At 52.2% G+C, this 72,089-nt stretch overlaps 2 protein-coding genes across 3 annotated transcripts in view; one reads left to right on the top strand and one right to left on the bottom strand.

Moving 5' to 3' along the window:
- The window catches only part of LOC137423296 (LETM1 domain-containing protein LETM2, mitochondrial), a 136,580-nt gene extending 126,734 nt beyond the window's left edge, over nt 1-9,846 (top strand). The window contains exon 13 of one of the 2 annotated variants that reach the window (XM_068110283.2): nt 8,246-9,846. Coding sequence is in view for 1 of the 2 variants with exons in the window: in XM_068110288.2 (XP_067966389.1) it covers nt 8,246-8,716 (471 nt within the window). In the remaining variant the exon portion in view is untranslated. The remainder of the gene's footprint in view (nt 1-8,245) is intronic. The other variant, XM_068110288.2, reaches the window with a different exon arrangement.
- A 13,176-nt stretch (nt 9,847-23,022) lies between these two features.
- Nucleotides 23,023-45,660, bottom strand: NICOL1 (NELL2 interacting cell ontogeny regulator 1). The gene is made up of 3 exons (XM_068110292.2): nt 45,346-45,660; nt 26,788-26,876; nt 23,023-24,678 (listed from the first exon to the last, which is right to left on the bottom strand). Exons 1-3 carry the CDS (start codon nt 45,464-45,466, stop codon nt 24,589-24,591), a joined length of 300 nt encoding a protein of 99 aa, XP_067966393.1. The 5' UTR covers nt 45,467-45,660; the 3' UTR covers nt 23,023-24,588.
- Nucleotides 45,661-72,089: the final 26,429 nt, after the last annotated feature.

Raw genomic sequence — 72,089 nt, 5'->3', positions numbered from 1 at the left:
AAGAACTGCCGTCAAGGCCCCAAGCTGCTGTAGCTGAAGCTGCTGTTGTTGCTGCTGTGGCTGCTGCTGTTGTTGCTGCTGTGGCTGCTGCTGCTCTGTGGACGTCGCGTGCTTTTTCCAGGACTCATCTGAGGTGGGGGCGACTGCTGCGGGTTATATATGCCATGCCCCTGAACCTTCGCGAACCTCCTTGATGTTTCTCTCCACACCCTCTCCAAGTCCAACCCCTTGTTCGTGGTTGGTTGAGTGGGGCTGACTCACTCCTCCCCTCTATGACGAGGTGGGGACACGCCTTTCTTCCCCGACCCGAGCACATGTTCAATGGTGGTTTTGGGGCAAAATCAACAACCCACAGCTGTAGCAAACCTGGCAAACTGCCCAGTGCAGTTGGAAATGGAGGCTTGGAGGGGATGTAGCTGGCAATTGAGGCTTGGCAATGGAAGTTTTGGGAGTGGGAATGGGGAATGAAGGGAATCTATCTTATTTCACTTGGTGCAATGGAGTGTCATCTTAATGGAAGACAAGGCCTTACACTAATACACATAATAAAGATATAACTATTGAACAAGGGGGGAAATCTATGATTGGCTAACGTGTGGTGTTTATGAACTAGTTACGGGACGCACTTTGACCTTTATACATAACTGGAGCAAGGAGGGCGATATTTTACAACAATTTACTATACAATAAAAAAAACACAATAATAAAAACACAATCCTCATGTTGTGGAAAACCATTCAGGTCCGCACAACTTTTAGTCCAACGGTTTGGTTTAATTGCATTTAGATCATCACATCATTCCTGTAAGTAGAAATACACAATAAGCATACGATGCGACATCTCATAAAGCCATTCATATCAGTCAATGCAAGCAAGCTAGATATTCTATAAAGGCGTACCATTAACGAGGCTACCGATGTAACATGTCACAAGGGAGAAGTCTCGGAGCACTGACACAGCAACGGGTCTTATAGTCACGCCCCTAGTGGGGACAACAATGACAGCGAGCAGCGAGCATCCCCACCCGGGTTCAGTACGGATACGATTTCACTACATTCACCCCCCGTCAGAATTATACGGCCGCGTGGCTAAAAGCGAGTGAGCGTCAGCATGGGCGCGGAGTATTAGTCGGCCCAACCGTAGCGGGCCGGGCGGCGAATTTCTCTGCCAGCACGCGTTCGAAATTCCCCGGGTACGGCGTCTCGTAACCCTGTATCCCCGGTGTCAGAGGCGTCAACAGGGTCGGGTGATGAAGGGGGTAACGCCAAGTCGTCGGACCCGGGCAGTCTCGACGGGGGGAGGGTCGGTGGACTGTCGGCGATGGGAGCGTCGGGAGAGGTCATAGTCTCATAGACGGGTTCGACTGGTTCGTCCGATTCCCTACTAAGGTCGTCGACCCCGCAAGGGGCAAGATGACGAACGGAGACAGTAGTCTCACGACCATCAGACGTCATCACACGAGCATGCTCAGGATTAGCCTGGAGAATCTGCACTTTGTCCACAAGGGGGTCGTACTTGCTCGCGCGAACTGCCCGTTTAAGGTAGGCCGGCCCGGGCCCAGCGAGCCAACTGGGCAAAGACCGTATACACCCCGAGCTCCTGGGGTGGTGGAAAAGACGCTCGTGGGGAGTTTGGTTAGTTGCCGTACTCAGGAGTGCCCGGATTGAGTTCAACGCCGCAGGTAGCGACCAAGCCCATTTATCGAGGCCCCGGCCGTGGGTCCGGAGATGGAGCATGACGGCCCTCCAGATAATCCCGTTGAAGCGTTCGATCTGCCCATTAGCCTGGGGTCTATACGGCGTGGTGTAACTAGACGCAACGTTGTTTTGGAGCAGATAGCCGCGCACCTCCTGAGACAAGAAGACTGCACCCCGGTCGGTATGGACATAGGCCGGGTAACCGAACATTGAGAACAAGTAATGTAAGCAACGCATCACCGTGGCAGCAGTCATGTCCGCGCACATATAAGCAAAGGGGAATCGCGAGTACCCATCAACGATAGCGAGCAGATAGCGAGAGCCGCCCGACACCGGCAAAGGGCCCTTGAAATCCATCGCCAAGCGTTCCCACGGGCGTGTAGCCTTCACCAGAGTCCCCATAGGGGGGTTATAGAAACGCGGTATGATTTCCGCGCAGATAGCGCAGTCGCGACAGATACGGCGGATATCGTCAATCGAGTAAGGGAGATTCCCACTCCGCACGAAATGAGCGAAACGCGTTACGCCGGGATGGCCCGCAGTAGCATGCAGCACCCGTAGGCCCTCCAACGAGGTGATACCAGCACATGTAGTGGGGCGCGATAAGGCATCGGCGGCCTGGTTATCCTTCCCTGGGCGATATTTGATGGAGTAACAGAAGTCGGCGAGTTCGATACGCCAGCGAGTGATTTTCTCGTTCTTAATGCGCTGGGCGTGTAAGGTGTCGTACATGAACGCAACGCTTTGCTGGTCCGTGATGATTTGGAAGCTCCGCCCGAGTAGGTACGGGCGCCATCGCCGAATAGACTCGACGATCGCATACGCTTCCTTTTCAACGGACGAGTGCCGCCGCTCAGCGGAGGTAAGAGTCCGTGAAAAGAAAGCCACGGGACGTCCCCCTTGGGAGAGGGTCGCCGCGATGGCCTGATCCGAGGCGTCACTTTCGAGGACGAACGAGCCGCTCTCGTCAATGGTTGCTACGGCGGCTCGGGCGATGTCGGTCTTAAGTCCTTCAAAGGCCGTCAATGCGGCCGAACTCAGGGGAAAGGTGTCGCAGGCCACAAGGGGGCGAAGTTTCGCGGAGAAATTTTGCACCCATTTGGAGTAATGGGCGAACAGCCCAAGGGCGCGTTTCAGGGAAGCCCGATCGCAGGGAGGGGCCATGTCGAGCAAAGGTCGCAGACGTTCCTTATCCGGAGAGACAGAGCCATGGGTCACGGTGTACCCCAGAAGATCTATGGTGCGTAGGGAGTATCGGCACTTATCCTCGTTCATAGTTAAGTGATACCGTTGCGCGACCTCAAGGAAGCGCTTCAGATTAGCGTCATGGTGCCCTTGGTCATATCCACAAACCGTAAGGTTATCGAGGTAGACGAAAACATCGGTTAAGTGCTCCCGCGCAACGAGGTCATCCATGGCCCTCTGGAAACAAGCGACCCCGTTCGTCACCCCAAAGGGCAATCGTGTAAATTGGTACAACCGCTGCCCCGACTCGAAAGCGGTATAGATACGATCCGCCCTAGAGATAGGGATCTGGTGGTACGCACTACGGAGATCGAGAGTACTATAGACCGAATACTGGGACACCTGTTGCACTAGCGCGTCCATCCCCGGAAGGGGGTAGGCATCCAGCTGTGTAAAGCGGTTAATCGTTTGGGAATAGTCGATTACCATGCGTTTGCGATGGGCCTCACTGCGCACCACTAAGACCTGGGCACGCCACGGCGACCTACTAGGTTCTATGATGCCGTCTTTCAAGAGCTGAGTCGTTTCGTCCGCAATGAATTGCATGTCCGCGCGGGAGTAGCGTCTCGATTTTACCGCGACAGGGGTACAGTCGGAGGTTAGATTGGGGAACAGCGAAAGCGGACGGACGTCCATTTGCGCTAGGGCGCACACCGTTAGCGCGTTGTCCGCCCCCACAACAAGAGTGTCAGGCCCACCGAACTCCATTACCAGACGTCCATGCAGCTTAAGAAAATCGTGTCCTAGCAGAATATCAGCACATAATGCGGGTAAAACCATAAGGTGTACATCAGGGAAAACCCGTCCCTTTAGCACTAGTTTCAATCGGCATTCCCCTTTTGTGCTAAGCCGGAGTCCCTGGGATGCCATGAAGATCCGTCGTGTAGACCGCCCGATCCGCCATCCATGCCTGAGCACAAGTCGCTGGTCGATAAAACTATCCGTAGATCCGGTGTCCACCAAGGCCTGAACACAATGGCCCTCAACCATAAGGGGAATAAGGGCTTGAGCCAGGCCAGACGAGGCAGCTGGGAGCGGGACTGAGCCCCCCGAATGGGTCGGACCAGCCTCGCGGGTGGATCCTACACCAGCAGCAGTTTTGCGATCGTGGCCGGAGTCTGCGTTGACCATGGGGAATCCATTATCGTCATCAGAGGGCTTTCCCCAGCATTCCGGTGTTTCGCGATTCAAAATCCGATGAGAAAAGGCCTCAGTAGTATTTGACATCGCCTTTTGACACTCCTGGCAGATAAAGGCTTCCGTTGTAGCCGAAATCGCCTTTTTCGTTTGGTCGCTTTGACAAAAGGCTTCCGTAGTATTCGAAATCGCCTTTTTCGTTTGGTCGCTTTGACAAAAGGCTTCCGTAGTAGTATTCGAAATCGCCTTTTTCGTTTGGTCGCTTTGACAAAAGGCTTCCGTAGTATTCGAAAGCTGTTTCTTCCCTTGCGTGGCTCGAGGTTTGGCCAAGGACGCGGCCTTTGTCCCCGATGGAGAATGAGACGGTGGTGGCTTTCCGGTGGCGCCAGTCAAGGTTGTCTGAGCGCCCAGCGGGCCGCAGCGAGGGGCCCTCCCCTTCGAAGACGGGTAAGGCGCTGGGCTCGTGGGTTCTGCTACAAGCCCGTTCAAGGTTGCCGCGCCTGCGCGACCGCGGCTGCGCGAGTCGAAGGGCCGCGAGCCGCGTGCCGATTTCTTGCACACTTTCGCGTAATGTCCCTTTAGCGAGCACAAATGGCAAATAGCGTCACGTGCCGGACACACGACTCGGGCATGACGAGGCCCTCCACAAAAAAAACATGCGGCCCCGCGCAAGGCCTTGGGTCTGCTGGTCGTAACGGCAGCTGTCAGGGTAGGGTCATCCTCCGGAGCATCCCGGAGTTCAGCAGGCGGATCCACGTCCTCGTCAGTGGTCCTCTCCGGCCGGGCGTGTAGTGAGGTGCCCGCCAAAAGGCGCGTGCGATCATAGGCGTTCGATTGCATCCGCGCTTCAGTATACACCGTCGCTTGCTCAACCGCCGTAGCGAAGGTCAGGTCGGTCTTCTCCAAGAGTTTGAGACGTAGTTCCTGAGAGGAGACCCCTGCTATGAAGGCATCTAAAAGTCGATCATCTTTAGCCTGCTCGGGAGTCCGTGGCTGGGCGCTGTCCAGCATGAGCTGCCGGAGCTCCTGGGCGTAATGATCCATAGGCTCGTTGGGTTGCTGCCGTCGCGTCTGCAGCAAATAACGCGCATACACAGGGCTTTTTTCTTTTATATAAAGCCGCTTGAGCTCCGCGACGGTAAGATCATACGTCGTGCATTGAGCGACCGCGTGGTAGACCCGGTAGTCGATTTTTGAGTGTAATATTGCCAGCTTCGCGGCAGGCGTCGGAGCGGTATCAGGCTCATTAAAGAGATGCTCCAGTTGCTTGAGCCAGTGCTTGAGTTGCAAGCCTCCGTCCGTGGCTTGTGGGTCGGCGCTGAAAATGGACACCGTCAACGTCTTGTTGCCAGCCATGTCAGCAGATCATAAATGCAATTAAGTGTTGTGGAAAACCATTCAGGTCCGCACAACTTTTAGTCCAACGGTTTGGTTTAATTGCATTTAGATCATCACATCATTCCTGTAAGTAGAAATACACAATAAGCATACGATGCGACATCTCATAAAGCCATTCATATCAGTCAATGCAAGCAAGCTAGATATTCTATAAAGGCGTACCATTAACGAGGCTACCGATGTAACATGTCACAAGGGAGAAGTCTCGGAGCACTGACACAGCAACGGGTCTTATAGTCACGCCCCTAGTGGGGACAACAATGACAGCGAGCAGCGAGCATCCCCACCCGGGTTCAGTACGGATACGATTTCACTACACCTCATATCCACAACAATATACTACAGGAATATACCACTCATTGAAAAATCCCCAACGGCACCACTACTTTCACAACTCATGCATAACTCCATCACTACCCCACCTCCAATTGCACCTGCACACTTCCTTATAATGTGTGTCTACATGTCGTGGCAAAGCATCAGCAGGAAGGTGGCTGGCAAAGTATAAGCAGCTTTGTATTCGAGTATAGCTAAAATGGACGCATATGTTTCTCCAGATGGTGTTTCAAGACCAAATGGCATATATCTCAACCAGGCCTATCTCAAGGGGACATCACAAACCACATGGGGGTATACTGGTTAAGGATTAGGGATTGCATTTGACTAATCTTATGAAATATGTGGTCATAGAAGAAAATAAACCCAGAATCTTATCAGGTTGAGGGAAGATTTTATTTCAAAACTTTACGATCGGGGATGGATATTTTGATTTATTTTTACCATATCATCGAAGGTGGATGGAGGTTATGTTTTCACCCCTGTCTGTTTGTCTGTGAACAAGATATCTCAAAAAGTTGTCGACGGATTCGGACGAAATTTGGCGGAGAGGTTGGGTGTATTGCAAGGACGAAAAGATTCGATTTTGGAGAAGATCCAGATTCGGATCCGGCTAGTAGAATTTTAAAAGTGATTCTTCACCTTTGGGAGATATGGCCAAAAACGATATATAGCAGGATATCTCAAAACGTTATGGATGGATTTGGACGAAACTTGGAGAGGTAGTGCATGCGACAAGGAAGAAACTATTCGATTTTGGTGAAGATCTGAATATGGATTCGGATACGAGAATTATTTAATTTAAAAGTGATTTTTCACCATTGAGTGATAGGGCTAAAACCGATACATGGCACGATATCTCAAAAAGTTACGGACGGATTTGGACGAAACTTGGTGGACAGGTTGGGTGTCTGACAAGGATGAATCGATTCGATTTTGGTGTGAATATCTGAATATGGATTCGGATACGAGAATTATTTCATTTTTAAGTGATTCTTCACCATTGAGAGATCGGGCGAACATATTTTTAAAAGTTATGGACGAGTTATGACGAATAAACTTGGTGGACGAGTTGGTTCGGTGACGAGAACAAGTCGATTAGATTTTGGTTCAGGTCCGAATCCAGATCCGGACTATCAGTCGGATAGTGCCACCTTTTGAGGCCATTTTTCTCCGCAGAGCAGGGGTTGGCCTTTTTCGGGCACCATGGTCCCCTTTTTGAAGCAATATTTTATGGCCGGATGCCCTTCCTGCCGCCAACCCTGTTGGTCACCTTTTTTGCGACACACAGGGAATTACCAGTTATCTGGTACTCAATTTGCCGACCTTAGAAGGATGACAGGATGAGTCAACCCCCCTGGCGTTAATTCAGCGATCGACTGGGATTCGAACCCAGGATCCTCGGATCCCAAGCCGGCATCCTAACCGCTAAGCCAACACCAGGCAGTCGGATACAAAACTTAAACTGTTCAGCCTGGCGGAGGTATGCGCTCTACCGAGTGCCGTTCTAGTTTCTATCAGTTTGGTTTGGTGCAAAGAAATCTGGAATTGGCTCACTATTTTTGGACCAAATGACGACCAAATTTTTCAATGGAGACTGCACCCAGAATTTTTCATTTAATTTCTTAACTTAGCAATTAATCGTTGCTTTGAATAAACCCTTCAACACGTTTTATGTTTCTGTTGATCGTTATTCCAATTGGCTTACCTACTTAAACATTGTTTCATATTTTTGCTGCCATTGAACCAGACAGGATGGTCTAGGGATAGCACACTTCCTTTTGCGCTATCTCATATGGGTTTGATTCTCGACCCGACTATAAAACCTTGGATTTGTGCTTTGCCATCCAACGTGTTTCATCCGATGACTGTACCATCCATCGAAGAGGGACCTTCCTGCCAGCGTTAGTTGGTGGATGTTAAAGATCCCATTGTTTTTGACGAAGAGTAGATGACATATTGCCGCCACCAAATTTACAAACTCCTGACACCGACGTACTGCGACCATTATGATATGACTACGGATTACGGACCTGAGAAAACGATTTTGCATTTTTACCGGATTTACCGGATTGTTGATTTTCCATATGCTGCGGGGAATTTTTTTTTTTTTTTTTCGGTATACTGAATCGAGGCTGGTGAAAGAGCTAACATTTATTTCACAAACAAATCAACCAGACAAACAAAATATATAAAAAGAGGGAGCGGAAGACAAGATGGGGAGAGAAGGGGAAGCACACATTTGTGAATGTTGTCAAAATTTGCTTATTTTTCACCATTGTGAAAGCTTGACATTAACTTTCCCCATCTGTCAGACTTGCTGTTCTCATTATTCCGAGGATAAAATACCATTTATTTTTGTAGAAAGTGCATGCAATTTTTTAATTTTTGTTTAACCAGGCAGGCCTCATGGCTGCATGTTTCTTTCTTAGCGTGCGTTGTTGAGGCGTGACACAGCACCCTCGCAGCCTTTGCTTGAGCTTCCCATGGGCTACAAGGAGAAGGAAATGACTGAGGAGATGATGCTGAAGCGGGCTGAACGAGCACATAAAAGGCGCTTGCAAGCTGCGAAGAAAGCCGAGGAGAGCAAGAAGCAGACTATCGAGCGCCTCACGAAAACAAATCGAGCAAAGGTTAAAGCGGCGCGGGAGCGTCAGGCCCGCCGGCATCAGGCTCCGATGGTTCATTATTGCAACACACCAAACCTGGTGACACTCACCTTTCCTCCAGGATTCCCCGTCCCTCTGACGGAAAGTGCAAAGAATGTGGCCGTCGCTCCACCTGTTGTCTATTGTGGTTTGGATGGCTGCTCAAACATCAAGGTCTACAGCTGTTCAAAAACAGGAGTTCCTCTTTGCAGCCTCGCTTGTTATAAGAAGAACCTGCAGCTCAAAGGATATTAATCACTTCCAGGTGAACTAATGCAACAGGAAAGGCCATCGTGATGGCGTCGGTTGGTATGCACTTTGTGGAGTCCATGGTGAGCCTGAATGTTTGGATTTGACTTCCTTTTTATTCACAATTTCCCCGTTTGGATCTTTTCTTTCCGCTTTGTGTTGTGATTCCCTCAAAGTAACGACTCAGATGTTACAATGGTGTTTTTATTTTATTTTATTCCATCTGGTTGTACAACAACATCCTAGAATGCTTTGTGCAAATCCTCGGCCTGCTCATTAAAGTGTGAGTAACATATACAATTAAACAAAAGTGTTAATATCACATCATTCTTCCTCAAATTCCCTTTAAATGGGGTGAGGCCGATTAGTACTACACTTGTTCGTAAGACGCCTCTATCACGGGCTATTTATCTCAACTCACCACCTTTCTCAGATTCCATCTTACCCATGACCAAAAGTGTGACTCATGTGCTTAAAGATTTCTTTTTTCCCCCATGTTTCAAGTAAAAAAATGGCCACTTTAAATGCTCCACTGGTAGACAAAAAAGGAAAACAAATTGACGTAAGGAATGAATTGAGAAAGCAGGCGATTGAGAATTGACAAGACTGTGGACTGAGCTGCAATTTTTTCTGACGGGCGCAAACGACACGGAAAATCCAAGGCCTCATTCCCTCTCTTCCACTCGGATGCCTTAAATGCATAATTAGACACTTAATTTCTTCGTGGTGCCAGGAAACTTAAACTCCACACTCACTGAATGATGCCTTGCTGCGAGATGTGTCCAATCCCACTGGGAATCGTACAGCAACAGTTACTGATTTTTAGAGATCGATATCGCTGGATAAAGCATGTTATTTTTTTTCATACGAGGAAGAGTATTGTGCCTCATTGCTATTCTAATGATTAAACACACAAGGAATTTTGATGTCGGAGGCCACTTGGCCCATCATATCTGTGTTCTGTCAATACAACCACCTTTAGAGGCCATTTTTCTCTGCAGAGCAGGGGTTGGCCTTTTTTGGGCACCATGGTCCCCTTTTTTTGAAGCAATGTTTTATGGCCAGATGCCCTTCCTGCTGCCAACCCTGTTAGTCGCCTGTGTTCTATCAATGCACTGATTAAATCTGTCAGTTTATCTGCTTTTATTTCATTGGTGACGGGGAACAATGGAGCTGGAGCAGGAACATCGCCGGTGAACCGTGGATAACTCCGTGGCGTGACGGGTTGCTAGCTAAGCAGCCACAGACGCCGTCTGAGGCTTAATTTAGAGGTTGGGTCCAGCATTCAAAACCCACTTTACCTTCCTGGCAAATTAATCACCCCAGATAAGGACCGTACTTCCGAACACTCCACTGATATTAATCAAAACAGCGGAGTGATACCTTAAGTGGAACGTTGGCTGTGGCTGACCATAACAAAACAGCAGGCCTGAACTCACTGTCTCTATCCACACACCATGTTCTAACCAATGGAAGAAGACAATCAGGCAGTTTGGGAAATTATTTATAGAATTTAACAAGGAGCACATATTGCCAAGCAGTGTCACAGAAGAACAGCTCTTACCCCGAGCACAGAAGCCCAGTCTTAGTCAGTCACTTAGCCACAGGTTCTACAATACAAGCGCCTCAGTCATTCCGGGGAAACGAGGTAAGGAAGAGGTACAGAGAGAAGGAGAGAAAAGTGCTCGTGGATTTCCCAGACGCGCCAACCAACTTCTGCACTTCAGTCCGGGTTTTTTAAGCATTGTTTTGGCTTGGGTGGAAACCCCATTATCCGGTCGCTCCTCCATTGTTTTGCTCCGTAATCCGCCTTGCGCCATTGAATGCTTGGGCCTTGGTCGGTGGGGAGGCGTGGTGTCAAGCTTTGCGAGACATCTTCCCTCCTTCGATGCCTCCCCTCCGACCTGTTGTGGCTGGTGGGAACGACGACTCAACAGTGTGATGTGGTCGGTTTCCAGATGTGGAGTGGCTTCGTGACTGCTCGCGCGGTGGCTATTCGGTCCTTCTGCTCGGCTGTACCTGACAGGTTTTGACTTTTATTTCTCCATGGATCACTGGCTTGGAATGTAAGGTTTGGCTGTTGGTTTTGTAATGTAGTTTTTTCATGTTGAGTGTTGTAAAGCATGTCTGGGCGTGCTGCAGAGGTGTGCAGAGATAAATATATAGGAGGCACAGAGAGAGAGACACAAACACAACACATTTTCCCCTTTGCACTAATGAGAATGAATGAATATGAATGATCGTTTTAAGGCCATTTTCCCCGCTAGAGCGGGGGCTAGCCTTGCGGGCCCCATGACAATCATGGTTCCCTCTTTGAGGCAATGTTTTTATGGCCGGATGCCCTTCCTGACGCCAACCCTTAGTCGCCTCTTACGATGCGCAGGGATACGGTGTACCTATTCTAAGCCGGGGTACACACCGGGATCATTCATCCCAGCAAGCTGGTACTCAATTTGTCGACCTCGGAAGGATGACAGGCTGAGTCAACCCCCCTGGCGTTAATTCAGCGATCAACCGAATTTAGCGACACAATATACTACGGAAAAACTATGCTAGGGATGTTGGTGTGTGCCTCCACGGGGTCTCCGAAAACCGTCACGATAGCATGATATTGTAACATGACCAGGTCTTGGGTGGACCACTTGATTGCAACCAGAATCGCCGAGTGATATTTTTGTTCGAATTCAAAACCATAGTTGTGAACGATCACGTGATCGTAGTTTGGGCCCAGAAGCGTTGGATGAGTGACCCTCTAAGCTAAATATATGCATTATCCCTTTCATTAAATTTTGTCCACTTGTGCGTGTTGTTACGTGGTCCTCCCGGTAACTACCTGGTCTTGGTGACCCCCGGGCCGTGGGAGGACCCCGCCAGAAAGATCTCTGATTTGTACGCGTTCGTAATGCAATCAATAGGAAAGACACAAACAATTCAGGTCAATAAGCAACCCCACACCAAGGATCCGGATTAATTAATAATATAATCTCAATCCATCAACACAATCAACAATCAATCCGCAATATTACTAAGATGGCCATCTCATATATTTCCCCCCTTTCCCCACTCACGACCCCTCAATGGTCACTGTCCCTCACAATGTCTCTGGGCCCCTCCAGACCAAGGTGAAGGTCGACTTCTCCGCACACGGGCGGTTGAACGAACCCCTGGCTGACGTGCTCCAAACGTGCACGTCGCGTACCGGGAACAGCTGCTGCAGCGCACACCTCCTTGCAAAGCAAAGCGGGCAAAGCAAAGCGCGCGAGGCCCAAGGTGCGACCCGTACGCGTCCTTGTAGACGTTGAGGTGAACTGTGCCGGACGCTTGGTTCCGTGCACGAACCCACGGCAACTTGACGCGTAACCGGTAATTACCCCGCGCAGGTAACTCCTCTCGCCAGACGGGCTTTCAAACGCAGCATTCCCCACGCTGCTCAATATCGACACCGCTCGCATCGGAGCTGGGCGAGGAGGAACAAGATCGCCGCTTCTCCAGGACCTCGTGTCTTGTTTTTCTTCTTCCGGTTCACTATCCCGTTTCCGGTCTCCTGTTATCCGGAGCCTCTCCAATCATTTAACCACAACAACCTTTAATAGAATAAACATTAATAAGCAATGACATGAATAGTAATTCACCTAAATCCGGGATCCATAACAGCGTTCACCAAAAAAAAACGTACATAGACTTGCTATTATTGACAATAATTATGGATACAAAGTAGGGTGGGGAGGGGGAAATGCTCGATTTATTTCTTTGTATTTCGTTGATGTATTTTAGGTTCCGAACACTCCACTACTATTCCATGCCAACACAGGGGGGAAACTCAACAATCCTCTCCAAGAAGTTCTGTCACTCAAGCTTTTCGGTCTCACTATCTGCCATGATCTTTCCTGGGAAAACCACATTTCCAAGCTGGTCTCCAAAACCAGTCACCGACTGGGCATCCTCCGTCGTGCGAAGTCCTTCCTTGGCACACCTGAACTCCTCACCACATACAAGGCTTTCATCCACAGCTCAATGGAATACTGCTCTCCCCTCTGGGCCGGTGCTCCTGCCTCACACCGAGCTCGGCTTCACGCTGTTGAAACCAAAGCTTTCAGAATCATTGGAATCTCCCGCGATGAAGCTAACTCTGAGGGCCACTCACTCACCGCAGGCAGGTTGGTGGTCTTTCTGTCTTCTAGTGACTCCTATCTGGCCTTGCTCCCCCAGCTCTGTCTGTGCTCTGTCCCCCAAATTTTCCTACAGGCCACACAAGATCTGCCAAAAACCCTCTTATGGTGAAACTGCAAAAATCAAGACTCTCTGCTCACCTTCACTCTTTCATTCATCTTTTCTCCTGCCTCTGGAACAAACTCCCTCACTCTCTCCAATCCCACTCCTCCCTCTAGGTCTTTAAAACAGCTGTTCACCACCATCTAAAACCTTGATCTTTTCTACCCCCGTTAATTCACCCGAGATCCACTTTTTTGAAATACTGACTTCTTTCCTGGAAGTCCTGGCAGTGTCCATGTGTTTTATACCTCTCCCACCCTCCCCCCCCCCCCCCTTCCCATGCCTCCTCCCCCCCCCTTCCCATGCCTCCTCCCCCCCCCCCCAAGCCCTCTCCCTCCCACAGATCTCCCGATGTCCCTGCTCTCAAATGTCGTACTTGTGTGCTGCCCTCTCTCTCCCCATCTTGTCTCCCGCTCCCTTTATCATATGTTTTATGTTTCAGTTTGTCTTTTTGTGATCAATGTTAGCTCTTACACGAGCCTGGATCTTGTATACAAAAACAAAAAAAACTTTTGTTTTTGGGGGTTGAAAACTGTCTGGGGGTTAAGGAATTAGCAAACTGGCAGCGCATTCAATTTTTGATGAGACCCTTTTGCTCAAGACTCTGTGGGGTAAGGTCTTCTATGAACTCCCTAGTTTTATATCGAATTTGCAACTCATTTATGGCCACTTGCCAAATCATGGAATTTATATAGGTATCAATGAAGCCACACCATTGTTCGAGGTCTGTTCTAGTTACCCCACCATAGGAGAGGGTATTGCATTTGGGTCCGTTTGTTTGTCTATGTCTGTCCACACAGAACATGTGTATGTGTATTAATTACATTAGACCCTTTATAACCCCAACACCCTTTAGGTCCCCTAAGTCCCATTTAGACCTTTCAGACCTTTCCGCCTTTCAACGTCCAGACCTTCAGACTTTTTGACCTTTACAACTTCAGACATTTGACAGACTTCAAGTTAATGATAAGGGGCAGGGGTGGATCAGATGCAGCGAAACAAAATGTGGTGTTTGGGGGTGGTTTGACAGGTGTAGAAAAGATCATGGTTTTGAACAGGGGATGACCAGTGAACAATTGTTCAAGATGGGAGGGAGGAATGAGATTGAAGAGAATGTGGAAGTTGGTTCCACAGATAGGAAAAAAAGGGAGTTTCACTAAAAGGAGGTTGCTGGTGGACAGCGTGTGTCCTACAGATACCTGGAAGTGGTTGGGGGCACAAAGCACAGAGAGGGCAGAAGGTGCAAGACCAGAAAGGAAAGGAGGTGGAAGAATACGGAGATCACCAATCTGTTGGCGATGGCAAAGTGATAGGCCCATAGATTCGGCTTCATCATGGGAAATTCCAATGATCTTGAACTCATTGAAGGCTTTGGTTTCTATGGCATCAGCTGGTGTTAAACCAAATAAATAAAATTAGAGTTTTAAAATATTACAGGAAAGGAACAAGTAAATAACAATGGAGGCATCTGGTATTTACTCCCTAGTTTTAAATAACCTGATACAGTATATAAAAGCCAGTTCGATTTTGGACAATGTGTGTGGACGGACTGCCTTTGCCTCATTGGTTAGACAGCTGGCCCAACTCCACCCACAATTGTAACCTGAAAAAAATAAATCGTGTATCCGCCATTTTGTTTAGGCTCATAGGCCTCAGACCTCTGCTGTCAGCCCATGGCCCAAAGCAGTAGGCATGTTTTGCTTCATGTATGTAACCCAGGTTGTTTCTATTATTTTCAGAAGCGGCAGCGGTCTGTGGGCTATACACCGCCCAAGTAAAGGACTGAGGAATTTGTGTAATAAATGAAGGTTTTTGTACGTAATTACGGTTTTAGTCCGAGTTTTGAAGGCTGGGTAATGTGAAGCGACAGAAGGGTAGCCCGTCATAAGCATTAAGCATGTTTTTGCTTCAGTTATGGAATCCGGGTTGCAGCGATATGTTGTGTCTACACCGCCCAAATAGGGATAAGCAATTTGTGTCATCAATGGTTTCTGTGCGTGATTTCGGTTGCGGCATGAGTTTTTATGGCTAAATAGTGTAAAGATACAGAGGGGTCAATATATGGTTGAACCCCAGAAAAATTGATACAAAAGGTTTTTCAATGGATTCTGGTACCATTGGGCATGCTAAATAACATACTAAAAATCTAGTAACATCTGACTTCCGGAAAGGGGTCATTTTCAAGATGGCGTCCAAGATGGCCGCCGGGAGCTTAAAATGGCCATATCTCAATTATTATTCAACCTAGAAAGGTGGTTTTGGTGTCTAACCCTAGGTTTTAGGGCCCAAGGAATCCAATTGAATCAATAAAATTACCATCAGTTAATTATTTATTGACAAGTCCAAGATGGCATCCCAAGGTGACATCCTGATCCACTAAAATGGCTTTGTCGAATAGTAGTCAACCTAGAGAGATTTTTTTCAGTGTGTATACCTCGGTTTAAGGCACCCAGGAAATCATCAAAATTACTTAAATAAGCACAAAGTAATCAGGTAATCCAGTAAGCCAGGTTTACCAGCCCATTAGGCATTTGTTGTCTTATACAGTTAGTCGCTATTCATCGTCATCCTCCGACTCACCAGCTAATGAACCAAGTGTGTGTTTCAGATTGGAGATAAGAGTGTAATGTGTCTACACCACTGCCACCTGTGACTCCAGTCCAAGTCCAAAGCAAAGTCCAAAGACAAGATGACGGATCAGACAAGTCCAAAGCTGATGTCAGTTTTAAAGTGTATGACATCAACCGTCTAAAAGAAATCCTCGGACATGACATGTGTTCTCAGTTGATATTCATCAATGCCATGACTGGTTGACACGACTTCTCGGATTTTTGGTGTTGGCAAAAAGACTGCTTTCCAGAAGCTTGTAAAAGGAGACCCTGTCCTTCGGTCTTGTGCCAACACATTCACCATCCCAAACCAGACCACAGAGGTGATCGATGACCTTGGATGCCGAGTAATGGCTATCCTCTTTGGTGGCAAGTGCAAAGATTCCCTTGCAACAATGCGATATAACACCTTCAGCAAGAAGGTTGTCTCTTCTTCATCTTTTGTAACACCCGAACGTCTGCCCCCAACTGAATCTGCTACCAAACTTCACTGTCGTAGAGCGTACTACCAGATCATGGTGTGGATGGGAAAAGAAGTGGGTATGGATGCCATGAAATGGGGGTGGAGCCTGCAGGATAATCAGTTTGTCCCACTTATGTCAAGAATGAACGCTGCTCCAGACAGTCTCTTGAAGGTCATTCATTGTAACTGCTCCACTGCCTGCAAGACACTCTGCTGCTCTTGTAGACGATATGGACTACCATGTACTACTGCCTGTGGACCGTGCCAACTTGAAGAATGTGACAATCCACATAAGTTTCTTCCAGAGGAGTCGGAGGATGACGATGAATAGCGACTAACTGTATAAGACAACAAATGCCTAATGGGCTGGTAAACCTGGCTTACTGGATTACCTGATTACTTTGTGCTTATTCAAGTAATTTTGATGATTTCCTGGGTGCCTTAAACCTAGGTTTTCACACTGAAAAAAATCTCTCTGTTGACTACTATTCGACAGAGCCATTTTAGTGGATCAGGATGTCACCTTGGGATGCCATCTTGGACTTGTCAATAAATAATTAACTGATGGTAATTTTATTGATTCAATTGGATTCCTTGGGCCCTAAAACCTAGGGTTAGACACCAAAACCACCTTTCTAGGTTGAATAATAGAGATATGGCCATTTTAAGCTCCCGGCGGCCATCTTGGACGCCATCTTGGAAATGACCCCTTTCCGGAAGTCAGATGTTACTAGATTTTTAGGATGTTATTTAGGATGCCCAATGGTACCAGAATCCATTGAAAAACCTTTTGTATCAATTTTTTTGGGGTTAGGTGAGTTTTTTTTTTCGTATATTGACCCTACTACATTGGGCTATATGTTCTACCTTATTACCCAAATAAATGTCTCTAAAATAAAGTGTGGTGCACAGTTTGGAATAACTAACCGCTGTGCATTGTTCATGGCTTTACGACCCTATTAAAAGATGAAATTCCAATTGCTGATAAATCCGATATTATGTATTGCCCCACGAGCAAGGATTGTGGGAAATCGTGTCTCTGTGAAACTGGGAGAAATTTGCACTCGAGTTTGGAAGAACATGGAAGGAAAATTTGATTTGGAAAAGAGAACGGTCGGATATTGCACATCATTGTATACAATGTAACCCCAAATTTAACCCAGTCACATGAGGCGTCTCACCCAATAAACATAGGTGATTGGTGTTTGAGGCTTGGTATGCGAAAGGCCAAGAAAGCTGTTAGTGTTGGCGTCGCAGAGGGCGAGGAGGGGAAGAGCGCCATGACGTCAGCAGGAAGAAGGTTCAATATGGAACTCCCATTTACACTTTGAAGCATCGAGGAGCATTCTGGGAGAATCTGACTAAGAACTGTATTTTGTTTGCAATATTTGCAGTCGAAAATGGCTTTCCTTTGGAATAAATATTATACTGTAGCGGCTACCGCTGGGTATACACAATCGCCTTGCACCTACCGAGGACGCGGAGCGATCACCATGCCAGGCTCGCCCAGGACGCCCGGGCACGCCCAGGATGCCCGGGCACGCCCCGCCTCGCCTTTCCAGGGCTCGTCCAGGACGCCCGGGCATGTCCAGAATCGCCTTTCCAGGGTTCGCCCAGAACGCCCGGGCACGCCCAGCCTCGCCTTTCCAGGGCTCGTCCAGGACGCCCGGGCATGCCCGCTCTCGACTTGCCAGGCCTCGTCCAGGACGCCCGGGCATGTCCAGACTCGCCTTTCCAGGGTTCGCCCAGGACGCCCGGTCTTGCCTTTCCCTGGCAAACGCTCCGGGATAATGTGTATATATATTGCTGCCCAATAAACGGGCTTTTCAGAGTACCCGAGTTGATTTGACACAATAAAGAAACTCGGACGAATTCCAGCTTTTTGTCGCGTCCATTCTTCCGATTTACGTTGGAGCATAGCTCCTACATTGGTGACCCGACATGCACACGGCAGTTGCCCTCAAACTGCCTACCTTCTGGGAGGCTCACGTGGCGGTTTGGTTCGCCCAGGCGGACTCCCTGTTCGCCCTGCGAGGCATCACGGCCGACGACACCCGCTTCCACCAGGTGGTAGCAGCACTCGGCTCAGCCACCACGGCCCGCGCCCTGAGCCTCCTCGAGAGCCCGCCAGCCGCTGACAAATACGACGCGATTAAAAAGCTCCTCCTCGACGCTTTCGCCCTTTCATCGGCGGAACGCGCACGGCGCCTGCTTGACCTGCCCGAGCTCGGCGACACGCGCCCGTCCGAGCGAATGGACTACATGCTTTCGCTGCTCGGCGAGCACTCTCCGGCATTCCTGTTCCGGGAGCTGTTCCTCCGTCAGCTGCCTAGCCCGGTACGCCTCGCACTGGCAAGCACGACGATCACGGATCCCCGCGCCCTCGCCAGGGAAGCCGACAAGATCTCCGCGGCAGGCCAACGCATTGGAGCAGCGACCTGGAGCCCACCGCCGTCCGAAGCAACGCCCATGGCGCCCGAGCACCCGGCACGGTCGACGACCGAACTGCCGACGCAATTGGCGGCCGCTACGCCGCGCCGACCACCTCCAGCACGACGACCGGGGCCTCCACCTGAACAGGCGTGGTGTTATCATGCCAGGTTCGGACAGAAGGCCCGGACATGCCAACCCCCGTGCACCTTCGGCAAGCCGGGAAACGGCCGGGCCGGCGTTCATTACCAGCAATGAGCGCCGGCCACACGGGCAACTTACTTTTCATCACGGACAAAGCGTCCGGACGGCGCTTCCTGTGTGACACCGGCGCCCAACTGAGCGTCATACTCGCCTCCGATCAGGACAGGCAGTCCGCGGTTTGCGGCCCCTCCTTGGTTGCGGCCAACGGATCGGCCATCCGCACCTTCGGCCCGCGCAACGTCACCCTCTGCTTCGGCGGCCAACGCTTTAATTGGACTTTTGTAACCGCAAGTGTGCCCATGGCTCTGCTAGGCGCCGACTTCCTCTGCGCACACGGACTGCTGGTGGACGTCCAACGGCGTCGCCTCATCAACGCCGAGACCTTCAGCTCCCTGGCATGCACATTGAGCAGCTCCACTCCGACGGAGCTGGCATGCGCCCTCCCGGCGGCGAACGAGTTTGCTCGCCTGCTCACAGAGTTCCCGGCCCTCACGCGGCCGACGTTTTCGGCCGTCGCAGTACGACATGGGATCTAGCACCACATACCAACCACGGGCCCACCGGTCTACGCCAGAGCCCGCCGCCTCGACCCAGCCAAGCTCGCCGTAGCCAAAGCCGAGTTCGACGCTTTGGAACACCTCGGCATCGTGCGGCGCTCCGATAGCGCATGGGCTTCGCCACTACACATCGTCCCAAAACCAGGGGGCGGCTGGCGCCCATGTGGCGACTACTGCCGCCTTAACGACGCTACCACCCCCGACAGGTATCCGTTCCCGCACATCCAAGACTTCTCCGCCCGTTTGGCAGGACGGGTCATTTTTTCGAAGATCGATTTAATACAGGGATACCACCAGGTACCTGTCAGGGCGGCCGACGTCCCAAAAACGGCCGTCATCACGCCGTTCGGCTTATTCGAATTCCTGCGAATGCCGTTTGGCCTCAAGAACGCGGCTCAGGCGTTCCAGCGCTTGATAGACGGCGTGCTGCGCGACCTGCTGTTCCTCTTTGTTTACCTGGACGACATCCTCGTCGCCAGCACGTCCCGGGCCGAGCACCTCCTCCACCTCCGAACACTGTTCGGGCGCCTCAGCGAGCACGGCCTCATCGTCAAACCGGCCAAATGCCACTTCGGCACGACGGCCGTTGATTTTTTGGGCCACCACATCACCAAGAACGGGGCCGTGCCGCTGCCAACCAAGGTCGAGGCCATCACCACGTTTCCGCGTCCCCGCTCCATAAAGGCCCTGCAGGAATTCCTGGGAATGGTGAATTTCTATCACCGCTTCGTGCCCCGCGCTGCTGAACTCATGCGGCCCCTCTACGAAGCCCTCCGGGGCAAGCCGGCCAAGCACGACGTCGTCTGGTCCGCAGCAATGGACGCGGCCTTTAAAAGCTCAAAGCGGGCCCTCGCCGATGCAACACTGCTCGCTCACCCGGTGCTCAACGCTCCCATCGCCCTCACCACAGATGCCTCCGACTACGCGGTGGGCGCCGCACATGAGCAATGGGTGAACGGGGTTTGGCAGCCACTCGCTTTTTTCAGCCGGCAACTCCGGCCGAACAAGCTCAAATATAGCACGTTTGACCGTGAGCTCCTCGGTCTACACCTGGCCGTTCGCCATTTCCGCCACCTCCTGGAGGGCCGACCCTTCACGGCGTTCGTCGACCACAAGCCGTTGGTTTACGCAATGGCCAAGGTCACGGAGCCGTGGTCGGCCCGCCAACAGCGCCACCTCTCCGCCGTGTCGGAGTTTACCACGGACATCCGGCACGTCGCCGGCAAAAACAACGCCGTGGCCGACTGTCTTTCTCGGGCCAGCGCGAACGCGGTCCACCTCGGCGTGGACTTCGCGCTTATGGCGGCGGACCAAACCACCGACACCACGGTGCAAGCCCTCCGGGCGGCGGACACGGGCCTCCGCCTGGCCGACATCCCCTTCGCGGACACTGTACTGCTCTGCGACGTCTCCCAAGGCTAGCCTCGCCCCATCGTGCCCGTTACCTGGCAACGCCGCATCTTCGCCTCCCTCCATGGCCTTTCCCACCCGAGCCGGAAAGCTTCCCAGAAGCTGGTGTCGGCGCGATTCGTCTGGCACGGCCTTCGACGGGACGTCCGCGATTGGACCAGCACCTGCACAGCCTGCCAACAGGCCAAGGTCCACCGACACCCAGGCCCCGCTGGCACCTTTCACCGTGCCCGAACGACGTTTCGACCACGTCAACGTGGACCTGGTGGGCCCCCTCCCCCCATCACGGGGTTTCACACACCTGCTCACCATGGTGGACAGGACCACCAGGTGGCCGGAGGCCGTTCCCCTTGTCTCCACCACCACCGCCAACATGGCGCAGGCTTTCATCGCCACCTGGGTCGCCCGCTTCGGCGCACATCTCGTTGGACCGCGGACCGCAGTTCACCTCCGAGCTGTGGGGCGCGGTCGCCTGCAACCTGGGGGTCAAGCTCCACCATACTATGGCCTACCACCCCCAAGCCAACGGGTTGTGCGAGCGATTCCACCGCTCCATGAAGGCTGCGCTCATCGCCGGCCTTCAGGACAGCGGTTGGGCCGACCGGCTGCCGTGGGTCCTTTTGGGCCTCCGCACGGCCCCCAAGGAGGACCTCCGGGCGTCCACCACCGAGCTTGTCTACGGCCAGGCGCTACGCGTCCCGGGCGAATTCGTGCCCGACGCTACCAGTCCCTGGTCCGCAGCTCACCAGGGCTCGGACCTCCAGGAGACCGCCCGACGGTTTGCCCCCGTGCCAACGTCCCACCACGGTGACCCCCAGTCCTACGTCCCCCCAGCGCTTCGCACAGCGGAGTACGTTTTTGTGCGTCATGACGCAAATCGGGGGCCACTCCGGCCGCCGTACGACGGGCCCTTCCGGGTCCTGCGACGGGACGACAAGTCGTTCGTCATCGACATCGGCGGCAGGTCGGACCGGATTGCGGTGGACCGCCTCAAGCCGGCGCACGTGGACATCGACCAACCGCCACGGTTGGCCCTTCCGCCGCGGCGAGGCCGCCCCCCATCCACGGTGCCCCCCACTCGACCGCCCACCACCACACCGGACCCCCCCCCACCCCCCACGACCCGCCAGGGGTCGCTTCGGCCGGGTCATCAGGACCCCCCTTAAATTGACCCTGCCGGTGCAAGTCGATTCTGGGGGGACGTGTGTAGCGGCTACCGCTGGGTATACACAATCGCCTTGCACCTACTGAGGACGCGGAGCGATCACCATGCCGGGCTCGCCCGGGACGCCCGGGCACGCCCAGCCTCGCCTTTCCAGGGCTCGTCCAGGACGCCCAGGCATGCCCGCTCTCGACTTGCCAGGCCTCGTCCAGGACGCCCGGGCATGTCCAGACTCGCCTTTCCAGGGTTCGCCCGGGCATGCCCGGTCTCGCCTTTCCCGGGCATACGCTCCGGGATAATGTGTATATATATTGCTGCCCGATAAACGGGCTTTTCAGAGTACCCGAGTTGATTTGACACAATACAGAAACTCGGACGAATTCCAGCTTTTTGTCGCGTCCATTCTTCCGATTTACGTTGGAGCATAGCTCCTACAATACAATGTAAACATTTCATAATCGTTTTGTGGGAGGAGGAGGGGGTGGGAGTGTTGGTGTCGTGTTTTTTAGGGAGTGGGGATTTATGGACGGGACGTCACTGGAGGGGAAAGGGTGTCAAAAGTCACATGTTTTGTGTACTACCCCTGAAGTTGATACAAGGATAAGCTAAGCCCACAACACTGACATGGCGTACATACAATGGTCACACACCTTTAGCATGTCGCACCAGCACTTCAGTGTTGCTCGCTCTGCTCTCAATCCTCCGAGCCACGACCACCCCAGCACCTCCAGGATGTATGTGTTCTTCTAGTAACCCTCTTTTAGTTAATTCCAATATCCAGGCTGACTTTACATCTTAACTCTATTGGTCCTCACCTCCTGTATATGGTCAGTGGAACCGGCCAGGCTTCAAGAGGCCAGGTCGGTCAACACACACACACACACACACACACACACACACACACACACACACACACACACACACACACACACACACACACACACACACACACACCGTCTTCTAGAGACTTCTATGCTATCCCAAGCTTAGCTCCAAGGATTCGAGCAGGCATTGATTGCATTGACATTTTGCTTTATCACCATTGCCCTCGCTTAGCCCGACACTTACGGGTTGCAGCGTTTCCTCCCCTCCTCTTTTCCTGTTCACTTAGTCGGTTCATATCGGCAACCCTTCGTCTCCTTGCTCTTCCATGAGCCTCGATCTTGGAAAGAAAAGACACATAGCCATTGATCACATGACTGGTGCATGGTTGGAGTAATTTTATGTTCCCAAACACAAGAGTGCACAGAGCAAACACATTCGCAAAAAACCGGTTACAGATGCATCATCATTAACATCGAACAAAGTTGAATTACAAAAGCATACCTTTTCAAATATATAACTATTCAATAAATATATATATATATTTCTAAATACATCTCTAGACTTGTAACATCAATATTCCAAAATGCATAGAAACAGACAACAGTTAAACTGTGCTATTCTAGCATGCAACTATGGTTATTAAACGATAGATCATGCGGACTGGCACGGACACCAAATCGCAAACTCTAAATGCATTCCATGGACGACTGACAATAAAACGCACACACACACACACACACGTACAAACACACTAATCACATGAAACGCGATGACCGGTGGACACAGATAGACAGACAGCATTGTGTTCAAGGCAAGACCGTTGAAAACGCATTCCCATGCACCGCGACTCGTCACATTACGTTATAAATGGACATTGAAAACGTGTAATATCAACTTTCCGTTTTATACGAACGTTTACGTCACATGGAATCTCCACTGGTACATCGGTGTTACACGTGCAATCGGTGTTACATTGTGCACGCATGCACGCGATACGGAGTACTTCGTCCCAACATTGGGTGGACCCTACATAACACAAAGCAGACCGGCAGCCTGCTCTTATTTATACCTCTTACCCTGATTTGCAATAGCACAGTATTAATCTTACCCACAATCCTCCCGGCCAAAAAAAACAATACACCCCACTTGCATTACTATATAGTATATACGTATACATATTACATACATACATACATACATACATACATACATACATACATACATACATACATATATATATATATATATATATATATATATATATATATATATATAATTTAACACTTCACATCGGCTTCACTTGCCCCCAAATAAAAAAGCTGGGACACTCGTTTCACCACATGCATACTGCAAGACGCGTCGCGTATACGTCGATTCGATTACAAGATTTCCTTAAACTAGCGTGAATTGAATGTAAATCGTCTGGGATTGAACATTCACCGGTACCGTGTTAACGATTCTGTGCACATGCATTACCTGTGCGTACGTGGTGTGCCGGACACATTAAATCACACGATTACAAGGCCTTACACGCAAGTTGTGTGCACCGCTGCGATGTTGCAGGAACAAGAGCGAGAGCAAAAGATCGTTTACGAGCATTTTCTTTGCGGCTTTCGATTGATGGTCGATGCGTGTTGTGTTCGCTGCTGAAGAGGTCTGCGTCGAAAACGTATTTTGACCGCCGTGTTCCACGATGCACGTACTGAGCGCTGAGGGATTTGTGTAATAATATGAAGGTTTTTTGTACGTAATTACGGTTTTAGTCCGGTGAATAATAATAATAATGAAGGTAATTACGGTGAAGCGACAGAAGGGTACCCCGTCATAAGCATTAAGCATGTTTTTGCTTCAGTTATGGAATCCGGTTTGCAGCGATATGTTGTCTATACACCGCCCAAACAGGGATGAGCAATTGTATGTACTCAGGGCAGGCCGGCAGGGACGCGTTACAGTTGGGATATGGCAGGCGTCATGGCACGTGGTGCGCTGCAATGGCATCCTTCCCTCTGGTCAATTCGTGATAGCAGCAAATCCGTCTGCACAGGGGACACACAAACACCAGAACTATATTCAGTAGTTATCCAAGGAAGACGGCCTTGAAGTGCACTACATGTCAACAATCCAGTTTATTTCTCGAAGTGAAATACAGCACTTGAAAAACAACATTTTTCTCTTCTTCTTCTTTAATGGCCACAATTATTCCCATGTTCTTGTGAGGGTTGGCCCGGGGAAGTTTAGGCCCAAGTCTTCACGAACCGGCTTGCCAGGCCTGACGTTCGACTAAGATTAAGGCAAGAATTTGGAATTTGTTCAGGTTGTCGGCGATAGCTCGTGTACTCTTCATGAACACCGTGGAATCTTGAACATCCACCAAATAACTCCGGCATACGTGACACCCAGTTTAACATCCATCCAAGGGACGGCACTCACATTGTCGAATCACCCTGCCTGTGAAACACCGGGATGACAGTTTACAGCTGCGTCTGGATTCAAACCCAGGTTGGACAGGTTGGAGGCTCGTGTGTGTACCTCTCAGCATCCTGGCAGCCCACTATAAAAACCAAATAATTACACAAAAAGGAGTTTCATCCTGGCATATTGCCCTCCAATAGTGAAGTGTATCATGTGTAGGCCAGTCCAGTAAAGGGAGAATGTTTAATCACCGTTCAACACTCGCGTTACAAGCCGCCATCGCACCCGATCTCCCGCTCGCCCGCCCCTTCCGGAAGCCAAACATTGCTCCCGATCAGGGACGTCTGCCCGAATACCGTAATGCTCAATATGTTACAGATAGTAATAATATACGATGTGGTTGCAGAGTTCCTTTGTAAGGATGATACACTACATGGCCAAAAGTATGCGGACACCCTTTCTAATTAGTAGATTCGACTGGTTCAGCCACACCCATTGCTGACAGGTATATATAATCAAGCACACAACCATGCAATCTCCATAGACAAACATTGGCAGTAGAATGGGCCGTATTAAAGAGCTCAGTGACTCAATGTGGCACCGTCATAGGATGCCACCTTTCCAACAAGTCAGTTCATCAAATTTCTGCCCTGCTAGAGATGCCCTGGTCAACTGTAAGTGCTGTTATTGTGAAGTGGAAACGTCTAGGAGCAACAACAGCTCAGCCACGAAGTGGTAGGCCACACAAGCTCACAGAACGGGACCGCCGATTGCTGAAGCGCGTAAAAATCGTCTGTCCTCGGTTGCAACACTCACTACCAAGTTCCAAACTGCCTCTGGAAGCAACGTCAGCACAACAACTGTTCGTCGGGAGCTTCATGAAATGGGTTTCCATGGCCGAGAAGCTGCACACAAGCCTAAAATCACCATGCGCAATGCCAGGCATCGGCTGGAGTGGTGTAAAGCTCGCCACCATTGGACTCTGGAACCTGCCCGAATGCATAGTGCCAACTGTAAAGTTTGGTGGAGGAGGAATATAATGGTCCGGGGCTGTTTTTCATGGTTCGGGCTCGGCCCCTTAGTTCCAGTGAAGGGAAATCTTAACGCTACCACATACAATGACATTCTAGACGATTGTGTGCTTCTAACTTTGTGGCAACAGTTTGGGAAAGGCCCTTTCCTGTTTCAGAATGACAATGCCCCCGTGCACAAAGCGAAGTCCAAACAGAAATGGTTTGTCGAGATTGGTGTAGAAGAACTTGACTGGCCTGCACAGAGCCCTGAGCTCAACCCCATCGAACACCTTTGGGATGAATTGGAACTTCGCCCAACATCAGTGCCCGACCTCACTAATGCTCTTGTGGCTGAATGGACGCAAATCCCCGCAGCAATGCTCCAACATCTTGTGGAAAGTCTTCCAAAAAAAGTGGAGGCTGTTATAGCAGCAAAGGGAGGACCAACTCCATATTAATGCCCATGATGTTGGAATGAGATGTTCGACGAGCACATACGGGAGTCCACATACTTTTGGCCATGTAGTATAGCTTGTCTCAATTTCAAAAACTAATCGATGTCAAGCAAAGCCGAAAGATCTTCACGAACACCTGTTTGCATACAACACAGTATTAGTTACATCAGGTGTTAAGGAAATGCATCGTTTCTTTTTTTTATGTGGAACAGCGAGTGAGTCTGTGCGAGTGTGTCACACACTCTTCAAGGCACAGGAAACTTACTCTGGTGATGAGTCCTTCTGTGGAGCTTTGCATGGCGGTCAAGGCTCTTTCCATGAATTCAAATGCGTGGCAGTCAACGCAGTGACGACCTTCCAAAGGGAGCACAACGTTACCACCACACGGGAAAAAGAGAGACACAGCCCACATTGTAGAGAACAAGACATTCAAACAAGATAACTCGCGATATCTGACCGAGTATCAAGTTGTCAGAGATTTTGGGCAATAAAATATCACAGATACAACCTCAAAGCCCTTTTGGGTCATCAATTTCTTGTGTAAATGTTAATGTTGGAATTGACCGCACAAGCCCATCCCTTACACAGGTAGCCGTACCATTGCCCTTCCCTACCCTCTCGTCTATGCCCTCCCAACCTCTTTGCCTTTATCTTACACTTCTTCCCTCATTATCGAGAGGTGCTCATTAATCATCCCCCACATGGCTGGCAGGATGGCCTCAAGGTATGCACCCTGGCCTGAGCTGTCTAACCTGGGTTTGAATCCCGACCCAACTAAACTGTCATCCCAGTTTATCACATGCAGGGTGATTGTCCCTCGGATGGATGACTGGGCGTCCCATCTGCCGGAATTAGTTGGTGGTCGTTAAAGATCCCACGGTGTCATTTGTGAAGAGTAGGTCAGGTATCGCCGGCAACCTGGACAAATTACAAATCCCTACTTGAACCTGCAGGGGGCACTGCATCAGCAGCCCAGGCAAGCTGAGCTTCCAGCAAATGCTGCAACCTGCAGCCATGTGCTGCATACTAAGGGGAAGAAGAAGATCCCCACCCCCATTGCTTTTGCCATCTCCTCATCTGGTTCATTTTTTGTAATGGTCTTTTTGCTGTGGTACGCAAAATGTAAAACATTTCATCAAATTCATGCTACTGTGGGAGCTGTTCTCGCACGATAAAATCGGACAAAATGGACGACGCCAGGAATTAGGTTTCTCTGAGCTATTTATTCCCAGCTCACTCAAACGAACTCCAAAGCACTGAAGTCTGAATCAGCCCATCGAACGGGCGGCAATATATATCCGAAACTCAACACACAAAAGCCACGCCTCTCAGGCGGGGCGTGGTAGGCAAATAGATAAGCCACGCCTCTCAACGGGGCGTGGTATGCAAGGCAAGCGTTCGCCCGGGAAAGGCAAGTATCAACACGCCCGGGCGAGTCCGGACACGTGACCGCTCGCCGGTTGCGTCATCTGCCGGTGCAGGGTAATTGTCATGCTACCGGTAACCGCTACACGCGCCCCCCAAGAATTAACATGCACCGGGAGAGTCAGTTTGAGGGGGGTCTTGATGACCCGGCCGAAACGACCCCTGACGATTCGTGTGGGGGTGGTAGGTGGCGGGGCGGTGGATGGTCGGGCGGGGGGCCTGGGTGACGGGGGACGGCCCCGACGTGGAGGAAGGGCCAACCGTGGTTGGTCGAGGTCCAAATGGGCCGGCTTGAGGCGGTCCACGGAGATGCGGTCCGCCTTGCCGCCGATGTCGATGGTGAACGACTTGTCGTCCCTCTTAAGGACCCAGAAAGGTCCATCGTACGGCGGCCGGAGCGTTCCCCGGTGTGCGTCGTGCCGGATAAAAACGTACTCCGCAGTGCGAAGTGCTGGGGGGACGTGGGCTTGGGGGCAGCCGTGGTGGGACGTGGACACGGGGGCAAATCTCCTGGCGGCCTCCTGGAGGACCGAGCGTTGGCGAGCCGCGGACCAGGGGCCGGTGGCGTCAGGGATGAATTCGCCCGGCACGCGCAGTGGCTGGCCGTAGACCAGCTCGGCGGTGGAAGCCTGGAGGTCCTCTTTAGGGGCCGTTCGGAGGCCCAATAGGACCCACGGGAGCCTGTCGGCCCAACCGTCGTCCTGGAGGCTGGCCCTGAGAGCGGCCTTCATCGAGCGGTGGAACCGCTCGCACAAGCCGTTGGCTTGGGGGTGGTAGGCCGTGGTGCGGTGAAGCTTGACCCCCAAGGCCTGGGCGACCGCGCCTCAAAGCTCGGAGGTGAATTGCGGGCCTCTATCGGAGGAGATGTCCGAGGGGGCGCCGAAACGGGCAATCAAGGTGCCAATGAAGGCCTGCGCCACGTCGGCGGATGTTGTTGATGCCAGCGGGACGGCCTCCGGCCACCTGGTGGTCCTGTCCACCATTGTGAGGAGGTGGGTGAAGCCCCGCGAGGAGGGAAGGGGTCCCACCAGGTCCACATTGACGTGGTCGAAGCGCCGCGCGGGCACGTCGAATGGTGCCAACGGGGCCTGGGTGTGCCGGTGGACCTTCGCGTGCTGGCAGGCGACACAGGCATTGGCCCAGTCGCGGACGTCTTTACGGAGCCCGTGCCAGACGAATTTCGCTGCCACGAACTTCTGTGATGCTTTCCGGCCCGGGTGGGAAAGGCCGTGGAGGGCGTCAAAAATGTGCCGCCGCCATCCGGTGGGCACGATGGGGCGAGGTTGGCCCAGGGAGACGTCACACAGGAGAACTGTGCCTGTGTCCTCGAAGGGGACGTCGGCCAACCGCAGGCCTGTGTCCGCTGTCCGGAGGGCTTGCACCGTGGGGTCGGCGGTCTGGTTGGCCGCCATGCGGGTGAAGTCCACACCCAGGTGGACGGCGTTCGCGCCGGACCGGGAGAGGCAATCGGCCACAGCGTTGTCCTTGCCCGCGATGTGCCGGATGTCCGTCGTAAATTCGGACACGGCGGAGAGGTGGCGCTGCTGGCGGGCCGACCACGGCTCCGTAACCTTGGCCATGGCGAAGACCAGGGGTTTGTGGTCCACAAACGCCGCACATGGGCGGCCCTCCAAAAGATGGCGGAAGTGGCGAACAGCCAGGTAAAGGCCGAGAAGCTCGCGGTCGATAGCGCTATACTTGCGCTCGTTAGGGCGAAGCTGCCGGCTGAAGAAGGCCAGCGGTTGCCAAGCTCCGTTCACCCACTGTTCATGCACGGCGCCCACCGCGTAGTCGGAAGCGTCCGTGGTGAGGGCGATGGGTGCGTCGAGCACTGGGTGCGCCAGCATGGTCGCGTTGGCGAGGGCCAGCTTAGCGCCCGTGAACGCCGCGTCCATCTCTGTGGTCCAGGCGACGACGTGCTTGGCCGGCTTGCCCCGGACGGCTTCGTACAGGGGGCGCATGAGTTGGGCGGCGCGAGGCACGAACCAGTGGTAGAAATTTACCATCCCCAAAAATTCCTGTAGGGCCTTGATGGAGCGAGGGCGCGGGAAACTTGTGACTGCCTCCAACTTGGTAGGCAGCGGGACGGCCCTGCGCTTCGTGATGCGGTGCCCCAGGAAGTCGACGGCCGTTACGCCAAACTGGCATTTCGCCGGGTTGATGATGAGGCCGTGCTGGCCGAGGCGCTCAAAAAGCGTGCGCAGGTGGACGAGGTGCTCCGCCCGGGAAGTGCTGGCGATGAGAATGTCATCCAGGCAGACGAACAGAAAGGTGAGATCGCGCAGCACACTGTCCATCAGCCGCTGAAAGGCCTGGGCCGCGTTTTTAAGGCCGAACGGCATTCGGAGGAACTCGAAGAGGCCAAAAGGTGTAATTCCAGCCGTCTTCGGAACGTCGGCCGGCCGGACAGGTACCTGGTGGTAGCCCCGAATGAGGTCGACCTTGGAGAAGATCACCCGCCCCGCCAAACGGGCGGAAAAGTCCTGTATGTGTGGTATCGGGTACCGGTCGGGGGTGGTGGCGTCGTTGAGGCGGCGGTAATCGCCGCATGGTCGCCATCCACCACCTGGTTTGGGCACGATGTGCAGGGGCGAGGCCCACGCGCTATTCGAGCGCCGCAAAATTCCCAATCGCTCCAGCGCGTCGAATTCCGCCTTCGCTACGGCGAGTTTGGCCGGGTTGAGGCGGCGAGCCCTGGTGTAGACCGGTGGACCTGTGGTCGGGATGTGGTGTTCGACGCCGTGCTTGACGGCGACGGCCGAAAACGTCGGCTGCGTGAGGGCGGGAAACTCGGCGAGTAGGCGGGTGAAATCGTCCATGGCCGGGAGCGCGCAGGCTAGCTTGGTCGGAGCGGAGGTGCTCAATGAGCAAGCGAGCGAGCTGAAGGTCTCCGCGTTAATGAGCCGACGCCGTTTGACGTCGACCAAAAGCCCATGCGTGCAAAGAAAATCTGCACCCAGCAAGGCCATGGGCACGTTCGCCGTGATTAAGTCCCACCTGAAGCGCTGGCCCCCGAAGCAGAATGCGACGCTGCGTGAACCGAAGGTGCGGATGGAGGAACCGTTTGCGGCGACCAAAGCGGGGCCGCAAAGCGCGGCCTGTTTGTCCTCCACCGAGGCGGGTATCACGCTCAGCTGAGCGCCGGTGTCACACAAAAAACGCCGCCCGGACTCCGTGTCCGTGATAAACAGAAGGCTGCCTGAATGGCTGACGCTCATGGCAGGCAGCGAGCGCCGGCCTGGTCATTTCCTGACCCGCCGAAAGTGCACGGTGGGCGGCACGTTCTGGCCTTCTGCCCGAACCTGGCGTGGTAATAGCACATGGTCCGCTCTGGTGGAGGCTCCTGCGGCCGCGTCGGGTTCGGTCGATGGGGCGGCCGCTGCCGCCAGTGGCGCCGACTCGGCCGGTGGAGGCGCCGGTCGTGGCGCGGGCGTTGCCTCGGTCGGCCCAGGGTCCCAGGCGGCCGCTCCGACGTGTCGCCTGGCCGAGCAAAATTTATCGGCCTCCTTGGCCAGGGCGCGAGGGTCCGTGATGGGCGAATTAGCCAAAGCTAACCGTACCTGCCCGGAGCCGCTGGAGGAACAGCTCGCGGAAGAGGAAGTCCGGGCTGTGGTCACCGAGAAGAGCAAGCATGTGGTCCATGCTTTCGGACGGACAGGCCTTGCCCATCTCCGGGAGGTGTAGTAGTTGTCGTGCGCGTTCGGTCTCCGTGAGTCCAAACGCACCGAGGAGTAGGTCTTTGAGCACGCCGTATTTGTCGGCGTCCGGCGGGTGCTGTAGGAAGCTCAGAACCCGGGAAGCGGAGGAGGCGTTGAGCGCGGAGACCACGTGGTGGTAGCGCGTCGTGTCCTCCGTAATGTCCCGCAGGGCGAATTGAGAATCCGCTTGAGCAAACCAAACGGCCGCGTGAGATTCCCAAAAGCCCGGGAGCTTCAAAGCTACAGCTGACTCCATCGCCGTGTTCGTAGAAAGGGGTCACCAATTGTGGGAGCTGTGCTCGCACGATAAAATCGGACCAAATGGACGACGCCAGGAATTAGGTTTCTCTGAGCTATTTATTCCCAGCTCACTCAAACGAACTCCAAAGCACTGAATCAGCCCATCGAACGGGCGGCAATATATATGTCAGAAACTCAACACACAAAAGCCACGCCTCCAGGCGGGCGTGGTATGCAAATAGATAAGCCACGCCTCTCAACGGGGCGTGGTATGCAAGGCAAGCGTTCGCCCCGGTAAAGGCAAGTCTCAACACGCCAGGGCGAGTCCGGACACGTGACCGCTTGCCGGTTGCGTCATCGGCCGGTGCAGGGTAATTGTGTCATGCTACCGGTAACCGCTACACTACCAAAGAAGCCGCAGAGCAAGGATTGCACAGGGTGGTTTGCCTTTGCCTTCGAAGTGGTAATCAGGGCATGCATTTGATATATATTCAGGCTTCCGGCGATAGCTCACCTACTCGTCACGAAGGACTCCGTGGGATCTTAAAGCTCCACCAACTGTCAGCAGACGGGACGCCCAGTCCATCAGTGGGATGGTGCTCCTCGTGATGTTTAGTCCGGTCGCCCAAAAACCCAGACTAGACAGCTCAGGTGTAAGTGTGCTACTAAAGCGCGGTGTTACGCGCGCTGTTTGTAAACAAGGAGGAAGCGGACAACGCGGTAATTTGTGAGAGTCTTTATTCAAGAGCTCACTGTAACACTGAACTCTCAGGGCTGCGCGCCCCGTGTATATCGTGAGGCCACGCCTCTCTCCCGGGCGTGGCCCACCCCCACTCGGTGTGCGGGGTGATGTCACCACGTCAGTGCTTTCGTGTCCGCCACACGCGCCCCCCCAGAATTCCCGCGCACCTGAAGGGCCAGTTTGCGGGGCAAACGGATGACCCGGCCGAAGCGCCCCCTGGTGACTGGCGGCGTCTGGGATGCAGGGATGCCATCTGGGATGCCTCCGGCTGCCCCTGGGATGGGTGCAGGACCGGGGGGCGGCGGGGCTGGGCGGTGCCGGGGGTCCGCCCGCAGGGGGGCGGCCCCGACGCGGGGGTCGGGCCACTGGCGGTGGATGGTCCACGTCGAGGTGGGCCGGCTTGAGGCGGTCCACAGAAACGCGGTCAGGAGTACCGCCGATGTCCAGGGTGAAGTGCTTCACCCCGGTCGCCAGCACGCGGAAGGGCCCGTCGTACGATGCCCACTGTCTGCTGGAGTATCTTGGGATCTGAACCCATGTGTATCCCCACGGTCTGCTGGAGTATCTTGGGATCTGAACCCATGGGTATGCACACTGTCTGCTGGAGTATTTTGGGATCTGAACCCATGGGTATGCACACTGTCTGCTGGAGTATCTTGGGATCTGATCCCATTGGAATGCCCACTGTCTGCTGGAGTATCTTGGGATCTGAACCCATGGGTATGCCCACTGACTGCTGGAGTATCTTGGGTTCTGAACCCATGGGTATGTCAACTGTCTACTGGAGTATATTGGGATCTGAACCCATCGGTATGCCAACTGTCTGCTGGAGTATATTGGGATCTGAACCCATGGGTATGCACAGTCTGCTGGAGTATCTTGGGATCTGAACCCATGGGTATGCACACTGTCTGCTGGAGTATCTGGGGATCTGAACCCATGGGTATGCCCACTGTCTGCTGGAGTATCTTGGGATCTGAACCCATGGGTATGCCAACTGTCTGCTGGAGTACCTTGGGATCTGAACCCATGGGTATGCACACTGTCTGCTGGAGTATCTTGGGATCTGAACCCATGGGTATGCCAACTGTCTGCTGGAGTATCTTGGGATCTGAATCCATGGGTATGCCCACTGTCTGCTGGAGTATCTTGGGATCTGAACCCATGGGTATGCCCACTGCCTGCTGGAGTATCTTGGGATTTGAACCCATGGGTATGCCAACTGTCTGCTGGAGTATCTTGGGATCTGAACCCATGGGTATGCCCACTGTCTGCTGGAGTATCTTGGGATCTGAACCCATGTGTATGCACACTGTCTGCTGGAGTATCTTGGGATCTGAACCCATGGGTAGGGTATGCACACTGTCTGCTGGAGTATCTTGGAATCTGAACCCATGGGTATGCCCACTGTCTGCTGGAGTATCTTGGGATCTGAACCCATGGGTATGCCCACTGTCTGCTGGAGTATCTTGGGTTCTGAATCCATGGGTATGTCCACTGTCTGCTGGAGTATCTTGGGATCTGAACCCATGGGTATGCCCACTGTCTGTTGGAGTATCTTGGGATCTGAACCAATGGGTATGCCAACTGTCTGCTGGAGTATCTTGGGATCTGAACCCATGGGTCTGCCCACTGTCTGCTGGAGTATCTTGGGATCTGAACCCATGGGTATGCCCACTGTCTGCTGGAGTATCTTGGGATCTGAACCCATGGGTATGCCAACTGTCTGCTGGAGTATCTTGGGATCTGAACCCATGGGTATGCCCACTGTCTGCTGGAGTATCTTGGGATCTGAACCCATGGGTATGCCAACTGTCTGCTGGAGTATCTTGGAATCTGAACCCATGGTTATGCCAACTGTCTACTGGAGTATATTGGGATCTGAACCCATGGGTATCCCCACTGTCTGCTGGAGTATCTTGGGATCTGAACCCATGGGTATGCACACTGTCTGCTGGAGTATCTTGGGAACTGAACCCATGGGTATGCACACTGTCTGCTGGAGTATCTTGGGATCTGAACCCATGGGTATGCCCACTGACTGCTGGAGTATCTTGGGTTCTGAACCCATGGGTATGCACACTGTCTGCTGGAGTATCTTGGGATCTGAACCCATGGGTATGCCCACTGTCTGCTGGAGTATCTTGGGATCTGAACCCATGGGTATGCCCACTGTATGCTGGAGTATCTTGGGATCTGAACCCATGGGTATGCCCACTGTCTGCTGGAGTATCTTGGGATCTGAACCCATGGGTATGCCCACTGTCTGCTGGAGTATCTTGGGATCTGAACCCATGGGTATGCCCACTGTCTGTTGGAGTATCTTGGGATCTGAACCAATGGGTATGCCAACTGTCTGCTGGAGTATCTTGGGATCTGAACCCATGGGTCTGCCCACTGTCTGCTGGAGTATCTTGGGATCTGAACCCATGGGTATGCCCACTGTCTGCTGGAGTATCTTGGGATCTGAACCCATGGGTATGCCAACTGTCTGCTGGAGTATCTTGGGATCTGAACCCATGGGTATGCCCACTGTCTGCTGGAGTATCTTGGGATCTGAACCCATGGGTATGCCCACTGACTGCTGGAGTATCTTGGGTTCTGAACCCATGGGTATGTCAACTGTCTGCTGGAGTATATTGGGATCTGAACCCATGGGTATGCACACTGTCTGCTGGAGTATCTTGGGATCTGAACCCATGGGTATGCCCACTGTCTGCTGGAGTATCTTGGGATCTGAACCCATGAGTATGCCCACTGTCTGCTGGAGTATCTTGGGATCTGAACCCATGGGTATGCACACTGTCTGCTGGAGTATCTGGGGATCTGAACCCATGGGTATGCACACTGTCTGCTGGAGTATCTGGGGATCTGAACCCATGGGTATGCACACTGTCTGCTGGAGTATCTTGGGATCTGAACCCATGGGTATGCACACTGTCTGCTGGAGTATCTGGGGATCTGAACCCATGGGTATGCCCACTGTCTGCTGGAGTATCTTGGGATCTAAACCCATGGGTATGCCAACTGTCTGCTGGAGTATCTTGGGATCTGAACCCATGGGTATGCCCACTGTCTGCTGGAGTATCTTGGGATCTGAACCCATGGGTATGCCCACTGTCTGCTGGAGTATCTTGGGATCTGAACCCATGGGTATGCACACTGTCTGCTGGAGTATCTTGGGATCTGAACCCATGGGTATGCCCACTGTCTGCTGGAGTATCTTGGGATCTGAACCCATGGGTATGCCCACTGTCTGCTGGAGTATCTTGGGATCTGAACCCATGGGTATGCCCACTGTCTGCTAGGGTATCTTGGGTTCTGAATCCATGGGTATGTCCACTGTCTGCTGGAGTATCTTTGGATCTGAACCCATGTGTATGCCCACTGTCTGCTGGAGTATCTTGGGATCTGAACCCATGGGTATGCCCACTGTCTGTTGGAGTATGTTGGGATCTGAACCCATGGGTATGCCAACTGTCTGCTGGAGTATCGTGGGATCTGAACCCATGGGTATGCCCACTGTCTGCTGGAGTATCTTGGGATCTGAACCCATGGGTATGCCCACTGTCTGCTGGAGTATCTTGGGATCTGAACCCATGGGTATGCCCACTATCTGCTGGAGTATCTTGGGATCTGAACCCATGGGTATGCCAACTGTCTGCTGGAGTATCTTGGAATCTGAACCCATGGTTATGCCAACTGTCTACTGGAGTATATTGGGATCTGAACCCATGGGTATCCCCACTGTCTGCTGGAGTATCTTGGGATCTGAACCCATGGGTATGCACACTGTCTGCTGGAGTATCTTGGGAACTGAACCCATGGGTATGCACACTGTCTGCTGGAGTATCTTGGGATCTGAACCCATGGGTATGCCCACTGACTGCTGGAGTATCTTGGGTTCTGAACCCATGGGTATGCACACTGTCTGCTGGAGTATCTTGGGATCTGAACCCATGGGTATGCCCACTGTCTGCTGGAGTATCTTGGGATCTGAACCCATGGGTATGCCCACTGTATGCTGGAGTATCTTGGGATCTGAACCCATGGGTATGCCCACTGTCTGCTGGAGTATCTTGGGATCTGAACCCATGGGTATGCCCACTGTCTGCTGGAGTATCTTGGGATCTGAACCCATGGGTATGCCCACTGTCTGCTGGAGTATCTTGGGATCTGAACCCATGGGTATGCCCACTGTCTGCTGGGGTATCTTGGGTTCTGAATCCATGGGTATGTCCACTGTCTGCTGGAGTATCTTTGGATCTGAACCCATGTGTATGCCCACTGTCTGCTGGAGTATCTTGGGATCTGAACCCATGGGTATGCCCACTGTCTGTTGGAGTATGTTGGGATCTGAACCCATGGGTATGCCAACTGTCTGCTGGAGTATCTTGGGATCTGAACCCATGGGTATGCTCACTGTCTGCTGGAGTATCTTGGGATCTGAACCCATGGGTATGCCCACTGTCTGTTGGAGTATGTTGGGATCTGAACCCATGGGTATGCCAACTGTCTGCTGGAGTATCGTGGGATCTGAACCCATGGGTATGCCCACTGTCTGCTGGAGTATCTTGGGATCTGAACCCATGGGTATGCCAACTGTCTGCTGGAGTATCGTGGGATCTGAACCCATGGGTATGCCCACTGTCTGCTGGAGTATCTTGGGATCTGAACCCATGGGTATGCCCACTGTCTGCTGGAGTATCTTGGGATCTGAACCCATGGGTATGCCCACTGTCTGCTGGAGTATCTTGGGATCTGAACCCATGGGTATGCCCACTGTCTGCTGGAGTATCTTGGGATCTGAACCCATGGTTATGCCAACTGTCTACTGGAGTATATTGGGATCTGAACCCATGGGTATCCCCACTGTCTGCTGGGGTATCTTGGGTTCTGAATCCATGGGTATGTCCACTGTCTGCTGGAGTATCTTTGGATCTGAACCCATGGGTATGCCCACTGTCTGTTGGAGTATCTTGGGATCTGAACCAATGGGTATGCCAACTGTCTGCTGGAGTATCTTGGGATCTGAACCCATGGGTCTGCCCACTGTCTGCTGGAGTATCTTGGGATCTGAACCCATGGGTATGCCCACTGTCTGCTGGAGTATCTTGGGATCTGAACCCATGGGTATGCCAACTGTCTGCTGGAGTATCTTGGGATCTGAACCCATGGGTATGCCCACTGTCTGCTGGAGTATCTTGGGATCTGAACCCATGAGTATGCCCACTGTCTGCTGGAGTATCTTGGGATCTGAACCCATGGGTATGCACACTGTCTGCTGGAGTATCTGGGGATCTGAACCCATGGGTATGCCCACTGTCTGCTGGAGTATCTTGGGATCTGAACCCATGGGTATGCACACTGTCTGCTGGAGTATCTGGGGATCTGAACCCATGGGTATGCCCACTGTCTGCTGGAGTATCTTGGGATCTGAACCCATGGGTATGCCAACTGTCTGCTGGAGTATCTTGGGATCTGAACCCATGGGTATGCCCACTGTCTGCTGGAGTATCCTGGGATCTGAACCCATGGGTATGCCCACTGTCTGCTGGAGTATGTTGGGATCTGAACCCATGGGTATGCCAACTGTCTGCTGGAGTATCGTGGGATCTGAACCCATGGGTATGCCCACTGTCTGCTGGAGTATCTTGGGATCTGAACCCATGGGTATGCCCACTGTCTGCTGGAGTATCTTGGGATCTGAACCCATGGGTATGCCCACTATCTGCTGGAGTATCTTGGGATCTGAACCCATGGGTATGCCAACTGTCTGCTGGAGTATCTTGGAATCTGAACCCATGGTTATGCCAACTGTCTACTGAAGTATATTGGGATCTGAACCCATGGGTATCCCCACTGTCTGCTGGAGTATCTTGGGATCTGAACCCATGGGTATGCACACTGTCTGCTGGAGTATCTTGGGAACTGAACCCATGGGTATGCACACTGTCTGCTGGAGTATCTTGGGATCTGAACCCATGGGTATGCCCACTGACTGCTGGAGTATCTTGGGTTCTGAACCCATGGGTATGCACACTGTCTGCTGGAGTATCTTGGGATCTGAACCCATGGGTATGCCCACTGTCTGCTGGAGTATCTTGGGATCTGAACCCATGGGTATGCCCACTATCTGCTGGAGTATCTTGGGATCTGAACCCATGGGTATGCCAACTGTCTGCTGGAGTATCTTGGAATCTGAACCCATGGTTATGCCAACTGTCTACTGGAGTATATTGGGATCTGAACCCATGGGTATCCCCACTGTCTGCTGGAGTATCTTGGGATCTGAACCCATGGGTATGCTCACTGTCTGCTGGAGTATCTTGGGATCTGAACCCATGGGTATGCCCACTGACTGCTGGAGTATATTGGGATCTGAACCCATGGGTATGCCAACTGTCTGCTGGAGTATCTTGGGATCTGAACCCATGGGTATGCCCACTGACTGCTGGAGTATCTTGGGACCTGAACCCATGGGTATGCCACCTGTCTGCTGGAGTATCTTGGGATCTGAACCCATGGGTATCCCCACGGTCTGCTGGAGTATCTTGGGATCTGAACCCATGGGTATGCACACTGTCTGCTGGAGTATCTTGGGATCTGAACCCATGGGTATGCCCACTGACTGCTGGAGTATCTTGGGTTCTGAACCCATGGGTATGCACACTGTCTGCTGGAGTATCTTGGGATCTGAACCCATGGGTATGCTCACTGTCTGCTGGAGTATCTTGGGATCTGAACCCATGGGTATGCCCACTGACTGCTGGAGTATCTTGGGTTCTGAACCCATGGGTATGCCCATTGACTGCTGGAGTATCTTGGGTTCTGAACCCATGGGTATGTCAACTGTCTACTGGAGTATATTGGGATCTGAACCCATCGGTATGCCAACTGTCTGCTGGAGTATATTGGGATCTGAACCCATGGGTATGCACAGTCTACTGGATTATCTTGGGATCTGAACCCATGGGTATGCACACTGTCTGCTGGAGTATCTGGGGATCTGAACCCATGGGTATGCCCACTGTCTGCTGGAGTATCTTGGGATCTGAACCCATGGGTAGGGTATGCACACTGTCTGCTGGAGTATCTTGGAATCTGAACCCATGGGTATGCCCACTGTCTGCTGGGGTATCTTGGGTTCTGAATCCATGGGTATGCCCACTGTCTGCTGGAGTATCTTGGGATCTGAACCCATGGGTATGCCCACTGTCTGCTGGGGTATCTTGGGTTCTGAATCCATGGGTATGTCCACTGTCTGCTGGAGTATCTTTGGATCTGAACCCATGGGTATGCCAACTGTCTGCTGGAGTATCTTGGGATCTGAACCCATGGGTATGCCCACTGTCTGCTGGAGTATCTTGGGATCTGAACCCATGGGTATGCCCACTGTCTGCTGGGGTATCTTGGGTTCTGAATCCATGGGTATGTCCACTGTCTGCTGGAGTATCTTTGGATCTGAACCCATGTGTATGCCCACTGTCTGCTGGAGTATCTTGGGATCTGAACCCATGGGTATGCCCACTGTCTGTTGGAGTATGTTGGGATCTGAACCCATGGGTATGCCAACTGTCTGCTGGAGTATCGTGGGATCTGAACCCATGGGTATGCCCACTGTCTGCTGGAGTATCTTGGGATCTGAACCCATGGGTATGCCCACTGTCTGCTGGAGTATCTTGGGATCTGAACCCATGGGTATGCCCACTGTCTGCTGGAGTATCTTGGGATCTGAACCCATGGGTATGCCCACTGTCTGCTGGAGTATCTTGGGATCTGAACCCATGGGTATGCCCACTGTCTGTTGGAGTATGTTGGGATCTGAACCCATGGGTATGCCAACTGTCTGCTGGAGTATCGTGGGATCTGAACCCATGGGTATGCCCACTGTCTGCTGGAGTATCTTGGGATCTGAACCCATGGGTATGCCAACTGTCTGCTGGAGTATCGTGGGATCTGAACCCATGGGTATGCCCACTGTCTGCTGGAGTATCTTGGGATCTGAACCCATGGGTATGCCCACTGTCTGCTGGAGTATCTTGGGATCTGAACCCATGGGTATGCCCACTGTCTGCTGGAGTATCTTGGGATCTGAACCCATGGGTATGCCCACTGTCTGCTGGAGTATCTTGGGATCTGAACCCATGGTTATGCCAACTGTCTACTGGAGTATATTGGGATCTGAACCCATGGGTATCCCCACTGTCTGCTGGAGTATCTTGGGATCTGAACCCATGGGTATGCACACTGTCTGCTGGAGTATCTTGGGATCTGAACCCATGGGTATGCACACTGTCTGCTAGAGTATCTTGGGATCTGAACCCATGGGTATGCCCACTGACTGCTGGAGTATCTTGGGTTCTGAACCCATGGGTATGCACACTGTCTGCTGGAGTATCTTGGGATCTGAACCCATGGGTATGCTCACTGTCTGCTGGAGTATCTTGGGATCTGAACCCATGGGAATGCCCACTGTCTGCTGGAGTATCTTGGGATCTGAACCCATGGGTATGCCCACTGACTGCTGGAGTATCTTGGGCTCTGAACCCATGGGTATGCCACCTGTCTGCTGGAGTATATTGGGATCTGAACCCATGGGTATCCCCAGTCTGCTGGAGTATCTTGGGATCTGAACCCATGGGTATGCACAGTCTGCTGGAGTATCTTGGGATCTGAACCCATGGGTATGCACAGTCTGCTGGAGTATCTTGGGATCTGAACCCATGGGTATGCCCACTGACTGCTGGAGTATCTTGGGTTCTGAACCCATGGGTATGTCAACTGTCTGCTGGAGTATATTGGGATCTGAACCCATGGGTATGCACACTGTCTGCTGGAGTATCTTGGGATCTGAACCCATGGGTATGCACACTGTCTGCTGGAGTATCTGGGGATCTGAACCCATGGGTATGCCTACTGTCTGCTGGAGTATCTTGGGATCTGAACCCATGGGTATGCCAACTGTCTGCTGGAGTATCTTGGGATCTGAACCCATGGGTATGCACACTGTCTGCTGGAGTATCTTGGGATCTGAACCCATGGGTATGCCAACTGTCTGCTGGAGTATCTTGGGATCTGAACCCATGGGTATGCCCACTGTGCTGGAGTATCTTGGGATCTGAACCCATGGGTATGCCCACTGTCTGCTGGAGTATCTTTGGATCTGAACCCATGGGTATGCCCACTGTCTGCTGGAGTATCTTGGGATCTGAACCCATGGGTATGCCCACTGTCTGCTGGAGTATCTTGGGATCTGAACCCATGGGTATGCCCACTGTCTGCTGGAGTATCTTGGGTTCTGAATCCATGGGTATGTCCACTGTCTGCTGGAGTATCTTTGGATCTGAACCCATGTGTATGCCCACTGTCTGCTGGAGTATCTTGGGATCTGAACCCATGGGTATGCCCACTGTCTGCTGGAGTATCTTGGGATCTGAACCCATGGGTATCCCACTGTCTGCTGGAGTATCTTTGGATCTGAACCCATGGGTATGCACACTGTCTGCTGGAGTATCTGGGGATCTGAACCCATGGGTATGCCCACTGTCTGCTGGAGTATCTTGGGATCTGAACCCATGGGTATGCCCACTGTCTGCTGGAGTATCTTGGGATCTGAACCCATGGGTATGCCCACTGTCTGCTGGAGTATCTTGGGATCTGAACCCATGGGTATGCCAACTGTCTGCTGGAGTATCTTGGGATCTGAACCCATGGTTATGCCAACTGTCTACTGGAGTATATTGGGATCTGAACCCATGGGTATCCCCACTGTCTGCTGGAGTATCTTGGGATCTGAACCCATGGGTATGCACACTGTCTGCTGGAGTATCTTGGGATCTGAACCCATGGGTATGCCCACTGTCTGCTGGAGTATCTTGGGATCTGAACCCATGGGTATGCACACTGTCTGCTGGAGTATCTTGGGATCTGAACCCATGGGTATGCCCACTGACTGCTGGAGTATCTTGGGTTCTGAACCCATGGGTATGCCCACTGACAGCTGGAGTATCTTGGGTTCTGAACCCATGGGTATGCACACTGTCTGCTGGAGTATCTTGGGATCTGAACCCATGGGTATGCTCACTGTCTGCTGGAGTATCTTGGGATCTGAACCCATGGGTATGCCCACTGACTGCTGGAGTATCTTGGGATCTGAACCCATGGGTATGCCACCTGTCTGCTGGAGTGTATTGGGATCTGAACCCATCGGTATGCCAACTGTCTGCTGGAGTATATTGGGATCTGAACCCATGGGTATGCACAGTCTGCTGGAGTATCTTGGGATCTGAACCCATGGGTATGCACACTGTCTGCTGGAGTATCTGGGGATCTGAACCCATGGGTATGCCCACTGTCTGCTGGAGTATCTTGGGATCTGAACCCATGGGTATGCCAACTGTCTGCTGGAGTATCTTGGGATCTGAACCCATGGGTATGCACACTGTCTGCTGGAGTATCTTGGGATCTGAACCCATGGGTATGCCAACTGTCTGCTGGAGTATCTTGGGATCTGAATCCATGGGTATGCCCACTGTCTGCTGGAGTATCTTGGGATCTGAACCCATGGGTATGCCCACTGCCTGCTGGAGTATCTTGGGATCTGAACCCATGGGTATGCCAACTGTCTGCTGGAGTATCTTGGGATCTGAACCCATGGGTATGCCCACTGTCTGCTGGAGTATCTTGGGATCTGAACCCATGTGTATGCACACTGTCTGCTGGAGTATCTTGGGATCTGAACCCATGGGTAGGGTATGCACACTGTCTGCTGGAGTATCTTGGGATCTGAACCCATGGGTATGCCCACTGTCTGCTGGAGTATCTTGGGATCTGAACCCATGGGTATGCCCACTGTCTGCTGGAGTATCTTGGGTTCTGAATCCATGGGTATGTCCACTGTCTGCTGGAGTATCTTGGGATCTGAACCCATGTGTATGCCCACTGTCTGTTGGAGTATCTTGGGATCTGAACCAATGGGTATGCCAACTGTCTGCTGGAGTATCTTGGGATCTGAACCCATGGGTCTGCCCACTGTCTGCTGGAGTATCTTGGGATCTGAACCCATGGGTATTGCCCACTGTCTGCTGGAGTATCTTGGGATCTGAACCCATGGGTATGCCAACTGTCTGCTGGAGTATCTTGGGATCTGAACCCATGGGTATGCCCACTGTCTGCTGGAGTATCTTGGGATCTGAACCCATGGGTATGCCCACTGTCTGCTGGAGTATCTTGGGATCTGAACCCATGGGTATGCACACTGTCTGCTGGAGTATCTGGGGATCTGAACCCATGGGTATGCACACTGTCTGCTGGAGTATCTTGGGATCTGAACCCATGGGTATGCACACTGTCTGCTGGAGTATCTTGGGATCTGAACCCATGGGTATGCCCACTGTCTGCTGGAGTATCTTGGGATCTGAACCCATGGGTATGCCCACTGTCTGCTGGAGTATCTTGGGATCTGAACCCATGGGTATTGCCCACTGTCTGCTGGAGTATCTTGGGATCTGAACCCATGGGTATGCCAACTGTCTGCTGGAGTATCTTGGGATCTGAACCCATGGGTATGCCCACTGTCTGCTGGAGTATCTTGGGATCTGAACCCATGGGTATGCCCACTGTCTGCTGGAGTATCTTGGGATCTGAACCCATGGGTATGCACACTGTCTGCTGGAGTATCTGGGGATCTGAACCCATGGGTATGCCCACTGTCTGCTGGAGTATCTTGGGATCTGAACCCATGGGTATGCACACTGTCTGCTGGAGTATCTGGGGATCTGAACCCATGGGTATGCCCACTGTCTGCTGGAGTATCTTGGGATCTGAACCCATGGGTATGCCAACTGTCTGCTGGAGTATCTTCGGATCTGAACCCATGGGTATGCCCACTGTCTGCTGGAGTATCTTGGGATCTGAACCCATGGGTATGCCCACTGTCTTCTGGAGTATCTTGGGATCTGAACCCATGGGTATGCACACTGTCTGCTGGAGTATCTTGGGATCTGAACCCATGGGTATGCCCACTGTCTGCTGGAGTATCTTGGGATCTGAACCCATGGGTATGCCCACTGTCTGCTGGAGTATCTTGGGATCTGAACCCATGGGTATGCCCACTGTCTGCTGGAGTATCTTGTTGCCACACATTACACTGACAAAACGGAGTGATCAACATCCTTGTCAAAAAAAAAAATGTCCAGTAACAAACACACACACAAACAGACAAACAGACAAACAGACTCAAATGCAATACCCTCTCCTCTGGCGAGGGTAAAAATATATATACATATATCACCGAATTCGCTGTAAGTGGACAATTACTATTTACCACCACACACCGCACCACTTACTCCAAACAAACTCCACACCACACTCTACACCCACTCGTTAAACACGAAACACTTCACCCCACCCATTACACACACACCATACTCCACACACACCACACCACTTACTCCAAACAAACTCCACACCCACTCACTCTACACGAAACACTCCACACAGCACACTCTCCACACCCCCCCCCCCCACCCATTACACACACACACACACCCCACCCATTACACACCCCCATATCCCATACTCCACACACACCACACGGTGCCGTTTTAGTGGACGACATCTACGACAGTTGTAATATTAAAATCCATCCTTTTGTTCGCATCGTGATGAGGTTCGCCCGTGGAACCGAAAGCCATAATATGCTGTCCCGGGTTACCTGGGGTTCCTTTTGCAGTGGCGTCCGACACGAGGCAATGTCCGGGAGCGGACACGAGCAGGAGTACGAGTGTGAGCGCGGCGAAAGAGCGGATGGACTGAGAGCTGGGATTCGACGCCATGACGAGGCGACGACGCCGAGCACTGCGGCGCTGCCGCGCTGCAGATGTAGGGACGGGCGGGGAGGGAGAGGGGGAGGAGTCGAAATGGGTAATATGAGGGAAGGGAGCGGGAAGAAAGGGGAGGAGAGGATCGGAATGGGTAATATGAGGTAAGGGAACGGGAAGAAAGGGGAGGAGAGGATCGGAATGGGTAATATGAGGGAGGGAACGGGAAGAAAGGGCAGAGAGAATCGAAATGGGTAATATGAGGGAAGGGAGCGGGAAGAAAGAGGGGAGAGGATCGAAATGGGTAATATGAGGGAACGGAGCGGGAAGAAAGAGGGGAGAGGTTCGAAATGGGTAATATGAGGGAACGGAGCGGGAAGAAAGGGGGGAGAGGATCGAAATGGGTAATATGAGGGAGGGAGCGGGAAGAAAGAGGGGAGAGGATCGAAATGGGTAATATGAGGGAGGGGAGCAGGAAGAAAGAGGGGGAGGATCGAAATGGGTAATATGAGGAGAGGGAGCGGGAAGAAAGAGGGGAGAGGATCGAAATGGGTAATATGAGGGAAGGGAGCGGGAAGAAAGGGGGGAGAGGATCGAAATGGGTAATATGAGGGAGGGAGCGGGAAGAAAGAGGGGAGAGGATCGAAATGGGTAATATGAGGAGAGGGAGCAGGAAGAAAGAGGGGAGAGGATCGAAATGGGTAATATGAGGGAAGGGAGCGGGAAGAAAGGGGGGAGAGGATCGAAATGGGTAATATGAGGGAGGGAGCGGGAAGAAAGAGGGGAGAGGATCGAAATGGGTAATATGAGGGAGGGAACGGGAAGAAAGGGGGGAGAGGATCGAAATGGGTAATATGAGGGAAGGGAGCGGGAAGAAAGGGGGGAGAGCATCGAAATGGGTAATATGAGGGAACGGAGCGGGAAGAAAGGGGGGAGAGGATCGAAATGGGTAATATGAGGGAGGGAGCGGGAAGAAAGAGGGGAGAGGATCGAAATGGGTAATATGAGGGAAGGGAGCGGGAAGAAAGAGGGGCAAGGGGTTGAAATGAGTAATATGAGGGAGGGAGCGGGAAGAAAGAGGGGAGAGGATCGAAATGGGTAATATGAGGGAGGGAGCGAGAAGAAAGAGGGGAGAGGCTCGAAATGGGTAATATGAGGGAGGGAGCGGGAAGAAAGAGGGGAGAGGATCGAAATGGGTAATATGAGGGAAGGGAGCAGGAAGAAAGAGGGGAGAGGAGTCGAAATGGGTAATATGAGGGAACGGAGCTGGAAGCAAGAGGAGAGAGGGTCGAAATGGGTAATATGAGGGAGGGAGCGGGAAGAAAGAGGGGAGAGGGTCGAAATGGGTAATATGAGGGAGGGAGCGGGAAGAAAGAGGGGAGAGGATCGAAATGGGTAATATGAGGGAAGGAGCAGGAAGAAAGAGGGGAGAGGAGTCAAAATGAGTAATATGAAGGAGGGGAGCGGGAAGAAAGAGGAGAGAGGGGTCGAAATGAGTAATATGAGGGAAGGAGCGGGAAGAAAGAGGGGAGAGGAGTCAAAATGAGTAATATGAAGTAGGGGAGCGGGAAGAAAGAGGTGAGAGGGGTCGAAATGAGTAATATGAGGGAAGGGAGCGGGAAGAAAGAGGAGAGAGGAGTCGAAATGAGTAATATGAGGGAAGGGAACGGGAAGAAAGAGGAGAGAGGATCAAAATGGGTAATATGAGAGGTAGCCGGAAGAAAGGGGGAAGAAGATCGAAATGGGTAATATGAAGGAGGGGAGCGGGAAGAAAGAGGAGAGAGGGGTCGAAATGGGTAATATGAGGGAAGGGAGCGGGAAGAAAGAGGGGAGAGGGGATCGAAATGAGTAATATGAGGGAGGAAGCGGAAATAAAGAGGAGAGAGAGGAGTCGAAATGAGTAATATGAGGGAGGGAGCGGGAAGAAAGAGGGGCGAGGGGTCAAAATGAGTAATATGAGGGAGGGAGCGGGAAGAAAGAGGAGAGAGGGGTCGAAATGAGTAATATGAGGGAAGGAGCAGGAAGAAAGAGGGGAGAGGTGTCGAAATGAGTAATATGAGGGAGGGAGCGGGAAGAAAGAGGGGAGAGGAGTCAAAATGAGTAATATGAGGGAAGGAGCAGGAAGAAAGAGGGGCAAGGGGTTGAAATGAGTAATATGAGGGATGGAGCAGGAAGAAAGAGGAGAGAGGGGGTCGAAATGAGTAATATGAGGGAAGGAGCAGGAATAAAGAGGGGAGAGGGGTCAAAATGAGTAATATGAGGAAAGGAGCGGGAAGAAAGAGGGGAGAGGGGTCGAAATGAGTAATATGAGGGAAGGAGCAGGAATAAAGAGGGGAGAGGGGTCAAAATGAGTAATATGAGGAAAGGAGCGGGAAGAAAGAGGGGAGAGGGGTCGAAATGAGTAATATGAGGGAGGGAGCGGGAAGAAAGAGGAGAGAGTGTGGCGGGCACAATGATCAATAATTCCGCGCACCAGTGGGTCGCGCGAGCGTCCGGGCGTGGAACTGAGATACATGCCCCACCTTTCGGCCGATCGGTCACGCCCGGGGGCAAGGCGTGGCCTCGGGATATATATGCGGGCTGGAAGGTCGAGCCCGCCCAGTGCTGATGAGCGAGCTTGTAATAAAGTGCTTTCGTTTGTATCCACGCGTTGTGGCCTACCTTTTTGGCAATCGAGTCGTGTGTGCACAGCACCACACTGGTGACCCCGACTGGTTCAGCCGTCGCTGACCCCCGAACGCGCCATGGCTATCAACGCCGTCACCATCAAACTCCCGGAGTTCTGGGAAGCGCAAGCCGACGTTTGGTTTGTGCAGGCCGAAGCTCAATTCCAACTCCGGGGCATCACGGCGGACGAGACCATGTACTACCACGTGGTCGCCGCCCTCGGACTCGGCACTGCCGCCCGCGTCGTGTCCATCCTTCGGTGCCCGCCGGGCGACCACAAGTACGCGGCACTCAAACGTCTCGTCCTCGCCACGTTCGGGCTCACGGAGGTCGAACGCGCCGACCGCCTCCTGGACCTTCCCGCCCTCGGCGACACACGACCGTCCGTTCGGATGGATTTTATGCTGTCCCTTCTCGGAGACCAGCGCCCGGATTTCCTCTTCCGAGCACTTTTCCTCCGCCAGCTACCTGTACAGGTGCGCCTCGCGCTGGCCGGTTCAAAAACAACGGAACCCCGCTCCCTGGCCGGAGAAGCCGACAAATTTTTCGCGGCCTGCGACACGCGGTCGGTTTACGGTGCTGCCCTAGTGGATCCCGGTGCGGAGGCTACAGCGCCCCCGGCTTCCCTCGTGGCCACTGCTACGCCCCGCCCACTACCGCCGCCGCCACCACCACCGCCGCCGGCACGGCCAGCGCGGCCGCCACCGCCGCAAACCTGGTGCTACTATCATGCCAGGTTCGGCCGCAAGGCTAGAACGTGCCGCCCACCGTGTACTTTCGGCAGGTCGGGAAACGACCAGGCCGGCGCTCGCTGCCTGCCATGAGCATCGGCCATTCAGGCAGCCTTCTGTTTATTACGGACACAGCGTCCGGGTGGCGTTTTTTGTACGACAGCGGCGCTCAGCTGAGCGTGATACCCGCCTTAGTGCAGGACAAACAGGCCGCGCTTTGCGGCCCCGCCTTGGTCGCTGCAAACGGCTCCTCCATCCGCACCTTCGGTTTGCGCAGCAGCGCATTCTGCTTCGGGGGCCAGCGCTTCAGGTGGGACTTCATCACAGCGAACGTACCCATGGCCTTGCTGGGTGCAGATTTTCTTTGCGCGCATGGGCTTTTGGTTGACGTCAAACGGCGTCGGCTCATCAAGGCGGAGACTTTCAGCTCGCTCACTTGCTCATTGAGCGGCTCCGCACCGACCAAGCTAGCCTGCGCTCTCCCGGCCGCGGTCGATTTCACCCGCCTACTGGCCGAGTTTCCCGCCCTCACGCAGCCGACGTTTTCGGCCGTCGCCGTCAAACATGGCGTCGAACACGACATCCCGACCATAGGTCCACCGGTCTACGCCAGGGCTCGTCGCCTCGACCCGGCCAAACTCACCGTGGCGAAGGCGGAATTCGACGCGCTGGAGCGATTGGGCATTGTGCGGCGCTCGAATAGCGCGTGGGCCTCGCCCCTGCACATCGTGCCCAAACCGGGTGGCGGATGGCGACCATGCGGCGATTACCGCCGTCTCAACGATGCCAGCACCCCCGACCGGTACCCGATACCACATATACAGGACTTTTCCGCCCGTTTGGTGGGGCGGGTGATCTTTTCCAAGGTCGACCTCATTCGGGGCTACCACCAGGTACCTGTCCGGCCGGCCGACGTGCCGAAGACGGCGGTAATTACACCTTTTGGCCTCTTCGAGTTCCTTCGCATGCCGTTCGGCCTTAAGAACGCGGCCCAGGCCTTCCTACGGCTGATGCACAGCGTGCTGCGTGACCTCACCTTCCTTTTTGTCTACTTGGACGACATTCTCGTCGCCAGCACTTCCCGGGCGGAGCACCTCATCCACCTGCGCACGCTTTTTGAGCGCCTCGGCCAGCACGGCCTCATCATCAACCCGGCGAAATGCCAGTTTGGCGTAACGGCCGTCGACTTCCTGGGGCACCGCATCACGAAGCGCGGGGCCGTTCCGCTGCCGACCAAGGTGGAGGCAGTCACAAGTTTCCCGCGCCCCCGCTCCATCAAGGCCCTACAGGAATTTTTGGAAATGGTAAATTTCTACCACCGGTTCGTGCCTCACGCCGCCAAACTCATGCGCCCCCTGTACTAAGCCCTCCGGGGCAAGCCGGCCAAGCACGACGTCACCTGGACCAAAGAGATGGACGAGGCATTCACGGGCGCTAAGCTGGCCCTCGCGAACGCGACCATGCTGGCGCACCCGGCGCTCGACAAACCCATCGCCCTCACCATGGACGCTTCCGACTACGCGGTGGGCGCCGTGCATGAACAGTGGGTGAACGGGGCTTGGCAACTGCTGGCCTTCTTCAGCCGACAGCGTCGCCCTAACGAGCGCAAGTATAGCGCTTTCGACCGCGAGCTCCTCGGCCTTTACCTGGCCGTTCGCCACTTCCGCCATCTTTTAGAGGGCCGCCTGTTCACGGCGTTTGTGGACCACAAACCCCTGGTCTTCGCCATGGCCAAGGTTGCAGAGCCGTGGTCGGCCCGCCAGCAGTGCCACCTCTCCGCCGTGTCCGAATTTACGACGGATATCCGGCACGTCGCGGGCAAGGACAACGCTGTGACCGATTGCCTCTCCCGGTCCGGTGCGAACGCCATCCACCTTGGTGTGGACTTCGCCCGCATGGCGGCCAACCAGACCGCCGACCCCACGGTGCAAGCCCTCCGGACAGCGGACACAGGCCTGCGGTTGGCCGACGTCCCCTTCGAGGACACAGGCCCAGTTCTCCTGTGCGACATTTCCCTGGGCCAACCTCGCCCCATCGTGCCCACCGGATGGCAGCGGCACATTTTTTACGCCCTCCACGGCCTTTCCCACCCGAGCCGGAAAGCGTCGCAGAAGCTCGTGGCAGCGAAATTCGTCTGGCACGCGCTCCGTGAGGACGTCCGCGACTGGGCCAACGCCTGTGTCGCCTGCCAGCGTGCGAAGGTCCACCGGCACACCCAGGCCCCGTTGGCACCATTCGACATGCCCGCGCGGCGCTTCGACCACGTCAATGTGGCCCTGGTGGGACCCCTTCCCTCCTCGTGGGGCTTCACCCACCTCCTCACGATGGTGAACAGGACCACCAAGTGTCCGGAGGCCGTCCCGCTGGCATCAACAACATCCGCCGATGTGGCGCAGGCCTTCATTGGTACCTGGATTGCCCGTTTCGGCGCCCCCTCGGACATCTCCTCCGACAGAGGCCCACAATTCACCTCTGAGCTTTGGGGCGCGGTCGCCCAGGCCTTGGGGGTCAAGATACACCGCACCACGGTCTACCACCCCCAAGCCAACGGCTTGTGTGAGCGGTTCAACCGCTCGATGAAGGCCGCTCTCAGGGCCAGCCTCCAGGACGACGGTTGGGCTGACAGGCTCCCGTGGGTCCTATTGGGCCTCCGAGCGGCCCCTAAAAAGGACCTCCAGGCTTCCACCGCCGAGCTGGTCTACGGCCAGCCACTGCGCGTGCCGGGCGAGTTCATCCCCGACACCACCGGCCCCTGGTCCGTGGCTCGCCAACGCTCGGTCATCCAGGAGGCCGCCAGGAGGTTTGCCCCTGTGCCCACGTCCCATCATGGCTGCCCCCAACCCCACGTCCCCCCAGCACTTTGCACTGTGGAGTACGTTTTCATCCGGAACGACGCACACCGGGGACCGCTCCGGCCGCCGTACGATGGAGCTTTCCGGGTCCTGAAGAGGGACGACAAGTCGTTCATCGTCGACATCGGCGGCAAACCAGACCACATCTCCGTGGACCGCCTCAAGCCAGCCCATTTGGACCTTGACCAACCTCCACGGTTGGCCCTTCCTTCACGACGGGGCCGTCTCCCCTCAACCAAGCCCCCCCGCCCGACCATCCACCGCCATGCCACCTACCACCCCCACACGAATCGCCAGGGGTCGTTTCGGCCGGGTCATCAAGACCCCCCTCAAACTGACTCTCCCGGTGCAAGTTAATTCTGGGGGGGGGGGGCGCATGTAGCGGTTACCGGAAGCATTACACAATCCCCTTGCACCGGCCGATGACGTAAACGGCGAGCGGTCACTTGCCCGGACTCGTCCGAACTTGCCCGGACTTGCCTTGTCCGGGCGGACACTTGGTTTGCATACCACGCCCCGTTGAGAGGCGTGGCTTACCGATTTGCATACCACGCCCCGCCTGAGAGGCGTGGCTTTTGTGTGGTGAACTTTGGTTATAAATTGCCGCCCGTTCTATCGGGCTTTTCAGTGCTTTTGAGTTGAGATAGAAATAAATAGCTCAGTGAAACTTCGTTCCTGGTATCGTCCATTTTGTGCGGCTTTATTGTGAGAGCATAGCTCCACAGTGTATTACTTATCACATTGTGTTAGTTATCTCACTCTACATGGACTCCCAACCATAACTGCTGGCATCAACTGCACTGCGAAATGAGAAAAATTTCGATTTCTTTAAATGTGCCACAATTTAATAAATTTCAAAATACACCTGCATGTATAATTCTTCCAATCCTTGCTAAATGGAATAACAGTCCCAAATAAGTAATATAGACAGTGTTTTTCTGGGAACATGTCGTGTTATGTGCTATGATACTGGTAGTCGAAAATTGCAAAAAGACATATACGTTTTTTCTCTTTTTGGAAGTTAGATGTGTGGGCAGTAATATACGTATGTATTCTGTTCAGGAAGTTGACAACAAACAGATATGGAAAGACTTCTTTAATTCACAAAAAGATGTAATATGCAACATAGTATAAGCATGAAATTTGGTAACAAACATACAGAGCCCTTGATCGCCGACATTTACCCACAATGTCAGTTTTTTGTTAATTTTCTAAATGCTTGAATATACCCCATGGCTGCTCAAACATAGGCAACAATGTATGACAGGGGAATTTTAAGATACCAATTACTCTGTTACGCAAGTTATCGATATTTAGAAATACACCAGAAATAAAGCCAACCAGCTGAATTTCATAGAACCAGACAAAATAAAGTCTATGGTTAAACAGTCCACAAGTGCACCTCTATAAGTTATATGTCTAGGACAATGTTAATATGTCAAGGACAATGTTAATCAATAAATAAAAAATTACATTATTTGTACATAACAAATGTACATGTTGTGTTATGTTATGATTGTGTGTTCTATAATAGACGGACATATCTATTATTGTATATACTAGGGCATGCCCGTACTATATCTATATCTAAAATTATATCCCCCCCCCCCTCTATTTACATGAAATGGTTTGGTCCAAAGCGAACGGCTTGCGAGTACGGTGACAATCCCCCCCTCTATTTACATGAAATGGTTTGGTCCAAAGCGAACGGCTTGCGGAGTTTGGTAAAGAAATCGCCATAGCGATAGCGTGCACAAACGCGCAGGAAAGCGAAAGAATCGCAAATTAGTTTTAATTAGTTTTAAAACATCGTTTAACGCCAACATAGCGGCAACATAGTTTGCCAACGTGAAATAAATGAATACGCTCTCAAATGTGCCGTCCGAGGCACAGTCTGTTCGCCACGTTCGGCACACGTGATAGCTCGCTGCTCTCTGATTGGTTAAATCGTTTTTTGGACATAGCTCGGTAACTACTTGTCCGATTAATATGAAACCTTGAAAAGGCACATCCTCGGGTCCCCAGCAATATACCTGGCAAGTTTAAAGTATATCGGACCCGTGGTTGTCGAGAAACAGCGGTCACAGACATACATACATACATACATACACACAGAGATTACTGGAATTATAGATAGATAACACAATGGACATGTAAATAAGATGTAAACCTCTAACAAGAGCATTCTCAACCAATTCTCAGACATCATCAAAAATTAGTACCACGTTGAATGGCTGTCAAATGTCAAAAGTCAAATGTCTCCACATGAAGTGTGGTGCTGCGCACACAACTTGCTTGCCAAAGAGGTAGGCCACAACGCGTTTGATAAAACCAAGAGTCTTTATTATGAAAGCTCGAACTGCAGCACTGGGCGCGGGCGGGCTCGAGCTTGGAGCCCGCATATATGTGCCGAGGCCACGCCTCATCCCCGGGCGTGGCCGATCGGTCGATAGGCGGGGCATGCAATCCAGTTCCCCGCCTGGACGTTTAGTTCGCGCCACCTGATGGTGCGCTGAATTCGTGTACCTTGCTTGTGTCCGCCACACACATCTATTTCAATTCAGCATACCTTAAAACTCTTATATACCAATTTTTATGCTTCCTGCCAGAGGTGAACATCTTTTTCACATATCCGCCCAACTAAAAGGAAATACCTACACTTTTAAGGGTTAAAATATGCATTGCGTAGAGTGAGAGCTTCGTCAATGCAAATGTCGGTGATGAAAGGTGTATCGTTAGCGCGGTTGGCTCTAATAAGGATCGCCTTTTTATATTGTTTAGTTGAGAGATGTCAGCTACGTGGTGGTGTCGACTCTAAAGGTAGTTAAAGTGTATTCAGGATTGATTCCTGTCATTGCGTAACGGAAATTAAGCCTTAATTTGAAGAAAGCCGGAAGTAGAAAAATAAAACGGAAATACGTCACGTTCTTCGTGTTGCCTTCGTTTAACGCTATATTAGTTGAGAGATGTGAGCTACGTGGTGGTGTCGACTGTGAAGGTACCGTAGTTAAAGTGTATTCAGGATTGTTTCCTGTCATTGCGTAACGGAAATTAAGCCTTAATTTGAAGAAAGCCGGAAGTAGAAAAATAAAACGGAAATACGTCACGTTCCTCGTGTGGCCTTCGTTTAACGCTTGAGAGATCGGCCAGGAAAGCAAGATCACGTGAGCAAGATGGCGGATCATGGAAGGGGCATTTGAAATGACAACATGAAATTTTGTTCCCAAGGGAATGGGGAATGACAGTGAAATTTTGAATGGATTTACATATAGTATATACATGCAATTGCCATAGAGGTTCGCTTACGAAGCTCTCTCTAATGAATGGTCTGTCTTCCTTTGTTAATTATAATTGCCTTGTCTCACCATTATGATAGCAATAACAATATACTCGTACCCGACTGCAAAGCCGCAATGAGCCGGCGAAGCCAAAGCCTCTTGCCACTTTTACCCATCACTGTGGCATCAGTAGGTTAGGTAGTTGGTAGTAGGTAGGTGTTGTAGGTACCGTCGGTGTAGTAGGTGTAGTCGGTGTAGTAGGTTCCAAATGGTAGACGGGATACCATTTGCATTCTGGATGAGATTAAAATTGATAAAATTTACTTCTTGATTCATTCGGTGAATTCCATCTCAACTTCGGATATTTCCGGCCGTGAAAAACGATCCCCGACGGCCGCGAGATTTCTAAAAAATAATTCTTCGTCAATTTTAGAATATTTGACGCCGTTTTCAGCGTCCGAAACGCGTAATAAGCTTTTTAAAAATAATTTTCAAATGCTCGAATCTCATTCGTTCCGGTGTTTGGTGACGATTTTCGTTGAAGATAACGAGGTTGGTCTTAACGTATTTTAATTACAAATTAGAGGTGCATAAGATTGTGAATCAAACAAAGACGGGTGAAACAAACTCCTATTGAACTTTTTCGCAATTGTTTTATGCAAACTTCCGCATCCGGTCGATGGCGGCCTCCATTGCGTGATTTGGTTTTCGAAATATTTTTTCAAATGCTCAAATCTCATTGGTTCCGGTGTTTGGTGACGCTTTTCGTTGAAGATAACCAGGCCCGTGCGGGCCGAGGTTGGTCCTAAAGTATTTTAATTATCAATTGGAGGTGCATAAGATTGTGAATCAAACAAAGACGGGTGAAAGAAACTCCTATTGAACGTTTTTCAATTTGTTATGCATACTTATGCATCTGCAAGATGGCGGCCTCCATTGCGCTTCGGAATTATCAAGCCAAGGGATACAGCATAATCTGGTTTTCGACATAATACGCACGCGTTTATTGACAACACCGGCTTCGCCGGCTACTAGTACCCGACTGCAAAGCCGCAATGAGCCGGCAAAGCCAAAGCCTCTTGCCACTATTTTACCCATCACGATGGCATCAGTGGGTTAGATAGTTGGTTGTCGGTAGGTGTAGTAGGTACCGTACCTAGTTCAAAATGACACCATTTGCATTCTCGATGAGATTAAAATTGATAAAATTTCCTTCTTGATTAATTCGGTGAATTCGGTCTCAACTTCGGATATTTCTGGCCGTGAAAAACTATCCCCTACGGCCGCGAGATTTCTAAAATAATTATTCTTCGTCAATTTTAGAATATTTGACGCCGTTTTCACCCTCCGAAACGCGTAATAAGCTTTTTTGAAATAATTTTTGAAATGCTCGAATCTCATTCGTTCCGGTGTTTGGTGACGATTTTCGTTGAAGATAACGAGGTTGGTCTTAACGTATTTTAATTATAAATTAGAGGTGCATTAGATTGTGAATCAAACAAAGACGGGTGAAACAAACTCCTATTGAACTTTTTCGCAATTGTTTTATGCAAACTTCCGCATCCGGTCGATGGCGGCCTCCATTGAGTGATTTGGTTTTAGAAATATTTTTTCAAATGCTCGAATGACATTGGTTCCGGTGTTTGGTGACGATTTTCGCTGAAGATAACAAGGTTGGTCTTAAAGTATTTGAATTATCAATTAGAGGTGCATTAGATTGTGAATCAAACAAAGACGGGTGAAAGAAACTCCTATTGAACGTTTTTCAATTTGTTATGCATACTTCCGCATCCGCAAGATGGCGGCCTCCATTGCGCTTCGGAATTCTCAAGCCAAGGGATACAGCATGATCTGGTTTTCGACATAATACGTACGCGTTTATTGACAACACCGGCTTCGCCGGCTACTACTTCCTGCAGTGCAATATTGTCCAAATAATGCTTCAGAGGGTGTAATAACAGTTTGTTCCAATACTGCTTTTATACAGACAGGGGGTTTGTAATCAAGTATTCAGCAGGGTTGGCGGCAGGAAGGGCATCCGGCCATAAAATATTGCTTCAAAAAAGGGGACCAAGGTGCCAGAAAAAGGCCAACCCCTGCTCTGTGGGTAAAAATGGCCTCTAAAGGTGGTTCTTCTACTTGGGCTGATGTCAAGGGGTGGTATGGGATGGTGTGCTGTGCAGTTGTGGATCGAATGGTCCATTTTAGGCGAGTCATTTGAGTAGATGGTTGGTTTTCAAGACCGCTAAGGGCATGCTGTATTGTAGAATCAGCAGTCAGATTGGTTTCTGTATGCAGGCCCTCTGTAGGCCATATCTGAACTGCACGCTGAGAAACATGGAGATATCCTGCCTTCCTGGTATGCAAGACTCAAGGTTGGAGCTGCATTCAGTACATGTAGTGGTACCCCTCGTCTGAGGTTGGATAACTGTTGAAGTGTTCACCAGCTCAAGGACCAAGGGTCTTTGTTATGATCTGTTGTATCGAATAGTGTATCCACACTTCCCTCAACATGCACCCAATTATCAGGTGTTTCCCCCTCTTGATGGACCATCCTGTACACTGGGAGGTTTTTCTTCGGTCTCAGCTGTCTGCTTCCCTGGATCACCCCCATCTTCGATAACCAATGAGAGTTTGGCCGGTAACTTGACATAGTCATCATCTGTAACCAAATCCCTGGTGTCAAGAAGATTTATTTTCAAGAAGAAGAACACCCAAGGTGGATGGAGGTTATGTTTTCACCAATGTCTATTTGTGATCAAGATATCTCAAAAAGTTGTCGACGGTTTCAGACGAAATTTGGTGGACAGATTTGGTTTGTGATAAGGACGAAATTATTATATTTTGGTGAAAATCGGGATCTGGATCCGGATTAAAGAGTTTTTAAAAGTGATTCTTCTCCATTGAGTGATAGGGCTAAAAACGACATTTATCACAATATCGTAAAGAGTTGTTATGGATTAGTTGGGTAGGTGACAAGAACAAGCCGATTAGATTTTGGTTCAGTTACGAATCCAGAGTGAAATACAAAACGTAAACTGTTCAGCCTGGTGGAGGGAGGTATGCTCTCTACAGAGTGCCGATCTGGTTTTATTGCTGGTTTTAGAAGGACCATTCGGTTCCAATTCACAAGCTCAACAACAAACTCTAAAGGTCGAGGCATCCAACGGCCTTAAATGGCTGCTGACTCCATATAATAATAATAATGCATTTATTTTATATAGCGCTTTTCAGGGAGCTGGGATCTTGAGTCACCCTTGATGATAGCCATGTTGTTGTTTTATAAGATAACCAACCCTTTTGTTCTATCGCCAGATCAGTCTGTGCACGAGTGGTTATCATTTGCATAGTTACCAGACTCGGTGGTGTAATTGTTAGAGTGTCCGCTCCCAAGTCTGGGAGGTCGACGGTTCAAACACTGGCCGAGTCACACCAAAGACATATAAGAAATGCTATGTGCTGTTTCCTTGCTTCAGCATTTAAAAAGATAGAACACGAACAATCCCCATAGGTTGAAATCCATGGGGAGGAGGAAATTCCTTGTTCGGAAATGCTCCGAAGGAATTATGAGCCCTCTCTCTCTCTTTCTCTTTCTCTTTCTCTTTCTCTTTCTCTTTCTCTTTCTCTTTCTCTTTCTCTTTCTCTTTCTCTTTCTCTTTCTCTTATGTACCATGCTCTTCACAGACAGTCGGTGCCACCGAAGCAACTTCCTGGGCAAGAGTTATACAGGGTAGTTTGCTATTGCTTTCCCAGCTGTAGTTATGGCAGGAATTAGTAATTTGGCCACGGTGCTAGACTGCCAGTGGTAACTCGCCCACTCTTCGCGAAGAACACCGTGAGATCGTTAACGTCCACCAACTATTGCTGGTAGAAGGGACGCCCAGTTTAACATCCATCTGAGGGACAGCACACCCTGATGAATTAACCTGCCTGTGAAACAATAGGATGACCATCTATAGCTGGGTCAGGATTCAAAGCCAAGCTAGATAGTATCTCTTGGCCATCTTGCCAGCCCTTACCAGTCTTTGATCTTGTATTAAAAATGGTTCAATGCTTCCTATTACAGTTTGGATCCTGCTACTTCCAAGGTTCAGTGCATGCGCTGCTGGTGCACAGCAACCCATTGGTCTATTCCACATTGTGTTTCATCTTCCCAGTCCCTCAATCTTGATCTTCATAAGTAGCGTGTCAATTCCCTGGCAAAGAACTCGTAGTTCCCTGGCAAAGAACAAATAATGGGAAGAATATCCACTTGAGGAACGAGGAGTTAAATTATATACAAAGACAAGTTTGGCTCGGTATTTGGGCCATTTCCTCTTCTCCTCGACTCCCAGTATCCATCGGAGATTGTGCATTGTCTGGTTGGATTGTTCAATCTGGCCATAGCCCTCTGGATGATATGGCATTGTCCCGTACTTTTCTATCTACCATACAATTTGTTCAGCTCATTCATCACCACTGCCTCAAAGTGCTGCCCGTGTCACTGTGAAGATGATGAGGCACCCTCTATCTAATGAAACAAAATATTTATTTCACTGACACCTCTACCATAGTCTGAGCCTTTTGATCCCTTGTAAGAATGGTCTGTGTAAGTTTGGCAAATATGTCAGTTAACTCCAAAACATTCTCTAGGCCCCTGTTACCAGTAAGCTGGTACTCATTTTGCCAACCTTGGAAAGATGACAGGCTGAGCCTGGTGTTATTTCAACAGCAAGACAGGGGCGCAAACTCAAGCCCCGAAGATCTCAAGCCAGCCATTTTAACCGTTAAGCCAACACCAGGATTATTCACCTTTGGCCTCCTCTTGGTATGCTAAAGCCTTCAATCTCCTTATATCTTGGCCCATTTATTACAGATAATTGATGTCCTCTATAGTGGAGTATGGCAGTGTTCTAATGGCCGATCTTGGTGGGAAACTCCTCTGCTACAACACTGAATCATGTTCACGATTCACCATACAATAGGGTTCAATTGGGAAGAAACATTAACCATCTTTTTTCAAGCTACGGATCTCATTTCATTTGGCCACCCCTGTGTTCCCGGATATCTGGTCCATCATTCTTCTCCATTATGTATGGCTCTATGCCTTTTTAATTACTTTAGGTTTATGGTCATGGATGGTAATCTGTATGTTGGCATCCTCTCTGGGACCTCTTTGACTTGTTTAACCATTGGGAGTGGGAGGAAATCTGGGCCACATTGGGCTGGAACTCGCTGCAGTCCCACCTATTGTTTAGGCAATCATGACCAAACGGATCAGGACTCTCGCGTCTGTAACACACTTGCCTTACATTCTTGACTCCCAGAGTCCCACTCGCCAGATGCTGTTGCTGTTTCATTATCTCCAAAATGCTGTCCATGTGCTCCCAGTGTATACTGATGTGGTCGATCATAAGTTCCTATTTTTGTTTAAGGCTTCCAGTACTGGATTGGAATGGTCCACTGGTCCCATTTCCATGGCGTGAGTCTGGTGAGATCGATGAGTAATTTTGAGGGATCTACTGCGTAACCAATTAACAGCCCAATCCTGAAGCTGGAAGGACTGTCCAGGGTTCTCAGATAGTCAGCAAAACATTTTGCGGCACAACTCCATGTTATAGAGGCCTTCCACCAACTGAGCTGAGGAACTCTTCTTTATCCTCCATGGGAATGTTCTCAATAGCGATCCTGTGAAGGCAGGTCAAAGCATGTGAAGATTATCATGTAGTTTCATCCCGAGCTTGACAGCAGCTGAAAAACACCATGCCTCTGCTCTGATATAGTCCCCATGCGGTCCCAAAAACATCAAAAGCATGTGAAATACTTCGTCCTTGAGGCAAGCTGATCTCGCCTGATAAATTATGCTCTGGTGGAACCTTGTGTAACATCCTTTGCAAACCACATGGCTTGTTGCTTGGAAAGATGACGGTCAGGTCATTGACAATCTTAATCCAGTCCTCCAAATGCATTTCCTTATTTGAATCTCTGCAGAAGACTCTCGCCTTCTATCCAGGGGTGAAGTATAGGATTTTGTTCATCCATTTTAGCAGTTTGTTCATCAATCTTGGTATTCAAATTAGCATTTTGTTTAATCCATAGCCATCATTTGAAGCATTTGGTCTGAGTCTGAGGGACAACTGTGCCTTCTTCAGCATCACCTACAGAGTGCTCAACATTCTCTTGTTCTACGCTTGAACTAAGTGTTGTGGTATAGCATCTTTCCATCTTGTGTGAATACAAAATAAGGGGGAAAATTGTCATTTGAGATCACAGAGGGCCTTAGATACTGTGTTTTTAACAGCTGCATTTCCTGACTGATAGCAACAGAGCTACAGAGACCTGGACAAAATCACAAACTGGTCAAACAAGTGGAACATGGCTTTCAATCCTGACAAATCTCACACTCTCAGTTTGTCTCTCCGAAAAGACCGTCTGGACAACCCTCCTATCTGCTTTCTCAACAATCCCCTCAAAGAAGTTCTGGCACTCAAGCTTTTGGGTCTCACTATCTGCCATGATCTGTCTGGGAAAACCACATTTCCAAGCTGGCTTCCAAAGCCAGTCGCCGACTGGGCATCCTCCGTCGTGCGAAGTCCTTCCTTGACACACCTGAGCTCCTCACCACACACAAAGCTTTAATCCGCAGGTCAATGGAATACTGCTCTCCCCTCTGGGCTGGTGCTCCTGCCTCACACCTAGCTCGGTTTCACACTGTTGAAAACCAAAGCATTCAGAACCATTGGTATCTCCCGTGATGAAGCTGATTCTGAGGGCCATTCACTCGCTCACCGCAGGAAGGTTGGTGGTCTTTCTGTCTTCTCCCGACTCCTCTCCGGCCTAGCTCCCCCTGCTCTGTCTGTGCTCTGTCCCCCAAATATTCCTTCAGGATGCACAAGATCTGCCAGCAACCCTCTTCTGGTAAAACTGCCAAAATCAAGACTCTGTGCTCACCTTCACTTTCATTCCTCTTTTCTCCCGCCTCTGGATCAAACTCCCTCACTGTTACGTGCTCCTCCCCGACCCCCTGGTCACAGTGTACCTCCGAGCCCCGAGAGGAGTCACGGCAGAAAAATGTGTTATTCTGTATGTCAAAGATCAATTCTCCCCCCCAAAGCCCTCTCCGTCCCATAGATCTCTCGATGTCTCCATGTCTCTCGGTTCCTGCTCTCAAATGTTGTGTTTGTGTCCTTCCCCCTCTCTCCCCATCTTGTCTACCGCTCCCGATGTTATTTGTTTTATGTGTCAGTTTGTCGGTTATGTGTCGGTTTGTCGGTTTGTCTTTCTGTGTGATAAATGTTCGCTCTTTCACGAGCCTCGATCTTGTATAAAAAAATGGGCAAGCCACACCAATTGTTACTCACAAACAAATATTGTATTAAGATCACACAAGAATAACATTACAACAATAATAGTAATCAAAAGTACAATCAATATATGTCCTATGATGGTACCATCAGTTTCGTAACATATAACTCACTGTGCTCCAAGTGAGTGAACCAAGAACATTCCCAATGTCTCTTATTCCCGGCTTCAAACCAAAGTTGATTCCCTCCAGCAATCGTCAGATCAATGTCCAATCGAGACCAGAATCCCGTTGGGTTGGCAGTTAGTCCTGCAGCCAAAGCTGTGCAAAGGCACCCTCCAGGCGACTGGGAAATCACACCCTCGGGTATTGACTTTCCACAGCTCACAGTTGGCAAACCTCAGATTTACCTTCAAAATCTGCATTGCACACGCACACACCAGATACTTCTGAAGGTGGTGAAAACGGCTGAAGTGAAGCAAAGAAAAACCTTGCGCGATGCGCAAAGGCTGAAGCGTAGCAAAGAAACCTTGCTCGGCGCGCAAAGCGCGCGAGTCAAAATGGCCGACAGCCCGTTCTTGAGATGTAACAGCCCAACGATGATTCTCTCCGGAATCGATCGCAAAACCTGACATGCAGGTTAATCTGTCACAGCAATAACCACTCTGTCGCAGGAATCCCTTTCCTGGGAAACCCAAAGTTCACTCGTGACTCTTGCTCGCCAACGTTCGCTCCGGACCGCAAAGCAACTATGCTTCTTGTCCGACTCCACTCGCTCCGCCTTCTTTTCTCTTCTTCCTCTTCGTCGTCCGGTTCCCGATCTGGTTTCCGGGTTCTTTTAACTCTAACTTTTAACCCTCATATGTGGTGATTTCAACTGTCATCATGCCAGTTGGCTGGGTGTGAGTACCTCTCTCACCAGCCATGGCTCCTCAGCAAAGGACTTCTGCGACTCACTGGGACTGACACAATCTGTCAATTTCCCGACCCGGATCTCAGTCAACGGAACATCTTCTCTTCTGGACTTGGTTATGACTAACTTCCCTGAAAATGTCTGGTGCTCTTCTTCTGCTCCGATCGGATCATCTGATCATGTCCTTGTTAAAGTGGACATCTCTCTGACCATCCTCAGGGAGCCTGCTCAGCGTCGACGAGTCTGGCATTTCACTCAGGCCAACTGGCACGGTCTTCAAGCAGCCATCAATCATCTGGACTGGTCTCCCATCTCTACCACCTCTGACATCAACTCATCCTGGGAATTCTTCCAAAGTAAATTGCTCTCTCTCATGCACAGATTTATCCCATCTCGTCTTCAGTTGTCATACCCTTCCTCCCGTCCATGGTACACGGAATCTTGTGGTGAGGCTGTTGCCCAGAAACAACTTGCCTTCGTCTCCTGGAAAGCAAATCCAACGGAAGGAAATCTCATTTCCTTTCACAAAGCCCGAAACAAGTGTGTGTCCACCCTCAGGAGAGCCAGGAAACAATATCTCTCCGTTCTCAAGACCGAACTCTCTTATCTGTCTCCCTCTTCCAAATCCTGGTGGCGTCTGGTCAAATCCGTTTCTGGTGTTTGTTCCCCCTCCATCCCCTCCCTTACCTCAAACGGCTACACAGCTGACTCCGCACGTGAAAAAGCTGAATGCCTCAACTCTGTGTTTGCCTCTAAATCTTGTGTCCCAAACCCATCCCTCTCTGTACCCACCATACCCAGTCGTACCCTGCTGCTCCTGGACTCCGTGTCCTTTCCTCCTGACAAGGTGGAAAAGTTTCTGTCAACCCTCGACTCTGATTCTGCAACTGGACCCGACGGCATCAGCCCACGGGTCCTAAAATCCTGCTCTGCTGCTCTATCTCACCCTCTCTCTGTTCTCTTCACCCTCTCTTTTGCTCAAGGTCAACTGCCATCTGCTTGGAAATCAGCCAACATCACCGCTTTGCACAAAAAAGGTGCAAAAACAGATCCTAGCAACTACAGACCAATCAGCCTTCTCCCAATTATCAGCAAAGTCATGGAATCCATCATTGCTTCGAATATGAAATCTTTCCTCTTCTCCAATGGCTTGATCTCTGATCATCAATTTGGTTTCAGACCAGGTCACTCTACTCTGGACATGCTGCTTCTGCTGTCTCAACAATGGATGGAGGTCCTCAATGCCAAACAGGAAATTAGAGCTGTCTCCCTCGACATATCACGTGCCTTTGACACGGTCTGGCACCCCGCTCTGCTCACCAAACTCTCCTCCTTTGGTATCCATGGAAATCTCCACGCATGGCTGGCGGACTTCCTCTCTAGTCGTCGTCAACGTGTGGCCCTGAATGGGTTTCTCTCATCTCCTCTTCCTGTTCAGGCTGGAGTTCCCCAAGGCAGTGTTCTGGGCCCCGTGCTTTTTCTGGTCTTCATCAATGATCTCTCTGACTCTCTCGAAAATCCTCTCTATCTCTTTGCTGATGACTCCACTCTCTGCCGCTCCATTCCTCTTCCCTCAGATCGGCAGTCTGCTGCCTCCTCACTCTCTGAAGACCTGGACAAAATCACAGACTGGTCAAACAAGTGGAACATGTCTTTCAATCCTGACAAATCTCACACTCTTACTATGTCTCTCCGAAAAGATCGACTGGACAACCCTCCCATCTACTTTCTCAACAATCCTCTCCACGAAGTTCTGTCGCTCAAGATTTTGGGTCTCACTATCTGCCATGATCTTTCTTGGGAAAACCACATTTCCAAGCTGGCCTCCAAAGCCAGTCGCCGACTGGGCATCCTCCGTCGTGCGAAGTCCTTCCTCGGCACACCTGAGCTCCTCACCACATACAAGGCTTTCATCCGCAGCTCAATGGAATACTGTTCTCCCCTATGGGCCGGTGCTCCTGCCTCACACCTAGCTCGGCTTCACGCTGTTGAAACCAAAGCTTTCAGAATTATTGGAATCTCCCGCGATGAAGCTATCTCTGAGGGCCTTTCACTCACTCACCGCAGGCAGGTAGGTGGTCTTTCTGTCTTCTACCGACTCCTCTCCGGCCTTGCACCCCCAGCTCTCTCTGTGCTCTGTCCCCCAAATATTCCTACAGGTCGCACAAGATCTGCCAGCAACCCTCTGATGGTTAAACTGCCGAAATCTCGGCTCTCTGCTCACCTTCACTCTTTCATTCCTCTTTTCTCCCGCCTCTGGAACAAACTCCCTCACTCCCTTCAATCCCACTCCTCCCTCCAGGTCTTTAAAACAGCTGTTCACCACCATCTCTTATCTTCCCCCATCCAAAACCTTGATCTTTTCTACCCCCGCTAATTCACCCCAGATCCACCTTGTTTGAAATTCCAACTTCTTTCCTGGAAGTCCTGGCAGTGTCCATATGTTTTATACCTCTCCCACCGCCCCCTTCCCATGCCCCCCCCCCCAAAGCCCTCGCCCTCTCTCAGATCTCTCGATGTCTCCATGTCTCTCGGTCCCTGCTCTCAAATGTTGTGTTTGTGTCCTTCCCCCTCTCTCCCCATCTTGTCTACCGCTCCCGATGTTGTATGTTTTATGTGTCGGTTTGTCTTTCTGTGTGATTAATGTTCGCTCTTTCACGAACCTCGATCTTGTATATAAAAAAAAACAAAAAAAACAAAAAAAAAAAACAACAACTTTTTCACCTTTTGAAAACAGTTCATAAACAATAAACCTTTTGAAAACAATAATAGTACATGGAATCAAAAATGTTTACAGTGGATGAAAACCACCACAACGGAGGTGACGAATCCATAACACTCACTCTCTTCAATCCCACTCCTCCCTCAAGGTCTTTAAAACAGCTGTTCACCCCCATCTCTTATCTTCCCCCATTATCTTCCCCCATCCCCTTCTCTTCCCCCATGCAAAACCTTGATCTTTTCTACCCCCATTAAAACACCCCAAAGCCGCCTCTTTCAACCCCCAACTTCTTTCGTGAAATTCCTGGTAGTGTTCATTTGTTTTATACCGTGTATCCCCTCCCCCTCACCCTCCAGCCCTCTCCCTTCTACAGATCTACCGACGTCCCTGTTTTCTACTGTTGTTGTGCTTGTGTGCTTCCCTCTCTCTCCCCTCTTGTCTCCCGCTCCCTTTATTTATTGTATGTTTTATGGCTCCGTGCATGTTTTCGTGTATAATGTGTTAGCTCTTACTCGAGCCTTGACTCTGCATACCAAAAAAAAAAAAGCAGCTTAGTTGTTCTCCGAGCCTGGATCCAAAGCCTCGCAGCTGTAGGGGTGATTTCGGATCTGTGATATTGCACCTTTTGCTTTCTGCCAGAAACATCATCCTTCATTCTGCCTTGGTCTTCTATGAGCCTTAATCTTTTATGGAAAAACAAGCCTCACAACTTGACAAAATATGGAATGAGCCGCCAATTGGGAAACATGCATTTAAAACACTCTTAACAGATGAACAGCGCGATTGGGAAAAAAACATTTAATGCGTTATTAAAACCTCCTCTGAAGGAGCTGGGGCTCCCACGTCGATCGGAAGAATGGACGCGACAAAAAGCTGAAATTCATCCGAGTTGCTTTAATCAAACCAAACACTCAGGCACTCTGAAAAGCCCGTTTATCGGGCAGCAATATATATACATATTATCCCGGAGCGTTTGCCCAGGAAAGGCGAGAGGGGGCGTGGCCCAGCGTCCTGGCTGCGGCCTGGCAAGTTGAGGGCGAGCCTGCCCGGGCGTCCTGGACGAGCCCGGCATGGTGATCGCTCCGCGTCCTTGATAGGTGCAAGGCGATTGTGAAAACCCAGCGGTAGCCGCTACACACGTCCCCCCAGAATCGACTTGCACCGGCAGGGTCAATTTGAGGGGGTCCTGATGACCCGGCCGAAGCGACCCCTGGCGGGTCATGGGAGGGGGTCCGGTGTGGTGGTGGGCGGTCGAGTGGGGGGCACCGTGGACGGGGGGCGGCCTCGCCGCGGCGGAAGGGCCACCCGTGGTGGGTGGTCGACGTCCACGTGCGCCGGCTTGAGGCGGTCCACCGCAATCCAGTCCGACCTGCCGCCGATGTCAATGACGAACGACTTGTCGTCCCGTCGCAGCACCCGGAAGGGCCCGTCGTACGGCGGCCCGAGTGGCCCCCGATGTGCGTCGTGACGCACAAAAACATACTCCGCTGTGCGAAGTGCTGGGGGGACGTAGGACTGGGGGTCACCGTGGTGGGATGTTGGCACGGGGGCAAACCGTCAGGCGGCCTCCTGGAGGTCCGAGCGCTGGTGAGCTGCGGACCAGGGACTGGTAGCGTCGGGCACGAATTCGCCCGGGACGCGTAGCGCCTGGCCATAGACAAGCTCGGCGGTGGATGCCTGGAGGTCCTCCTTGGGGGCCGTGCGGAGGCCCAAAAGGACCCACGGCAGCCGGTCGGCCCAACCGCCGTCTTGAAGGCCGGCCATGAGCGCGGCCTTCATGGAGCGGTGGAATCGCTCGCACAACCCGTTTGCTTGGGGGTGGTAGGCCGTAGTACGGTGGAGCTTGACCCCCAGGTTGCGGGCGACCGCGCCCCACAGCTCGGAGGTGAACTGTGGTCCGCGGTCTGACGAGATGTCCGCCGGTGCGCCGAAGCGGGCGACCCAGGTGGCGATGAAAGCCTGCGCCACGTCGGCGGTGGTGGTGGAGACGAGGGGAACGGCCTCCGGCCACCTGGTGGTCCTGTCCACCATGGTGAGCAGGTGTGTGAACCCCCGTGATGGGGGGAGGGGGCCCACCAGATCCACGTTGACGTGGTCGAAACGTCGTTCGGGCACGGTGAAAGGTGCCAGCGGGGCCTGGGTGTGTCGGTGGACCTTGGCCCGTTGGCAGGCCGTGCAGGTGCTGGTCCAATCGCGGACGTCCCGACGAAGGCCGTGCCAGACGAATCGCGCCGACACCAGCTTCTGGGAAGCTTTCCGGCCCGGGTGGGAAAGGCCGTGGAGGGAGGCGAAGATGCGGCGTTGCCAGGTGACGGGCACGATGGGGCGAGGCTGGCCTTGGGAGACGTCGCAGAGCAGGACAGTGTCCGCGAAGGGGATGTCGGCCAGGCGGAGGCCCGTGTCCGCCGCCCGGAGGGCTTGCACCGTGGTGTCGGTGGTTTGGTCCGCCGCCATAAGCGCAAAGTCCACGCCCAGGTGGACCGCGTTCGCGCTGGCCCGGGAAAGACAGTCGGCCACGGCGTTGTTTTTGCCGGCGACGTGCCGGATGTCCGTGGTAAACTCCGACACGGCGGAGAGGTGGCGCTGTTGGCGGGCCGACCACGGCTCCGTGACCTTGGCCATGGCGTAAACCAACGGCTTGTGGTCGACGAACGCCGTGAAGGGTCGGCCCTCCAGGAGGTGGCGGAAATGGCGAACGGCCAGGTGTAGACCGAGGAGCTCCCGGTCAAACGTGCTGTATTTGAGCTCGTTCGGCCGGAGCTGCCGGCTGAAAAAAGCGAGTGGCTGCCAAACCCCGTTCACCCATTGCTCATGTACGGCGCCCACCGCGTAGTCGGAGGCATCCGTGGTGAGGGCGATGGGAGCGTTGAGCACCGGGTGAGCGAGCAGTGTTGCGTCGGCGAGGGCCCGCTTTGAGCTTTGGAAGGCTGCATCCATTGCTGCGGACCAGGCGATGTCGTGCTTGGCCGGCTTGCCCCGGAGGGCTTCGTAGAGGGGCCGCATGAGTTGAGCAGCGCGGGGCACGAAGCGGTGATAAAAATTCACCATTCCCAGGAATTCCTGCAGGGCCTTTATGGTGCGGGGACGCGGGAACGTGGTGATGGCCTCGACCTTGGTTGGCAGCGGCACGGCCCCGTTCTTGGTGATGTGGTGGCCCAAAAAATCAACGGCCGTCGTGCCGAAGTGGCATTTGGCCGGGTTGACGATGAGGCTGTGCTCGCTGAGGCGCCCGAACAGTGTTCGGAGGTGGAGGAGGTGCTCGGCCCGGGACGTGCTGGCGACGAGGATGTCGTCCAGGTAAACGAAAAGGAACGGCAGGTCACGCAGCACGCCGTCCATCAAGCGCTGGAACGCCTGAGCCGCGTTCTTGAGACCAAACGGCATCCGCAAGAATTCGAATAAGCCGAACGGCGTGATGACTGCCGTTTTAGGGACGTCGGCCGCCCTGACAGGTACCTGGTGATATCCCCGTATGAGATCAATTTTCGAAAAAATGACCCGTCCCGCCAGACGGGCGGAGAAGTCTTGGATATGCGGGATCGGGTACCTGTCGGGGGTGGTAGCGTCATTGAGACGGCGGTAGTCGCCACACGGACGCCATCCACCCCCCGGCTTTGGCACGATGTGCAGTGGCGAGGCCCACGCGCTTTCGGAGCGCCGCACGATGCCGAGGTGCTCCAACGCGTCGAATTCGGCCTTCGCCACGGCGAGCTTGGCTGGGTCGAGGCGGCGGGCCCTGGCGTAGACCGGCGGGCCCGTGGTTGGTATGTGGTGCTCGATCCCATGCCGTACTGCGACGGCCGAAAACGTCGGCCGCGTGAGGGCCGGGAACTCCGTGAGCAGGCGAGCAAACTCGTTCGCCACCGGGACGGCGCATGCCAGCTCGGTCGGCGCGGAGCTGCTCAATGTGCATACCAGGGAGCTGAAGGTTTCGGCTTTGATTAAACGACGCCGTTGGACGTCCACCAGCAGTCCGTGTGCGCAGAGGAAGTCGGCGCCTAGCAGAGCCATGGGCACGTTTGCGGTTACAAACGTCCAAGCAAAGCGTTGGCCGCCGAAGCAGAGGGTGATGTTGCGCGGGCCGAAGGTGCGGATGGTCGATCCGTTGGCCGCAACCAAGGAGGGGCCGCAAACAGCGGATTGCCTGTCCTGGTCAGAGGCGGGTATGACGCTCAGTTGGGCGCCGGTGTCGCACAGGAAGTGCCGTCCGGACGCTTTATCCGTGATGAACAGTAAGTTGCCCGTGTGGCCGGCGCTCATGGCTGGTAATGAACGCCGGCCCGGCCGTTTCCCGGCCTGCCGAAGGTGCACGGGGGTCGGCATGTCCGGGCCTTCTGTCCGAACCTGGCATGATAGTAACACCACGCTTGGTCAGGTGGAGGCCCCGGTCGTCGTGCTGGAGGTGGTCGGCTCGGTGTAGCGGCCGCCAATTGCGTCGGCAGTTCGGTCGTCGACCGTGCCGGGTGCTCGGGCGCCATGGGTGTTGCGTCGGACGGCGGTGGGTCCCATGTCGCCGCTGCGATGCGCTGTCCTGCGGCGGAGATCTTGTCGGCTTCTCTGGCAAGGGCCCGGGGATCTGTGATCGTCGTGCTTGCCAGGGCGAGGCGTACCGGGTTAGCCAGCTGACGGAGGAACAGCTCCCGGAACAGGAATGCCGGAGAGTGCTCGCCGAGCAGTGAAAGCATGTAGTCCATTCGCTCGGAAGGGCGCGTGTCGCCGAGCTCGGGCAGGTCGAGCAGGCGCCGTGCGCGTTCCGCCGATGGGTGGGCGAAAGCGTCGAGGGGAAGCTTCTTAATCGCGCCGTATTTGTCAACGGCTGGCGGGCTCTCGAGGAGGCTCAGGGCGCGGGCCGCGGTGGCCGAACCGAGCGCTGCTACCACATGGTGGAAGCGGGTGTCGTCGGCCGTGATGCCTCGCAGGGCGAACAGGGAATCCGCCTGTGCGAACCAAACCGCCGCGTGAGCCTCCCAGAAGGTAGGCAGTTTAAGGGCGACTGCCGTGTCCATGTCGGTAGGTCACCAATGAAGGAGCTGGGGCTCCCACGTCGATCGGAAGAATGGACGCGACAAAAAGCTGGAATTCATCCGAGTTGCTTTAATCAAACCAAACACTCAGGCACTCTGAAAAGCCCGTTTATCGGGCAGCAATATATATACATATTATCCCGGAGCGTTTGCCCAGGAAAGGCGAGAGGGGGCGTGGCCCAGCGTCCTGGCTGCGGCCTGGCAAGTTGAGGGCGAGCCTGCCCGGGCATGCCCGGACATGCCCGGGCGTCCCGACCGAGGCCTGGCAAGTTGAGCGCGGGCCTGCCCGGGCGTCCTGGACGAGCCCGGCATGGTGATCGCTCCGCGTCCTTGATAGGTGCAAGGCGATTGTGAAAACCCAGCGGTAGCCGCTACACCTCCATCATTATCAGAATGTGACTCGTTACATGGTCAGGGCTTGTTTAACCCCAATATGGAGCCGCTCAACAATTACGTAACACTTTTTTACTGGAGGCACGTACCGGGCATGCTGATGGGGGCTTGATTAAACCTTATTCATCATTTTTATTTGACATATCATTAAATTCATCGGGGTCCCTCATCTTGAGTAACACGACCCAAACAAAGCCAATGGAAATGTGACGCAGTAAACCCGGGCAGTGTATAACCAGCAGAGGCCTACAGGCCTGGTGTCTTAGGCCCACCAGAAAACCAAAATGGCGGCCATATTGATTTCGTGTGGGTGGAGTTAAGCGACAAATGTGGGTGGGGTCCGGCAACTGTCCGACCAATGGGTGCACGTTTTAAAAATGGACCCCCAACAAGAACCACAACAGCAGCAACAACAACCATGCGGAGCTCTTGTAGAGTTGCCACACGTTGCAGATAAAATCCGTGTTCAGAAAACATTTGGAAACCTATTACTCCTGAAGCCGATGCTCAATTGACGCTCAAAAAGTTGAAAGTAATGTTTCTCATTGACCAGTTTGTGCTCTCCCTGTCTTTGTGTTGTGTTTCAGTGGAAAACTTTCATGCTTTGTTGAATTCCCCCACGTATATTCATTATTTACAGCTTTGTTGCTGTTTCAAATCTTTTCACATTTGTTGGATTTAAAATCTCGTTGATTTGTGTGTACATATTGCTTTTCAGGTAGCGTACGCACACTCACCTCGAAGCTATCGATTCTGGGTTCGAATCCCGACCGAGC

The sequence above is a fragment of the Myxine glutinosa genome, chromosome 3 (assembly GCF_964187855.1).
Source record: "Myxine glutinosa chromosome 3, kmMyxGlut1.1, whole genome shotgun sequence".
Taxonomy (NCBI): Eukaryota; Metazoa; Chordata; class Myxini; order Myxiniformes; family Myxinidae; genus Myxine; species Myxine glutinosa.
The sequence above is the reverse complement of the archived record's forward strand: the minus strand, read 5'-3'. Positions and strand labels throughout refer to the sequence as shown.

Bases quoted from the DNA above. Each gene is read 5' to 3' on its own strand.
- NICOL1 (XM_068110292.2), bottom strand. From the start codon at position 45,466: ATGGCGTCGAATCCCAGCTCTCAGTCCATCCGCTCTTTCGCCGCGCTC. The intron at 26,877-45,345 runs GTAACCCGGGAC...TCCCTTTGGAAG, and splicing joins CACTGCAAAAGGAACCCCAG to GTCGTCACTGCGTTGACTGC. The intron at 24,679-26,787 runs GTAAGTTTCCTG...TCCCCTGTGCAG, and splicing joins CAGAAGGACTCATCACCAGA to ACGGATTTGCTGCTATCACG.